General features: G+C 39.3%; 2 protein-coding genes across 3 annotated transcripts; both read left to right on the top strand.

The window, feature by feature from the left end:
- Positions 1–4,153: 4,153 nt before the first annotated feature.
- On the top strand, positions 4,154–22,403 carry LOC129429682 (adhesion G protein-coupled receptor F4-like). Its single transcript, XM_073856230.1, has 21 exons — positions 4,154–4,172; positions 4,647–4,761; positions 7,026–7,066; positions 7,469–7,572; positions 7,784–7,832; positions 8,191–8,337; positions 8,449–8,622; positions 8,728–8,751; positions 10,587–10,687; positions 10,924–10,988; positions 11,678–11,796; positions 12,005–12,193; positions 14,827–15,027; positions 15,135–15,278; positions 16,282–16,457; positions 16,551–16,721; positions 17,011–18,366; positions 18,578–18,619; positions 18,943–19,002; positions 19,122–19,185; positions 20,105–22,403. Exons 3-21 carry the CDS (start codon positions 7,054–7,056, stop codon positions 20,179–20,181), a joined length of 3,276 nt encoding a protein of 1,091 aa, XP_073712331.1. The 5' UTR covers positions 4,154–4,172; positions 4,647–4,761; positions 7,026–7,053; the 3' UTR covers positions 20,182–22,403.
- Positions 22,404–25,884: 3,481 nt separating this feature from the next.
- Positions 25,885–43,667, top strand: LOC141350590 (adhesion G protein-coupled receptor F4-like). Of its 2 annotated transcripts, XM_073856227.1 has the most exons (21): positions 25,889–25,986; positions 26,463–26,577; positions 27,283–27,323; positions 27,717–27,820; positions 27,974–28,022; positions 28,368–28,514; positions 28,626–28,799; positions 28,905–28,928; positions 30,775–30,875; positions 31,121–31,185; positions 31,738–31,856; positions 32,058–32,246; positions 34,928–35,128; positions 35,235–35,378; positions 36,384–36,559; positions 36,653–36,823; positions 37,114–38,469; positions 38,685–38,726; positions 43,003–43,062; positions 43,182–43,245; positions 43,381–43,667. In XM_073856227.1, exons 3-21 carry the CDS (start codon positions 27,311–27,313, stop codon positions 43,443–43,445), a joined length of 3,264 nt encoding a protein of 1,087 aa, XP_073712328.1. In that variant the 5' UTR covers positions 25,889–25,986; positions 26,463–26,577; positions 27,283–27,310; the 3' UTR covers positions 43,446–43,667. The 2 variants fall into 2 exon arrangements, with proteins under 2 accessions (XP_073712327.1, XP_073712328.1); XM_073856226.1 differs by lacking the exon at positions 26,463–26,577 and having other exon boundaries at positions 25,885–25,986.
- The last annotated feature ends 17,281 nt before the right edge of the window (positions 43,668–60,948 follow it).

Below are 60,948 nucleotides of genomic sequence, written 5' to 3'. Positions count from 1 at the left end.
TTTATGATACATATCTATGGATTGTGTAATTACGTCAGTTAAGAATGTAAAGCACTATTGGCTCTCGTAGCAGATTGTGTCATGCTCTAATATTTCAGTTTATGTTTGAGATCTGACTGGGCATTGCATTCATGGATTTCTCCATATAAAGTGATTGTATGGTTTCAGTTTGCAACGTGAATTGTTTGTAATACTGTTATACTGTTGATGTGTTTTTTTCAATTCTTGTAATCTGTGTCTGTTTTAATTGTGTGTTGTGTTTTATATGGTTAAGAAGTGGTTGGGTTTAGGGTAAGGGTGGGGTTAGAAGCTCTAAAATATGAAGGGTTTGGTTCCAAACCTGTATAAGCGCTTTTTTATTTGTTACCGACAAAATCAGTATTGTGTCAGGTCAGTTTTAAAAAGTACATTTTTATATCTGCAAAATCAAATATCCGCCGTGTTATTTTGTCATGTTTTGTAAACATGAAAAACACCAGACTTCCTTCTCTGCAGAATGCAATAAATCCGCTCAACAAATCACAGCGCACCATTCCACGCATTGTAAGCAATAAGGGTGGTGCGTTGAATACACACAGAATCGTAGTTTTCCTCATCTACTTTGTATTCGTGATCAACAAACAAACAAAAACAAAATAATACTTTTGATGGCATTGCTAAACCTGTGGTAATTTTCTGTAGCTAAGAAGAAACGCAAGCCATCAAAATCAAATAATTTACGTGAGAGGCACTCGGGCGAAGGAAAAATGTCGTCTGTTGCTTGTTCTCACACAACAAAATCAAGGTTCTGTTATGCTAACACTTTGACTCCAGGGGATCTCATGAAAAACTTTCCATTATTTTACTCAAATTCAACAAAAATCAAGCAGGACAAAAACATTTTACAGCTGATCGCTGTCAAAAAAGTTAAGCAACGATGTCCCAAGGATGACAGCAGCAATGTGAAGTAAGTGTTCTGATTAATTCCATTAATGTTTTTTTTTAATCAGTGCCACTAGTGAAATGAAAGATGAATGCACATTTATATTTATATTTATATTTATAGCATTTTGAAAAAAACTTGGATTTATTGCATTTAACCCTTTAGGCGCCAGAGGTTTTTTCCTAAAACATTTAATTTTGACATGTTACTTTCAAAAGGCTATATCTTAAACGTGATAAGAGATAGAGACTTTCTGTAAATTGGAGAAATATTAAGGATGAAACACTTTATGGAGGGAAATAAAATAAAATTAAATTTAATCATTAAATTTGCATATTATGACGTCATATGTGGCAGCCATCTTGAATTTTCATGAAAAGTCACATGTTTGAATGATAAAATGCAGCACTTCTTTCCCCCCAAAATGTCCCTCACCTTCTGTATGTTATATTGCACAATACTGAATGCTCAGGTAAATAGTAGGTAGTAAACAAACTGATCTGCGCGCCGATAACGTTATGCATAATGGCTCCTCTGCCCCGTGTAATGTAACTCCGCCTCTGCTCCTGCTACGAGCAGCATGGCCAGATCTGCCTCGCATGCGCCTCGAGTGGAGAGAATTTGCACAGCTTGGACTATTGCCTTTACTGTCGCCATGATTGTGTGCATGGGACGGAGCACTGGAAGTCGTCCGCTCGCCCGACAGACTCCCAGGGCCCGCTCGGGAAGACGCAGCTCGCTCTACATTGCTTGCACGGTAAAAAGACTGGACGCGCATATTACCTCCAGCCTCATTCCCCACACCTGTAACACGCCCGCTAACCCGATGAATTCTCCGACCCCGTGTAACATTCCCACCACTGACTTTGGGCAAAGGATTCATCATGTGCTTGGTGTATAACTTAGCTACACTTTCACTTTGTCCAGCCGCACGATTGCAAAGCAGGGGCGCGTCTGAATCGTGGTCACTAAATGAATCACCAGCATCTTCTGAAGGCAGATATTCCCCTTCATAATCATTGTCAGCGAATATAAGACCCAATACTTCATTGCAGGTAAGCTTTTTTGATGCCATTATATGATCATGTATTGAAAAAACTCGCTGAGGTTATCGCTGTGATAAAATGACTCACTTGCACACTAGCTTTGCTGTTGCGCACTTCAATGCGCTCTTGCTCTAAGAGTTTGTATAGAAGCATTATATTTTTCTGAGTCGGGTATAAAGTATGACATGTCTGCCATCTAGTGGAGGGGGGGGATGAACGAAATTTGACACCCTATGTGACAAAATCGGCAGTTACATTCAGTGACGCATCTTGTCGACAAAAGTCGACCGTGGCGCCTAGAGGGTTAACAGACAAAAAATATCAGTTTTTATAAAACAAATCTTTGAAAATCAAATTATGGATTTGAATTTTTTTTTATGTTTTTATAACCTAAAGATGCTATGTGAAAATTTGTAACAGAAAATAGTGGTTTTCATCTCTGTTGGCGCACATTTAATTCGTTTTGCACGCATGTTTGTGTATACTGTTTCCTTTTTGTCAGAATCCTGCCAGATCCTTGTTGGTATTTAGATCTAGTTTACATGGCAGGGTTCTGACAGTACATATGTTCTATGTGGGTCATGCGTAGTTTTAGAATTGGTTTATTCTGACCACGCATTTCCCCGATCCGTTACTTGTGATTATTTTCCAGGTGTATGTAATTTACTTTGTCCCTATTTATTGTCCTTGTGTTTGCTGTTCGGTGCACGTTCGTCTTGTCACATATCTTGTTGGTTGCTGTAAGTATAGTCAAGTCTTAGTCATTGCCTGTTTTATGTTTTGAAAAGTTTATTGTTAGTTTTGTTAAGTTTAGTGTTAGTTTAGCGTCGTATTTTCCCTTGTCTTGTTTTGCCCCCTCGTGGGTTTTGTTTTTCTGTTTTACCCCGTCTGTTAATAAATCCCTTTGTTGTCAACGTCTGCATTTGGGTTCGTGTCTTGTGTCCGCAAATCCTGACAGAACGAATGTGCCATCATAGAACCCAGCAGACATGCACAGCCGTCTTGCACGGAGAGGTCGGTGCTTTCGCCTGGAGTGTGAACCGGTTCCTACCTGGTCCGATCCACTCGTGTTTGGACCCAGGGCTAACTCTAGGCGGAACCCGACCAGAACCGCCGAACCACGTCCACTTCGATCTATCCAAGAGGGACGAACCTTAGGAATGTGGGGGTTCGGTGACCCAGAACTCTCTTCTCTGGCTCCAGAGAGACACTCCCCACCTGTGTCCCATCGAGGGAAGCGTGAGAGGAGGATCTCCTGGGAGTCTTCGTCTGGGGGGTCTTCCTCCGACTTGAGAGCGCCACCTCATCCACTCTCTGCTCCACGGCCTCGAAAAAAGAACAGGAGGAAGGGAGCTCTTGCTCAGTCGCAGCCGCCAGAGCGCCCAGAGCCGTCGACGCAGCCGCCAGAGCGCCCAGAGCCGTCGACACAGCCGCCAGAATAAATCCCTTTGTTAATAAATCCCTTTGTTGTCAACGTCTGCATTTCGGTTAGTGTCCGCAAATCCTGACACTTTTGGCTTAAAATAATAAATAAACTTTCAAAAGTCCAAAAATAAAGTTTGGATATGCCAATCCATTTATTAAAATAAATAAAAATAAATCACTTCTCAAAATAAACTTAACTCTCAACTTAAAGTTTTGCCTACAGCACGCCGTGTCTCACGGTCAAAAACCATGCACCTCGCTGTGCGCCACACCTGCAATAATTAGCCACCGTCTTAAGAAGACTAGTGGCAGATCACAGCGCCAACCCATGCCAATACACAGAATGGCTCCAACAATCTCACTTTCTTGGTATAGAAAACATATTTTTTACCCAAATAAGTAAAAATGGATTTATTGTGTTTTGGAACCAAACTCTTCATATCTTTTATATTTTTATCACACATCCAGGACATAATCCCTGTAAATCCACAGGTTATAAGATACAGTATAAGATACAGTTTAACCTGTGCACTGAGCTTCAGGTAAATGAGTCATAACAAATTCATACACACATTTTTTTATTATTATAATTACTGAATACTCCCTTTTTTGTATGTTAACAATTAAGCAGTTATTGGCGTGTTCATGCATGTGCATTACTTTTTTTTTGCTGTGCATATCATACTGCTGTGGTGACTATAAATACAATTTATGGGTGGATTATTCAACATTAGCAGAAAGATCTCAGACGTGAGTCACTTCAGGACTGTTTAACTCAGGTGAGTGCCAGAAATCAATAGACTTTTTTATGTCTTGTTAAGTCTTTTGAATGTGATGTACAGTAGTTGTAAACTATTGTAAATGTTTGTTGTATTTGTTTCTTTTGTGTATTACTGTACAAACTATAGTGCCGGGCAGTGTATACTTTTTTTATCTCAACTGATAGTGACATGGCCTGGACATTACTGTAATGAATTAATGTTGTGTATCAATCTATATTTACATATTCATTGACTCCTTTTACATTTCATGAATTCTTGGTATTTTTACATATTTAATTAAATATAATGGACATCACACTCAAAAATTCACTAAGCAATATCACACAAAATTGTACCCAAAACATATTTCTGGTGTGATATTGCTTAGTGAATTTTTGAGTGTGATGTCCACTGTATTATATTGTTTCTTAGGTTTTGGTTACGTTTAGTGTATTTTTTGTTTATCAGTTAAAATTGTTTATATTCTCTCAGTACTGAAACACACACATGTAGAAAAGGGTTCCTCAGATCTTATCCTGGAGGGCGGGACCACTGCAGAGTTTAGCTCCAACCCTGACCAAACACACCTAAACAAGCTAATCAAGAGGTATTTCTCAATGTCGGGAACACTTCCTTGGCAGGACTGGTCTTTCCAAGTCACTTCTTTCAGAGGCTAGGCGAGGCTCCTCTTTAGCATTGGGAGGACACGTAAATGGAACAGGCTAGCAAGTTGAAAAGGTGTGCTTTTGGTGCTGCACGCATAGGATTGTGGGCGATTTCAGAGCGCAAAGACTACACATATGCATCCTTTTCTGTATATGATCCTTCATTGACATTGAGAAACATTTACTGTGTTTTCATGATCACTAGAAAATCACATGTGGGTAGGTTTGATTAGGCTTGGAGCTAAACTCTGTAGTGCTCCGGCCCTCCAGGGTAAGATCTGAGGAATCCTGATGTTACTTTGATCAGAAACATTATACCAAATTATTTCCAAATATAAAGAAGTAAAGTAAAGAAGGTCCAAAATGCCAACCAAAGTAAACAACACACTCTTAAAAATGAAGGTGCTTTACTTGGTGCCATTGAAGAGAAAAAAATCTCAGTGGTTCTGTAAAGCAGTAGTTCTCTAAGACTATGTTCACACTGCCATCAAAATCTGCTCGTATGTGACCCATGTCTGTCTCTTTGTATGACCGTGTGAATAGCACAAACCACATGGAATCTGATCTTTTCGATTCTGATTTGAGCCACTTCCATATGTGGTTCTAAATCAGATAAGTTTGGATGTTTTGCAATGCGAACTCAGTCTGAACAGTCATATCGGAATTCATGTGACTTTTACGTTATTCTCGATTGATGTGCGTTACAATTGCGGAAATATGCACCAACGGCATGTTTGCAAAACCATTCAAGACATTAAATATTAAGCTTCTGTTGCACATCGCCTTATACATGAAAACCCCTAACCCTCAAATAAGTGTGTTTGACTTTCCTGAAGCGTTGTCCAGATGACGGACCTGCACGTGACCCATGGAGCAGACTGCCTCGGCTCGTATCGTCCGCTTCCACAGAATTGAGATAAAGCGCGTCGACTGGCCGGTCTGCGCAGCTCCGTATGAAGTCCACAACACCCGCTCGGTAGTCTGCACGTTAATTTTTCATATTACCGCGTGCTGCGTGTGTATTAGTTTTGTTCTTTTGCACATGCGATGCAGTTCAGAACCACAAACTGTTCACACAGCTGTCTGAATTTAGCCACATAATGTGAACAGTCAAACAAAAAAATCAGATCTGAGCAAAAAAATCTGAATTGAAAATTAATGTTTGCAATGTAAACAAAGTCTAACTGCGGGCTGGGGCCCCCAGGGGGGCAACGAGATGGTGCCAAGGGGGCACCAGTTTTAAGACATTTTATAAAATACATGAATTTATAATGAATTCTGTGTAATTAAACCTAAAAAATAAGGCTACTAACCAACAGCACTACTTTGTATAATTCAATGGGGAGTTTCCCGGACAGGGATAAGACTAGTCCTAGACTAAAATAAATGTTAGAGCTGTCCAAACTCAAAACAACTTGCACTGATATATCTCAAAATACATCAGTGCTATTTGTTTTTCCTCAAAATGCACGCCAGTAATGTTTTTAGTATGGCATGTTTGTTAAAACTAGTTATATTTCACAATTAAACTAAGGCCTAGTCCTGGTTTAATCTAATCCCTGTTCGGGAAACCACCCCATTATGTTTTGTTAAATTTAAATGTTGAGTTTTAGAACAAATTTGTCATAAATTTTCTTTGGGGGGGACGAGAAGCACTGCTGTAAAGAACCTTTAACATCCGCAGAACCTTTTTTGTTTTACAAAAGGGTTCTTTGTAGTGAAAAAAGGTTCTTTATATTCTAAAAAAGGTTAGAAAGAAATTATGAGTTCCAATGCAAAAAACATCATCTCCGTCAAGAAATGAGATAATGATTATAACCGAATGCTCTTGACACATACTTTAGGTTCATCAAATACTTTTGAGTCAAATTTGCTTAATTCTGTTCTCCGGTTATTGAGAAATGTTTTTTTTAAGCTGAATCTTTTAAAAGTCTGATAAAAATGCTAATTAACAAAAAATCATGCCAGATGGACTTAGCAGGTTTTGTTTCTAAACCCTTCAAATGGTTTTCTGAAGAACCTTTAACTAAATGGTTCTTTGGGGAACCAAAAATGGCTGATCTATGATATTGTTTTGAAGAACCTTTTAAGCACCTTTATTTTTAAGAGTGTATGCGTATTTAACATAATAGCAACACTAAACATAACACTTTCAACTTTTTTTTTTTTATATATTATTTACTGATTTATTTACTTTTTTTTACAGATTTGACTTGAATACTTCAGTGAGAAACATGGCCAGTAAAAGTAAGCTAAACTGCATATAACTTTTCTTTTTAATTACTACTTTGGTTTATTTTTACATAACAATTTAATTTGACATAAACCGTTGGTCCCCAATACTTCTGCAGGATTTGGTTCCAACTGTTATTTTCAAGTTAAGCCAAGCCACCCATCTTGTTAAACTGGTTTATGTGTGATTACAGTAATGCGATTTTAAATTATACCAACATACTTCTGCCTCATTGTTTCATTGACATTGTGGCAAGTTAAGGCAAATCTGTTTCCTGCTTCAAACTTTTAAATACTCAACATTCAACATAAATGTTTATATTTTTCTTGTATAAATGCAGACATTCTATTCAGTTTTGTTAAAACTTTCTTTAAGCTCTGTTTAAAACAATGTGTTTTCTTATTTCTCTTATACAGGACAAATATCAAAGCAGAATTTAGGGCTTACCGTGGCTATCCTGCTTACCCATGTGTTAGAGGTGGCAACAAATGATTTCCAAGAAACAAGCATGGGTTTACAGGTTAACTTTACTGTACTTATATATTGCTTTGTGTGTGTGTGTGTGTGTGTGTGTGTGTGTGTGTGTGTGTGTGTGTGTGTGTGTGTGTGTGTGTGCGTGCGTGCGTGCGTGCGTGCGTGCGTGCGTGCGTGCGTGCGCGCGTGCGTGTGTGTGTTAGTTCACATGATAACCTTTGAGTGAAAATGAATGTATATTTTTTATTTGATTTCAGTTTAGCTACATAGATGAACCACTGCATCACATAAGACAAAGACGAGCAGGTATGAATCATGATTCTGTATACTTGTACAAACTGTCCTAATAATAATAATATTATTACATTAATAATATATTATAATGATATATTATTATGGTGATACAGTTTATTTTATTGAGAATTTCAAGGCAATTGCAAATGCAATGTTGAAAGCTAAATTCTTGTAATTTAACTGTATTTATAAAACAAATTATGTTCAGACAATAGCAAAGTAAAATGGGCTTAACACGCACTTGTCATTAATTTTGTTAAATGTTGTTTAGTTCATGCATAAATATGTAATGAAAATACACTTAAAGTTCTCTGTAATACTGAATCAAAATGCTGATCTTACAATGCTGTACTTGTTGGCTCTTACACAGACCCATACACAGACTATGTGGTTGAAATTGAGATGCATGCATCAGACATCTCTGTGATCAATGAGCTGAAGATTTATTTGAATGAGTTTATTCAAAATCATACTGTGTTTAACAATGTGACATTACTTGAATCAAACTTCACAACAGGTAAATATCACATACTGTATTATAACCTTTTGACCACAAACATAGTCATGACTTTATAGGCTAACATTACAGATGTGTAAAACATTAACTTATTTGTTGTTCCTTTTTTAGTTTGCAGCATGTTACCAGGTAACACTGATTACCAGTGCAATTGTGAGAATGAGTATTTCTGGCCTTGTGACAACTGTATAAAATATGGGAGTTGTGGCAGCATCACCAACAACGAATGCAGATGCATCAATGCTTTTCCAAATAATTTCAGTCAGCCAATCAGCGAGATGACAGGTAATAAAAAACAACATTTTATTTATTCTGTTTGTTATTGCAAAGACCTGAAATAACTGGTTGCTAACTATTTTTAATCTGTTTTCTTCATCCTTTTACTGGAAGATGCCACAGCATGTCACAAAAGAGGTAAATATAATCTGCCTTAAATCATAAAGTCTAGACCACATCAGTAAGATCATAGTTTCTTATTTACACCTGGAACTTAAAAGCAGAGTGAAGATTCCACATTTATTTTTATATGGTGACTGGATAAAGCTAGTTATACTATTGCATCATGTAGCACTTTTATTTTTAAGGGTGTAATGCATCTAATCTTAAGCTTTATAATTAAAGGTATAGCGGCGGATTTTCTCGAATTTTAGAAAAGAACCGCCTTCTCCACTTTTTTAAAAATGCAATTGGACAACACTCCTGATTGACAACTAGGAGGACCAATAGTCTTAATGATCCACCCAGAAAAAGAAAATCCCCTGGAATACCTTTAATATTTAAACATTCTTATAAACCAAGGTGCCATATGAAGCTATAGAACACTTTGGCTGGGTTATTTTTGACCCATAATGGGTAAATATTGGACATAACACACCACTGGGTTAAAATTCATCCAATGCCGGGTTATTTTAATCCAACTGCTGGGTTATTATACCTCATGGTTGCATAACATCAACCCAACGTTGGGTTATTTCTATCCCAGCATGGGGAAATGTCAAACCCATCATGTGTTCTGTTCTGTCCAATATTTACCCATTATGGGTCAAAAATAACCCAGCCATTTTTAGAGTGAAGAACCATTCCTGGCTTTACCATCCATGGACAATTCCTGTTGCACAAAATTTTGTTTTATACACATAAGCGAGCATACACACACAATCTTGCAAAGCATAGTTCATTAGATTCATACACAGGAGCTGATGTTCGAAACATGGGCATTGCGACCTACATACTACATACTCCTGTACACGCATACACGACCTACGCTGGATTTTGAAACTCGAGGTTTCAAAAATCCAGAGGTGCGTGTACAGTACATGCACATTCTTCTGATGACAAATATTGCATCACATGCACTGTACACGAACTATTTTATTATTTTTAAACAGGTTTAAAGTTTGGTGCAACGGAATTATTAAATAAGCTTTAATTTAAATCAGATTTAAGGGGATCGAACACCGGCCGTGCTGCTCAGCGCCGCGCTGTTCTGCAAAAAATGTAACACATTGTTTTCTATGAGTATACGCACACCGGCGCCGCCAGGTGGCGCCTGTCCGCGCCGCCCAGCTGTGACTCAGGAAGTTGCTCAAATCCCTGTCGCGCCACACAGCGTCACTCACATAGTTTAACATTAAATAACATTATATTTAATGTCCCAAATCATTAACGATTAACATTGGCTGCTAACGTATATTTTGCATTTTGAAGTAGACGCTATCTGACAAAGCTTGCGCTATTTAATGTGCACTTACAGTTTACAATACCTCTGAGTTGTCCTCGACACGGCGCTGTGCAAAGCTGAGCTGTGCAGCCGGTGTGCGATCTCCTTTAGGCTTAATCCTTGTTGGAGCAACCCACCCTAAAGGGGGTCGCACACAGGACGTGCAGCTCAGCACCGCGCCATTCTAAAAAACTAGAAAACATTGCTTTCTATGAGTATACGCACACCGGCGCCGACAGGTGCCGCATGTCCGCCCCGCCCAGGTACGACTCTGGAAGATGTTCAAATCCCTGTCGCGCCACACAGCGCCACTCACATAGTTTAACATTAAATAACATCATATTTGTCCCAAATCATTAATGATTAACATTGGCTGCTAACGTATATTTTGCATTTTGAAGTAGATGCTATAAGCTCGCGCTATTCAATGTGCACTTCCGGTTTACAATGCAATTAAGCAATACAGCTGCACGGCCGGTGTGCGACCCCCTTTAGTGTTGATGATTGGTAATAAAATCTCTTTTTACAGTGATTACAATGTCAGTGGAAATCAACGAAATCTTTGATACCAGCCTCACCAACCCTGCAGATGACAATTACAAAACTAAAGCTCAACAAATTGAGTCCACAGTAAGTATTTTGCATTTCATACAAAAATGTATCATTTTCTCTTTTTGTTTTTAAAAATGAAATTATTGTTTAATTTGTGTTCAAATGCTACCTCAAATGCTGCTATTGATATAGCTTAACTATCAAAGTAATATCATACTTTTTAAACATTTGACATGTTTTTTACATTTATTTCAACATTTTTACATTAATTTCCTCTGAAGGAAATTGCTATAATTTCTTTTTGCTTTTAACAGATTAACAAGGGTTACAAATCTCTGTCTAACTATGTAAATGCTTCTGCAAAAGTCACTGGCTTCAGGTATGAACATCTCTAGACTTTTACAGTATTTAACAAGTGGAGCACTTCTAAAAATACTCACCCAGAAAATTATCTTCATAGTTGAACTGATAAGGAAGTTTTTACCCAAACCATAATTCAGCACCCTAATGGTGCATTCAAACCAGCCGTGGTAGATGTGACAAAAACGCACTATTCATGCTTAGTTGGACGCTTGAGCATTTTGAGTTTACTCACTTCATTTGCGTGTGAAAGCCGCGCGTGAAATTGTAGTCATTCGAAACATTCACACGAAAATTTGTGTCATGGGAGGGACTTCTGCGACTCCTGTAATCAGGTTACTACTACAGCAAGGAAATCCACCAAGTTCAGATTTTTCAACTTTTCCCGTAGCAACGCTCAATTTGCGAGGAACGCACCGCAGGAAGCCTATTTGCGTCTTTGCATTGACTTAACATTTAAATCACTCATGCTTGCCGCCTCTACCGCATCTGGTGTGAACTCTGCATAAAGATGTAGTCCACTTTAAAGATGGTGCACATTGACTTACCATAGTATTTTTTTTTTCCTACTATGAAAAGTGGACTACTCCTTAAGCAAAAAATGTGATTTTGTGTTTTGAGTTTGTTAATATCACTGCTTTTGAAACATTTGTGAATTAATATCTGTGTTAATTCAGTGTCTTGTGTGCTTTGTGTTTTGCTCCATAGGTCTGGTAGCATTATAGCAGACTACACAATTAATTCAATATCCGACAGCCCTGATTTTACATCAGCAAACATAAACGTTTCGGGCCTCCCTTTAATTCAGAATGCATTTTCTTTAACTGGTAAGGGTAGTCTGTATAATTTTAAAGGGACACCACTTTTTTTGAAAATAGGCTCATTTTCCAGCTCCCCTATTTTCAAAAAAAGTGGAGTGTCCTTCTAAAACAAACATGTTTCTATGTTTCTTGTTTCATTTGTTGTGTCCTTGATGTAGTTTGTTTGTTATTTGGTAATAAGATCTAATAAGATCTTTGTGTCTTTTGCTTTCAGAAGAAACAATTTTCTTCAACAGAACAGATAAAATATATCCTAAACAAAGCGTAACACTTTACTGTCCACAATCTGTTATGGGACCGATAGTGTGGAAAGTAAATGAGAAAGATCTAGACAGAATTAAATACTCTTTTGGTCCAGACAAAAGTACACTCACTGTGAAAGCTGCTGATGTCAGTGACAGTGGTGAGTAATGTATATTAGTCATGTTTATAAATTCTCACATGATAATAGCAGTATACAGAAGAGCTTCTACTCTGAATGCATTGCTCTCAAAATGGCCTTTCATTTCCTTTGTGGTGGATAAACTATATTTTGTATGTATGTACGCTGTAAAAAAATGCAGAATGAAGATAAAACAACCACAAGAATTCGGACATATTTTAAGAGTTGGCTAATACGCTAGCCTGGGAAGACCCAGACAACTTCCAGCAAAATTAGATTTGCTCTGCAAGTAGTCTGGCATAGAGGCCATTCAAGCTCATTTGTAATGCCGAGAAATTCCGGCACCAATCAGAAACGTTGGGGCGGGCTGTACACGATGACGACAGCGTGGCAGCAACGGAAAAGCAGATTTTGTACATTACACAGATGGATGCCGCTGTGGAACATCACTCGTTTGAATCAGCTACTGTATCGTGTCTGTTTTAAATGATTTAAACTTTTCCTTTTCGGTAGCCTCTTATGGAACGGCTGAAATTCCACAAGGGGGCGTATTTGTTCCTCAGACGTTGCACAATAAACGTGACATCCGAATATATTCATTATATTATGCTTTGTGTGTGCGCTTAATGGAATCCCTAAAGTCTAAGCTTTAGAACGATGTGCCGCATGACCGTATATTTTGAAGATTTAATGCTTCAAAGTTACAATGACGTAATACAGCCTCACGTGCAAGGGAGGGAGTGTACCGTGTACGGCACAGTGTTCCTTATCAGGTTAAAACCAGAGCAAAGAACAACACTCGAAGCCTTCATATCTAAAAAAAGTTGTTATCGATGTCTTACCGACTGGAATCGCAAAAGTCTGATATACCAGCTTGCAACTTTGGTGGCTAAACGAATTAGTCTTAGCGAGAGCGGCAAGCCCTCTGGTAGTAGTGCATACGTCATCGCCTTCATCACTCTGGGGTGCGTTTCCCGAAAGCATTGTTAGCCAACTACTGTCGTAAGTTTCGTCGTTACTGACAAAATTCAACAATTTGGTGTTTCCCGAAACAATAGTTAAAATGAACATTCGCAAGCTGCATCGCAAACTTGGGTAGTTTGAACGACAGCTCTTTACCTGTCGTTAGAAGCATCGTTCCTTGTTATTATAATATGTAGACTTACATTGATCATGCTTTTAAACAAAATAAGCAAAAAACATGTAGTACATTCTATAACTATAATTCTAAATATATAAAAATTTATTTTACCTCTTTAAGTTTGTAAACAGAAATGTTAGCTTAGCGTAGCGTAGCGCAAGTTCTAGCAGGAAACTTGAATGTTACGTCATTCATTTCACAAGGCGCAATCAATCACCCCTGATACTGAGAGTATATAAGCCTCGTACTCACCTGTCTTTGCGTTCGCAGATACTGATGCCAGCATTTACAACCCACCCTCCCTACCACCACCACCAGGTCGGTTCCATCCATACTCGAGGGGGATTCGATTCTGGCCTGTCTTCATCTTCAGACAGGAACCACAAGAATCCGTGACCCCCGGATTTGAACTATGGTCGGGGCCTACGCCAAAGAACTATACTGTGTTACATTCCAACCTTGGCTGCTAACTACTGCTAAAAAAACTCATATCAATTCTTAACCTATCTTCGAGTCTTTCTGGTAGAATTAAAGCGCTGCATTTGAAAACTATGCATGTGCACAGTCATACAAGCTTTAAAGGCGGAGTCCACGATGTTTGAAAGCCAATGTTGATATTTGAAATCACCTAAACAAACATGCTTCTACCCCAATAGAATCTGGACCTTCTGTTGATAGACCCGCCCCACACATACGCAACCCGGCAAGGATGTCGGTTAGTAGACACGCTCCTTAATGCTGATTGGCTATAAGTGTGTTTTGGTAGTCGGCCCGTCTCCTTTTCCAAAGCGTTTTTCAAACATCGTGGACTCCGCCTTTAAGACCCTGGGGAATCCCTGGGAGGAGTAAGGTAAGCGGGAACTTGCGCATGAATTGAATATCTTGAAAATAAACAACAGATACCTAAAATCACAGATAACTAAAATCAGTCTTCTGATGCAATATATGTTATTTACAGCAATAATCTGACATTAAATCGATTTGCACAGATTAATTTGTACTTCACCTCCCACGTGACATCATCAACTTTGTTTTTTAACCAACATGGTTCAAACGACGAATGTGCAACAAAGTTATTATGCTTTCGGGAAACAGGCGTGAAAAGGTAGTTTGTTTCTTCAACTATGCTTCGTACTATGTTGGTTCAGCAGCGAGTTACGTCGTTGTTCGGGAAACGCACCCCTGATTGGTTTTGGTCTTAATTGCGCCCAGAGGCATTTGAGCGAGGTCTGTTGGTGACGCCCCTTTGGAAATGATTTGTCTATGAAGCTTTGCCAGTTGCAAGTTAAAGTAACATAATAACAATATAGTATGTTGATTTGACATATTTTTTTGCAGTGTATAAAGAATGTAGTGTAATAAACTGTTGTTACATTCCAAACATAGCCTTCACCTTCAGTTTAAGAAAAAGTTTGGCATAAACAAAGAAGAATCCTAGTATTAACAAAGTTTTATACTTAATAAAAATGAGTAACGATTTAATTAAGCTGTGTTTGTTTTTTTCCACTTGTAGGCAGATACTCCTGCATCTTACAAACAAATTCTTTACCCTACATCCAGTGGCAAAATATTGTTATTGAACAAGAACCCAGTATCATAGTGGGTAATAATGAACAGGTTTATCCCTGTGAAGATAAAATTGTTGAACTCACATGCTGTGTTAATGGAGACTACAGTATTGAATGGGTCCTGAATGGCACTGTGCAAAGTTCAGGTTGTACATATTTGGAACATTTTAATATCATTTTTTAAAATTGTTCTTACTGTGTGACTTTAAATATGTTCTGATTTTTAATAAATGTTTTTTCCTTTTCCAATCAGGGTCAGGTTGTATCGCAGTAAATCATAAGATCCAAAAGATAAATTGTAAGGAAGATAACTATACATGTCAACTCCAGAATTTACCACAATTACATGATTATAGTTATAGCAGGAGCAGTGTCAGAGTAAAGACAAGCACAGAAGGTACGTTTTTAGATTTATATTCTTTACATTGTGCAGCAGCAAGTTTCTTTATGTTGTGTAAACACACTAAAGCCCTTTACACACAGAGATTACTGAAAAGAAAAATGCGTCCCTGGATTTGTCTGGGATCATTTGATTTTGGTTCATTCACATTGCCAATGATTTTCTGGAATCTGTGGATGCATTCAAACACATACAGTATCATAAAGATCCCGTAAAGAGAGCCCAGTCTCCTGAAGATGCGTATAAATAGCACGAAGTGTAAAACTCGTGCAATACATATATACGCCAAATTCCACTTTGGCGTGCATATGATACGCAAGTCCATCACACTCACTTAAACGGGGCATCTTTTTTTGTCGTTTTATTTATTGGTTTCTCAATTTTTTTTGCTTTTTTTACCATTTTCGCTTGGGTTTAGGGTTAGAACAACTTTTTATGTAAAAATGACATCCTAACCCAAACCCCAACTCTAACCCCAACTCCAAGCGACCATGGCTTAAATATGGACAAAAACATGGAGAAGCCTGTATATTAAATAACCTCATTAAGCAAATCTAAAATCTAACCTTAAACCCAAGCGAAAATGGTTTAAAAAACAGAAAAAAATTGAGAAACTAATAAATAAAACGACAAAAAAAAGATGCCCCGTTTAAGTGAATGGGAAGGACTTACGTATCATATGCACGCCAAAGTGGAATTTTTACACTTCGTGCTATTTATACGCATCCTCAGGAGACTGGGTAGGTAAAGATACCTGACGTATTTAACATTCTTGACATGAATGTTAATCTGCATTTAAAAAACCCTTGTCAGAGAGCTGAACGATAACTTCTTGTTGCAATGACACACAAATGTCTTGCCTGAGTCTCAGTTAAAACATTTTAAAAATTAAAGATACAAAAAAATAGTTTAACAACTCAGTTGTTTGTTGTTTATCATTAATTTTAAAAATTATGTTTAAGTCATTTGTGACATTTAATTAAATATTTGTCATCTCCAGATTTTCTATGTAAAAATGAAACATTTGAACTTGGAACACCAAATCAAACAACTGAAAAGCCATGCGATGCAGGCAAGGAAGGAAGCATAATATATACATGTGTACCAGGAGGATGGAACAAAACACAGGACAACTGTGTAGTCAAAGCTATCAAAGAACTTGAATCCAGAGCTCAGGTGATCTACTAGTCATTTATCTATTAGTAAAAAACTATAAAATGTCCACTTGAAATGTTATTTATATTTGTATTTCTGTACTTCTAAATGCAGGTCTTGGTTGTCGAGGATATTCCAAAATTTTTGGAAGAGCTCAGTAATGAAACATATAAATATAAAAAGGATATAACAGATTCTGCTGCGACTATTCAAACAATTGTTGGGATTCTCATAATAGTTGCTAACATCTCACAAAACATTACTATCAATAAGCCTGTGATAGAGGTATGTACAGGTTTTGTGCAAATGTAATGAGTATTATATAAAATCTATTGGTAACAAGTTACAGTTAGGTTGTATTTGTTAAATGCATTAAATGCATTAGCTAACATAAACTAACAATAAGCAATGTAGTTTTTTCATGAAATATAATTTATAAATATATAATATTATATATTTTTGAACAATTTGTTATATTTTCCTTGTATATGATATAACAACCTTATATAATAACTCAGTAATTACCTTTATTTGTGTGCTGGATAAATAATTTTTCATGATTTCCCTTTTCCAGAATTTTCTTAACATAGTTGAGAATATTACATCAGATGAATCCAAAAACACATGGACAGGATTGAACAATGGCGACATGACAAAAAGAAACGTCAGCACTAATCTTCTGCAAGCTATTGAGACTATAAGCAGCCATCTCTCAGATGTGGACTTTTCTATAACAAAACCATCCATTCAGTTAAATAGGACTATAACTGATGATAACTCTAAGAATATCGATGTAAATTCTCACCTGGAGAACTCAACTACAGGTTCTGAAATTCGGATACCAAATGTTCCTAAATCAACCGCCATAACCATCATCATCTTCACAAAGCTTGACAATGTTTTACCAACTCGAAAGACCTCTGTTAATGACAAGACATCAGAAAACATCATCAATGGGGACGTGGTTGTTGTTCAAGTCAACCAAACAATTCATAACATTTCATTTACTTTCAATATTAAGAATGCATCATTGGAAAATCCTCAGAGTGTTTTTTGGAACTTTTCTCTGGACCGATGGGATTCCAATGGATGTAAAGTCAAGAGCTTTGGGAATGAAACAGTTACATGTGAATGCAACCACACAACCTCTTTTTCAATCCTGATGTCACCGTATGCAATAAATAACCCTGCCTTAGCCTATATCACATACATTGGTGTAGCTATTTCAATAGCCAGCTTAATTCTGTGCCTCATAATTGAGGCGATCGTATGGAAGTCAGTGACACGAAATGACACAGCACACGTGCGTCACGTCTCAATAGTCAACGTTGCGGTGTCACTGCTGATCGCAAACATCTGTTTTATCATTGGAGCTGCAATTGCAGACCAAGAGCAGCCGCCCTCAGTTGGTCGCTGCAGTCCAGTAGTTTTCTTCATGCACTTTTTTTACCTGGCTGTTTTCTTCTGGATGTTCATTACAGCACTTTTGCTCCTTTACCGCACCGTCATGGTCTTTTCTCAGATGTCAAGGACTAATATGATGGTCATTGCATTCACTGTTGGTTATTGTGCACCTTTGCTCATAGCGGTTATTACCGTTGCATCCACTTCACCTACAAACTATGTTTCAAAAGAAAATGCATGCTGGCTGAACTGGTTTGAATCTAAGGCACTGCTGGCATTTGTGATTCCAGCTCTGACCATTGTTGCCTTTAATCTCATGGTTTTGATTGTGGTTTTGTGTAAGATGGTCAGGAGAGGAGTTGGTGCTGTAACTACTTCAAATGAGAGACACACTCTTGTGGTCATTGCCCGATGCGTGGCCATTCTGACTCCTATCTTTGGTCTAACATGGGCATTTGGCATTGGGACCATGGTGTCACGTGATTTTGGCCTTCATGTGGTGTTTGCAATCCTCAATTCATTTCAGGTACCACTTTCTTTGTCCATGTCATTAATAGTATTTATATTTTACATTTGTTTTATGCTTGTTTTTTAAAGCCACATTTTCTTAAGTTACCCGCTGAAGTGCTGTGGCCCATTTTTATTATAATTTGATAAAATAGAAGAAATTGCTATTATAATTGCAATTCTAATACAAAAGTGTAACACTAATAAATATGTCACATTTATTTTAATAGGGATTCTTTGTTTTGGTGTTTGGAATACTTTTAGACAGCAAGGTAAGAGTTTATTTTAGTTTTTTTATTTGTTGCTTTTTGTGCTTTGATAAATACCTATATAATTTTAATAATCTTGGATTATAGACATGTTGGATTTAACCTAAAAATCGACCATTACATTATATCAAATCAGATATTTTACCACTCATACCGTCTCATATCAAATCCAAAAAATTAGCTACATAATGAAACTACTTCAATAAACCATGCAATGTAAAAAATATTTTTTTTTAATATATAACCTGCTATTATTTTAGGAGTATTTCAACAAATTTCCAACTTATTAACTGAGTTTTAAGACATGCTGTCATTTTTGGTTGCAGGTCCGTGAGTCACTGGCAGGAAAGCTGTCATTAAAGAACCTCAGTTCCAGTCCTACCAGGGTAAATTATATTATATAATGCAAGCTCCATCGCTTAATATCTCATAATTTTCTAATAAAAGCTCAACCAGTCATTTGACTCTATAGACCTTATCTTAACTTTGACGTTTTATATTACAGAGCACTAATATCGGAACATCATCTACAGGTGGACTGGGTATCATAGATTGGCTGCGTAGGAGAAGTAAGTAATGTAGCCTAAACGATGTACAGTAAATCTTAAAGGGAAATTCCGCCTTGAAATGATCCTAGGGTTAATAACAAACGTGTACCGAGTTCGACCGTTCACTGGAGTTTGTTTTCATGCTAGTCTAACGTGACCAGTGTTATTGCTAAACGCAAATTAGCATGTTATGGTAGCCTTCGGGGCATCAGTGCATTAAAAACGAAATCGCTATGTCTATACTACTAATAATGCTCAAAATAACCCCACACTTACACTGTAGCACAATGAGGGTCTCTATATGTAAACCGAAGCATTGAGAACTTTGCAAGTGTACAGGCAGTTTATTAAAAAGAAACACTTATCGTTCACGTCTGGATCACATATCCATGCGGGCGCCATCTTGGGAAAACTAAACTCTCGCGCGAAACGTTGTTGCCCGGAACAGGTGTTGTGCTTTCGCGCGAGAGTTCGGTTTTCCCGGGATGGCGCCCGCGTGGATGTGTGGTCCAGACGTGAACGGTGGGTGTTTGTTTTTGGTGGACTGCCTGTGCACTTGCGGAGTTCTCGATGCTTCGGTTTACATATAGAGACCCTCATTGTGCTACAGTGTAAATGTGGGGTTATTTTGAGCATTATTAGTAGTATAGACATAGCGATTTCGTTTTTGGTGCACTGATGCCCCGAAGGCTACCACAACACGCCAACCTGCGTCCAGCAACAACACTGGTCACGCCAGACCAGCACAAAAACAAACTCCAGTGAACGGTCGAACTCGGTGCACGTTTGTTGTTGACCCTGGGATCATTTCAAGGCGGAATTTCCCTTTAAAACATTTGCAGAACATACTCTCTGACTACTTTGATAAATGAATAAATGTACAGTAGACATATAAAGACAATATAAAGTTCTTGACTAACATGCAAACAACTTTTTGCAGATGTGTACAACTTGTCTGATCCCAGCCCAGCTACCTCTGCTAACAGCTCCAGTGGCTCTCATTTAATCCCTAATTAACTACATCTATTAACTAAAACCAGCTGACTTATTTAAAAGCATTTTGTCTGTTACATACAGTACCTATATTCCACTTTATGTTCGTCTTTTGTAAAAGAAATATGTGTTCTGTAATCAGTGTTCTTACATGATTTTATTTAATATACATTGAAATACATTCATTTAAGGGAGACGGGCTAACAGGCACTGCAGTGAATATTTATCATGGTCTTTTAAGGTAAATTTATTTATAGCCACAGCTATTAAACAGTTTCACAGTTTGAGGTAAAAACATATATTTCACTGAACACAAGACTTACCTTGGGTCACATTTCAATGAAATCTTTGAAATGATAATTTTTTGTTTGGATCTATAATTAAAGTACAAGTATTTGGTAGGTGCTTTAAATCAACTTACAAAACACTTTATGTATAAAAGACATTTGGATTAGAAATTATTATTTATATTATTATTTATTTTAACCTGTATTATCCAAATGAATTCCTAAATGTAGTCAAACACACTATTCTTAAATCTTTTCTTGGAGAGGGCAGTAAAATGAGATGGTGGGTGGGGGTCAACATTTGCACTGCTGACTTTGCTAACTAGCTTACAAAACCATTAAATACTGAACTGTTGATCATTAAAAAAAAAATTCACTTATCTTGTTCTTGGATTTCTTGGGCCATTTCTAGGCCTATAAGTAATCATGCATAATTTTGTCATGTACCCTGGTTTAAGAATTAATCTTGTTTTTTTCTGATTTTGTATTGATTCAAACATTCTAATTTGCATATTCATAACATTATTTGAATTGGACAAAGAACGTTCGTATTTGAATTGAATATAAGGGCCAGGGACATGCACAGGAATTTTGAGGGGCAGTTGTTTTGACCTGAAAAAGCCCCCCCCCCCAAAAAAAAATACATATAAGTTTAAGATATAAGACATTTTCTAAAAGTAACTGAAAATGTGTTGTCTGAAAAGTGATGGACATATGGATCTCGGACAGCTTGGGGGTGAGTAAATTATGGGTGAACTATCCGTTTAACCATTTTGATTTAAATAATTAATGTCATGCATAACTTCCATCATTCCTTCTTCTTGCTAAAACGAAATGTGAAAATTCAGCAGACATGTAGCTTAGTTTGCCTAATGCCTACCAAAAAAATTGTAGTCTAGGCGCTTTTTTCCAACTCGGAAGGGCAACATGAGTCAAGAAGGGCATATGGGTAGTTGTCCGGTCTACCTCAGCAAACCCCCTGTGCACGTCCCTGATAAGGACTATACTTGGAAAAACATCTGAATTAAGCAACATTAACATATGTATTATTAAATATATATATATAGGCTACATTACATATACATTATAATATTCTTAAAACATATGTTTCAAATGATTTAGTGACATCAAAACATTTAAAGTGTTTCGTAACATTAAAAGAGCAGTGGCCCAGAGATTATTTCCGGGTGAGGTGGGAAATGTCCTAAATCCGAGTTGTCTGAAATGTAGCATGATCCAACAAACACCACACACACCGAATGTATTCACACTGATCAAAAGGCAAACAAATTAAATTATTCCCAATTTATAATGTAAGGTAAATGTAATCTAATGTTAAAATTACAAGTTTTACTTTAACATCACATATATACACTAGATGTTGCCTAGGGGTTCTAAGCATACATCAAAACCGCCACCATCTTGGAACAGGGATCTTGTCATAGAAAGTAGCTAAGTAGCGCTTTATCTGCCTGTACTTCGAATTCATGCCGGACTTTTGTGCTGCGCATGGATGTTAGGCCTACTAGGACTATGCATTATATTTAGGAAAAAGTCGATTTTCTTAATATCAAAACTTTACATTTTCTCTGGACTCAATGCTAAATACATGTCTGACCATTGGAATGAACAAAAAAAAATCGCATTCATGACTATTTATGATGATTTATTTCTGTTACACCTTTGCCTACATTGACGCTGATGCATTAAAGAGAAGGGGCTCCCCTGTTTCAAGATGGCGGCTCAATTTGACGCATTCGTTCCAATGAACTGCTGTAGCCAAAGCAACATCTAAGCTGTGTTTGAAACCGCTCCCTCGTTCACTCATTCACTATTCCCTATATAGGGAATGATAATTGAGTCCGCTATATGGGGAAGAAGCAAATGAAAATGAGTGATTTCGGACACTGAGGTAAATACCATGCGTCAGAGAGATGTCGCAGAGATTCACTATAAACCCTTACACCTGTGTGGCCTTATTGATGGTACTGTGAAATGGTAAAGTTTACTTTCTTACTGTTTGTCACATTTGTCATGTTTATTGTATTAATTGATAATAAAGAGAACAAAACAACTGCTTGTCATATTTATTTACTGTTGTTTATTTATTTATTGTTGAAGTTGTGCACTATATTGTGGATGGGAGCAGTTTCGGACACAGCTCTAGTGTATATATCTATGAACACACCAGGGGCACGTTCAAGTTCAAAACGGTGTGCAATGTTTGCTTCGGTTTCCGGGTTGAACTACATGTTTCCTGGAAACGTGTGCACCGGTATGCAACAAGGTTTGAGATTCGTTTCCTCAATGGAGGTCGACATCCGCACCTAGCGGCCATCTTGTCTCAGTCAGCTCGCTCACTAGCAGCATTGTGTTTTAATGGTGCATGTACTTTTAAATAACCATAACTTGCAACAAATGTTACAGATTTTCAAATGGTTTGGTTTGTTGTAAACGTCAGAGATGTACCTATGACACTGCATACTTATGAATAATGTTCATGAAACATGTTCAAGCATCTAGAATTATAACCACGTTAATAACGTTTGTAAGAAACCAAACCGTCTAAAAATCGATAGAAAATTGAGCAATTGAGTGAGCTGACAGACAAGATGGCCACAGGTGATGACGTTAAAGACTCTGCCGTAACACAGCTAGCCTTTATGATACATATCGATGGATTGTGTAATTTTGTCAGTTAAGAATGTAAAGCGCTATTGGCTCCCATAGTAGATTGTGTCATGATCTAATGTTTCAGTTTATGTTTGAGATCTGACTGGGCATTGCATTCATGGATTTCTCCATATAAAGCGATCGTATGGCTTCAGTTTGCAACGTGAATTGTTTGTAATACTGTTACTGTTGATGTTTTTTTTTTCAATTCTTGTAATCTGTGTCTGTTTTAATTGTGTGTTGTGTTTTATATGGTTAAGAAGTGGTTGGGTTTAGGGTAAGGGTGGGGTTAGAAGCTCTAAAATATGAAGGGTTTGGTTCCAAAAAGCTATAAGCGCTTTTTTATTTGTTACAGCCAAAATCAGTATTGTGTCAGGTCAGTATTAAAAAGTAAATTCTTACATTTGCAAAATCAAATATCCGCCGTGTCATGTTTTCTTCATTTTTTCCAAACGTGACAAACACCAGACTTCCTTCTCTGCAGAATGCAACAAATCCGCTCAACAAATCACAGCGCACCATTCCACGCATTGTAAGCAATAAGGGCGGTGCGTTGAATACAAACAGAATTGTAGTTTTCATCATCTACTTTGTATTGGTGATCAACAAACAAACAAAAACAAAATAATACTTTTGATGGCATTGCTAAACCTGTGGTAATTTTCTGTGGCTGAGAAGAAACGTAAGCCATTAAAATCAAATAATTTACGTGAGAGGCACTCGGGCGAAGGAAAAATGTTGTCTGTTGCTTGTTCTCACACAACAGAATCAAGGTTCTGTTATGCTAACACTTTGACTCCAGGGGATCTCATGAAAATCTTTCCATTATTTTACTCAAATTCAACAAAAATCAAGCAGGACAAAAACATTTTACAGCTAATCGCTGTCAAAAAAGTTAAGCAACGATTTCCCAAGGATGACAGCAGCAATGACAGTGTTCTTAATATGAAGTCAGTGTTCTGATTAATTCCATTAATGTTTTTTTTTTTCAATCAGTGCCACTAGTCAACTAAATTAATATAACATGGCAAAAATGAATGCGCATTTATATTTATAGGTTTATAGCATTTTGAAAAAAACTTGGATTTATTGCATTTTACAGACAAAAAAATATCAGTTTTTATAAAAAACAATCTTTGAAAATCAAATTATGGATTAGAATTTTTTTATGTTATTATAACCTAAAGATGCTATGTGAAAACTTGCAACAGAAAATAGTGGTTTTCATCTCTGTTGGCGCACATTTAATTCGTTTTGCACGCGTGTTTGTGCATACTGTTTCCTTTTTGTCAGAATCCTGCCAGCATTTCCCGGGTCTCGTCACTTTTTCCCCGATCCCTTACTTGTGATTATTTTCCAGGTGTATGTAATTTACTTTGTCCCTATTTATTGTCCTTGTGTTTGCTGTTCGGTGCACGTTCGTCTTGTCATATATCTTGTTGGTTGCTGTAAGTATAGTCAAGTCTTAGTCATTGCCTGTTTTATCTTTTGAAAAGTTTATTGTTAGTTTTGTTAAGTTTAGTGTTAGTTTAGCGTCGTGTTTTCCCTTGTCTTGTTTTCCCTTGTCTTGTTTTGCCCCCTCGTGGGTTTTGTTTTTCTGTTTTACCCCGTCTGTTAATAAATCCCTTTGTTTCAACGTCTGCATTTGGGTTCGTGTCTTGTGTCCGCAAATCCTGACAGAACGAACGTGCCATCATAGAACCCAGCAGACATGCACAGCCGTCTTGCACGGAGAGGTCGGTGCTTTCGCCTGGAGTGTGAACCGGGTCCTACCTGGTCCAATCCACTCGTGTTTGGACCCGGGGCTAACTCTAGGCGGAACCCGACCAGAACTGCCGAACCCCGTCCACTTCGATCTATCCAAGAGAGCCACTCCCCACCTGTGTCCCTTCGAGGGAAGCGTGAGAGGAGGATTTCCTGGGAGTCTTCGTCTAGGGGGTCTTCCTCCGACTTGAGAGCGCCACCTCATCCACTCTCTGCTCCACGGCCTCGAAAAAGGAACAGGAGGAAGGGAGCTCTTGCTCAGTCGCAGCCGCCAGAGCCGTCGACGCAGCCGGCAGAGCGCCCAGAGCCGTCGACGCAGCCGCCAGAATAAATCCCTTTGTTAATAAATCCCTTTGTTGTCAACGTCTGCATTTGGGTTAGTGTCTTGTGTCCGCAAATCCTGACGCTTTTGGCTTAAAATAATTAATAAACTTTCAAAAGTCCAAAAATCAAGTTCGGATATGCCAATCCATTTATTAACATAAATAAAACTAAATCACTTCTCAAAATAAACTTAACTCTCAAATTAAAGTTTTGCCTACAGCACGCCGTGTCTCACGGTCAAAAACCATGCACCTCGCTGTGCGTCACACCTGCAGTCATTAGCCCCCGTCTTAAGAAGACTAGTGGCAGATCACAGCGCCAACCCATGCCAATACACAGAATGGCTCCAACAATCTCACTTTCTTGGTATAGAAAACATATTTTTTACCCAAATAAGTAAAAATGGATTTATTGTGTTTTGGAACCAAACTCTTCATATCTTTTATATTTTTATCACACATCCAGGACATAATCCCTGTAAATCCACAGGTTATAAGATACAGTATAAGATACAGTTTAACCTGTGCACTGAGCTTCAGGTAAATGAGTCATAACAAATTCATACACACATTTTTTATTATTATAATTACTGAATACTCCCTTTTTTGTATGTTAACAATTAAGCAGTTATTGGCGTGTTCATGCATGTGCATTATTTTTTTTTTTTTTTTGCTGTGCATATCATACTGCTGTGGTGACTATAAATACAATTTATGGGTGGATTATTCAACATTAGCAGAAAGATCTCAGACGTGAGTCACTTCAGGACTGTTTAACTCAGGTGAGTGCCAGAAATCAATAGACTTTTTTATGTCTTGTTAAGTCTTTTGAATGTGATGTACAGTAGTTGTAAACTATTGTAAATGTTTGTTGTAATTGTTTCTTTTGTGTATTACTGTACAAACTATAGTGCCGGGCAGTGTATACTTGTTTATTTTTTTATCTCAACTGATAGTGACATGGCCTGGACATTACTGTAATGAATTAATGTTGTGTATCAATCTATATTTACATATTCATTGACTAATTTTACATTTCATGAATTCTTGGTATTTTTACATAATAAATACAGTGGACATCACACTCAAAAATTCACTAAGCAATATCACACAAAATTGTACCCAAAACATATTTCTGGTGTGATATTGCTTAGTGAACTTTTGAGTGTGATGTCCACTGTATTATATTGTTTCTTAGGTTTTGGTTACGTTTAGTGTATTTTTTGTTTATCAGTTAAAATTGTTTACATTTTCTCAGTACTTAAACACACACATGTAGAAAAGGGTTCCTCAGATCTTTTCCTGGAGGGCGGGACCACTGCAGAGTTTAGCTCCAACCCTGACCAAACACACCTAAACAAGCTAATCAAGAGGTATTTCTCAATGTCGGGAACACTTCCTTGGCACTACTGGTCTTTCCAAGTCACTTCTTTCAGAGGCTAGGCGAGGCTCCTCTTTAGCATTGGGAGGACACGTATATGGAACAGGAAAAGGTGTGCTTTCGGTGCTGCATGCATAGGATTGTGGGTGATTTCAGAGCGCGAAGACTACACATATGCATCCTTTTCTGTATATGATTTCTGTAAATGATGAGTTCCAATGCAAAAAACATAATCTCCATCAGAAATTAGATAATGATTATAACCGAATGCTCTTGACACATACTTTAGGTTCATCAAATACTTTTGAGTCAAATTTGCTTAGTTCTGTTCTCCGGCCATTAAGAAATGTTTTTTTTTAAGCAGAATCTGATAAAAGTCTGATAATAAGTCTGATAAAAATGCTAATTAACAAAAAATCATGCCAGATGGACTTAGCAGGTTTTGCATCTAAACCCTTCAAATGCTTTTCTGAAAAACCTTCAACTAAATGGTTCTTTGGGGAACCAAAAATGGCTAATCTGTGATATTGTTTTGAAGAACCTTTTAAGCACCTTTATTTTTAAGAGTATATACGTATTTAACATAATAGTGACACTAAACATAACACTTTTAACTTTTATTTCATTTTTCCACAATGCCCTGCAGTAACTGTTATTTGTATATATTTACTGATATATTTTATTTACTTTTTTACAGATTTGACTTGAATACTTCAGTGAGAAACATGGCCAGTAAAAGTAAGCTAAACTGCATATTTTCTTTTTAATTACTACTTTGGTTTATTTTTACATAACAATTTAATTTGACATAAACCGTGGGTCCCCAATACTTCTGCAGGATTTGGTTTCAACTGTTATTTTCAAGTTAAGCCAAGCCACCCATCTTGTTAAGCAGGTTTATGTGTGATTAATGCGATTTTAAATTATACCAACGTGCTTCTGCCTCATTGTTTCATTGACATTGTGGCAAGTTAAGGCAAATCTGTTTCCTGCTTCAAACTTTTAAATACTCAACATTCAACATAAATGTTAATATTTGTCTTGTATAAATGCAGACATTCTATTCAGTTTTGTTAAAACTTTCTTTAAGCTTTGTTTAAAACAATGTGTTTTCTTATTTCTCTTATACAGGACAAATATCAAAGCAGAATTTAGGGCTTACCGTGGCTATCCTGCTTACCCATGTGTTAGAGGTGGCAACAAATGATTTCCAAGAAACAAGCATGGGTTTACAGGTTAACTTTACTGTACTTATATATTGGTGTGTGTGTGTGTGTGTGTGTGTGTGTGTGTGCGTGCGTGCGTGCGTGCGTGCGCGTGCATGTGTGTGTTAGTTCACATGATAACCTTTGAGTGAAAATTAATGTATATTTTTTATGTGATTTCAGTTTAGCTACATAGATGAACCACGGCATCACATAAGACAAAGACGAGCAGGTATGAATCATGATTCTGTATACTTGTACAAACTGTCCTAATAATAATAATATCATTATATGAATAATATATTATAATAATATATTATTATGATGATACAGTTTAGTGTATAGAGAATTTCAAGGAAATTGCAAATGCAAATCCTTGTAACTTAACTTTATTTATAAAAGAAATTATGTTCAGATAATAGCAAAGTAAAATGGGCTTAACACGCACTTGTCATTAATTTTGTTAAATGTTGTTTAGTTCATGCATAAATATGTAATGAAAATACACTTAAAGTTCTCTGTAATACTGAATCAAAATGCTGATCTTACAATGCTGTACTTGTTGGCTCTTACACAGACCCATACACAGACTATGTGGTTGAAATTGAGATGCATGCATCAGACATCTCTGTGATCAATGAGCTGAAGATTTATTTGAATGAGTTTATTCAAAATCATACTGTGTTTAACAATGTGACATTACTTGAATCAAACTTCACAACAGGTAAATATCACATACTGTATTATAACCTTTTGACCACAAACATAGTCATGACTTTATAGGCTAACATTACAGATGTGTAAAACATTAACTTATTTGTTGTTCCTTTCTTAGTTTGCAGCATGTTACCAGGTAACACTGATTACCAGTGCAATTGTGAGAATGAGTATTTCTGGCCTTGTGACAACTGTATAAAATATGGGAGTTGTGGCAGCATCACCAACAACGAATGCAGATGCATCAATGCTTTTCCAAATAATTTCTGTCAGCCAATCAGCGAGATGACAGGTAATAAAAAACAACATTTTATTTATTCTGTTTGTTATTGCAAAGACCTGAAATAACTGGTTGCTAACTATTTTTAATCTGTTTTCTTCATCCTTTTACTGGAAGATGCCACAGCATGCCATAAAAGAGGTAAATATAATATAATAAATTATAAAGTCTAGACCACAGCAATAAGATCATAGTTTCTTATTTACACCTGGAACTTAAAAGCAGAGTGAAGATTCCACATTTATTTTTATATGGTGACTGGATAAAGCTAGTTATACTATTGCATCATGTAGCACTTTTATTTTTAAGGGTGTAATGCATCTAATCTTAAGCTTTATAATTAAAGGTATAGCGGCGGATTTTCTCGAATTTTAGAAAAGAACCGCCTTCTCCACATTTTTTAAAAATGCAATTGCGCAACACTCCTGATTGACAACTAGGAGGACCAATAGTCTTAATGATCTACCAAGAAAAAGAAAATCCTCCGCAATACCTTTAATATTTAAACATTCTTATAAACTAAGGTGCCATATGAAGCCATAGAACACTTTAAAAATGGCTGGGTTATTTTTGACCCATAATGGGTAAATATTGGACATAACACACCTTTGGGTGATCCAATGCCGGGTTATTTTAATCCAACTGCTGGGTTATTATACCTCATGGTTGCATAACATCAACCCAACGTTGGGTTATTTCTATCCCAGCATGGGGAAATGTCAAACCCATCATGTGTTCTGTTCTGTCCAATATTTACCCATTATGGGTCAAAAATAACCCAGCCATTTTTAGAGTGAAGAACCATTCCTGGCTTTACCATCCATGGACAATTCCTGTTGCACAAAATTTTGTTTTATACACATAAGCGAGCATACACACACAATCTTGCAAAGCATAGTTCATTAGATTCATACACAGGAGCTGATGTTCGAAACATGGGCATTGCGACCTACATACTCCTGTACACGCATACACGACCTATGCTGGATTTTGAAACTCGAGGTTTCAAAAATCCAGGGGTGCGTGTACAGTACATGCACACTCTTCTGATGACAAATATTGCATCACATGCACTGTACACGAACAATTTTATTATTTTTAAACAGGTTTAAAGTTTGGTGCAATGGAATTATTAAATAAGCTTTAATTTAAACCAGATTTAAGGGGATCGAACACCGGCCGTGCTGCTCAGCGCCGCGCAGCGCTGTTCTGCAAAAAATGTAACACATTGTTTTCTATGAGTATACGCACACCGACGCCACCAGGTGGCGTCTGTCTGCGCCACCCAGCTGTGACTCAGGAAGTTGCTCAAATCCCTGTCGCGCCACACAGCGTCATAGTTTCACATTAAATAACATTATATTTGTCCCAAATCATTAACGATTACATTGGCTGCTAACGTATATTTTGCATTTTGAAGTAGACGCTATCTGACGAAGCTCGCGCTATTTAATGTGCACTTCCGGTTTACAATACCTCCGAGTTGTCCTCAACGCGGCGCTGTGCGACGCTAAGCTGCGCGGCCGGTGTGCGATCCCCTTTAGGCCTAATCCTTGTTGGAGCAATCCACCCTAAAGGGGGTCGCACACAGGACGTGCAGCTCAGCGCCGCGCCATTCTAAAAAACTAGAACACATTGCTTTCTATGAGTGTACGCACACCGGCGCCGACAGGTGGCGCCTGTCCACGCCGCCCAGGTACGACTCAGGAAGTTGTTCAAATCCCTGTCGCGCCACAGAGTGCCACTCACATAGTTTAACATTAAATAACATCATATTTGTCCCAAATCATTAACGATTAACATTGGCTGCTAACGTATATTTTACATTTTGAAGTAGACGCTATCTGACAAAACTCGCGCTATTCAATGTGCACTTCCGGTTTAAGATACCTCCGAGTTGTCCTAGACGCGACTCGACGCTGAGCTGCATGGCCGGTGTGCGACCCCCTTTAGTGTTGATGATTGGTAATAAAATCTCTTTTTACAGTGATTACAATGTCAGTGGAAATCAAGGAAATCTTTGATACCAGCCTCACCAACCCTGCAGATGACAATTACAAAACTAAATCTCAACAAATTGAGTCCACAGTAAGTATTTTGCATTTCATACAGAAATGTATCGTTTTCTCTTTTTGTTTTTAAAAATGAAATTATTGTTTAATTTGTGTTCAAATGCTACCTCAAATGCTGCTATTGATATAGCTTAACTATCGAATTTAAAGGGGGTAATATCATACTTTTTAAACATTTGACATGTTTTTTACATTTATTTCAACATTTTTACATTAATTTCCTCTGAAGGAAATTGCTATAATTTTTTTTGCTTTTAACAGATTAACAAGGGTTACAAATCTCTGTCTAACTATGTAAATGGTTCTGCAAAAGTCACTGGCTTCAGGTATGAACATCTCTACACTTTTACGGTATTTAACAAGTGTAGCACTTCTAAAAATACACCCAGGCTCACCCAGAATAGAATCTTTATAGTTGCACTGATAAGGAAGTTTTTAAGCCGAACCATAATTTAGCACCCTAATGGTGCATTCACACCAGTCGTGGTAGAGGTGACAAAAACGCACTATTTGTGCTTAGTTGGACGTTTGAGCATTTTGTGTTTACTCGCTTCATTTGCGTGTGAAAGTCTCAATTTGTGAGGAACGCGCCGCAGGAAGCCTATTTGTGTCTTTGCATTGACTTAACATTTAAATCACTCATGCTTGCCGCCTACCGCGTCTGGTGTGAACTCTGCATAAAGTTGTAGTCCACTTTAAAGATGGGGCACATTGACTTACCATAGTATTTTTTGTCCTACTATGAAAAGTGGATTACTCCTTAAGCCAAAAATGTGATTTTGTGTTTTGAGTTTGTTAATATCACTGCTTTTGAAACATTTGTGAATTAATATCTGTGTTAATTCAGTGTCTTGTGTGCTTTGTGTTTTGCTCCATAGGTCTGGTAGCATTATAGCAGACTACACAATTAATTCAATATCCGACAGCCCTGATTTTACATCAGCAAACATAAACGTTTCGGGCCTCCCTTTAATTCAGAATGCATTTTCTTTAACTGGTAAGTATAATTTTAAAGGGACACTCCACTTTTTTTGAAAATAGGCTCATTTTCCAGCTCCCCTATTTTCAAAAAAAGTGGAGTGTCCTTCTAAAACAAACATGTTTCTATGTTTCTTGTTTCATTTGTTGTGTCCTTGATGTAGTTTGTTTGTTATTTGGTAATAAGATCTAATAAGATCTTTGTGTCTTTTGCTTTCAGAAGAAACAATTTTCTTCAACAGAACAGATAAAATATATCCTAAACAAAGCGTAACACTTTACTGTCCACAATCTGTTATGGGACCGATAGTGTGGAAAGTAAATGAGAAAGATCTAGACAGAATTAAATACTCTTTTGGTCCAGACAATAGTACACTCACTGTGAAAGCTGCTGATGTCAGTGACAGTGGTGAGTAATGTATATTAGTCATGTTTATAAATTCTCACATGATAATAGCAGTATACAGAAGAGCTTCTACTCTGAATGCATTGCTCTCAAAATGGCCTTTCATTTCCTTTGTGGTGGATAAACTATATTTTGTATGTATGTACGCTGTAAAAAAATGCAGAATGAAGATAAAACAACCACAAGAATTCGGACATATTTTAAGAGTTGGCTAATACGCTAGCCTGGGAAGACCCAGACAACTTCCAGCAAAATTAGATTTGCTCTGCAAGTAGTCTGGCATAGAGGCCATTCAAGCTCATTTGTAATGCCGAGAAATTCCGGCACCAATCAGAAACGTTGGGGCGGGCTGTACACGATGACGACAGCGTGGCAGCAACGGAAAAGCAGATTTTGTACATTACACAGATGGATGCCGCTGTGGAACATCACTCGTTTGAATCAGCTACTGTATCGTGTCTGTTTTAAATGATTTAAACTTTTCCTTTTCGGTAGCCTCTTATGGAACGGCTGAAATTCCACAAGGGGGCGTATTTGTTCCTCAGACGTTGCACAATAAACGTGACATCCGAATATATTCATTATATTATGCTTTGTGTGTGCGCTTAATGGAATCCCTAAAGTCTAAGCTTTAGAACGATGTGCCGCATGACCGTATATTTTAAAGATTTAATGCTTCAAAGTTACAATGACGTAATACAGCCTCACGTGCAAGGGAGGGAGTGTACCGTGTACGGCACAGTGTTCCTTATCAGGTTAAAACCAGAGCAAAGAACAACACTCGAAGCCTTCATATCTAAAAAAGTTGTTATCGATGTCTTACCGACTGGATTCGCAAAAGTCTGATATACCAGCTTGCAACTTTGGTGGCTAAACGAATTAGTCTTAGCGAGAGCGGCAAGCCCACTGGTAGTAGTGCATACGTCATCCCCTTCATCACTCTGGGGTGCGTTTCCCGAAAGCATCGTTAGCCAACTACTGTCGTAAGTTTCGTCGTTATTGACAAAGTTCAACGATTCAACGTTCAAACGTACATTCGCAATTTGCATCGCAAAGTTGTGTGGTTTGAACGACAGCTCTTTACCTGTCATTAGAAGCATCGTTCCTTGTTACTATATGTAGACTTACGTTAATCATGCTTTTGAACAAAATAAGCAAAAAACATGTAGTACATTCTATAACCATAATTCTAAATATATAAAAAATTTATTTTACCTCTTTAAGTTTGTAAACAGAATTGTTAGCTTAGCGTAGTGTAGCGCAAGTTCTACCAGGAAACTTGAATGTTACGTCATTCATTTCACAAGGCGCAATCAGTCACCCCTGATACTGAGAGTATATAAGCCTCGTACTCACCTGTCTTTGCGTTCGCAGATACTGATGCCAGCATTTACAACCCACCCTCCCTACCACCATCACCAGGTCGGTTCCGTCCATACTCGAGAGGGATTAAATTCTGGCCTGTCTTCATCTTCAGACAGGAACCGCAAGAATCTGTACCCCCGGATTTGAACTATGGTCGGGGCCTACGCCAAAGAACTATACTGTGTTACATTCCAACCTTGGTTGCTAACTACTGTTAAATAAACTCATATCAATTCTTAACCTATCTTCGAGTCTTTCTGGTAGAATTAAAGCGCTGCATTTGAAAACTATGCATGTGCACAGTCATACGAGCTTTAAAGGCGGAGTCCACGATGTTTGAATGCCATTGTTTATTTTTTAAATAACCTAAACAAACACGCCCCTACCCCAATAGAATCTGGACCTTCTGTTGATAGGCCCGCCCCACACATACGCAACCCGGCAAGGATGTCGGTTAGTAGACACGCTCCTTACTGCTGATTGGCTATAAGTGTGTTTTGGTAGTTGGCCCGTCTCCTTTTCCAAAGCGTTTTTCAAACATTGTGGACTCCGCCTTTAAGACCCTGGGGAATCCCTGGGAGGAGTAAGGTAAGAGGGAACTTGCGCATGAATTGAATATCTTGAAAATAAACAACAGATAACTAAAATCACAGATAACTAAAATCAGTCTTCTGATGCAATATATGTTATTTACAGCAATAATCTGACATTAAATCGATTTGCACAGATTAATTAGTACTTCACCTCCCACGTGACATCATCAACTTTGTTTTTAAACCAACATGGTTCAAACGACGAATGTGCGACAAAGTTACTATGCTTTCGGGAAACAGGCGTGAAAAGGTAGTTTGTTTCTTCAACTATGCTTCGTACTATGTTGGTTCAGCAGCGAGTTACGTCGTTGTTCGGGAAACGCACCCCTGATTGGTTTAGGTCTTAATTGCGCCCAGAGGCATTTAAGCGAGGTCTGTTGGTGACGCCCCTTTGGAAATGATTTGTCTATGAAGCTTTGCCAGACCATAACTCTGAAGTTAATCATGCAAAAACGTATGATTCTCATGAAAAAAACAATAAAAACAATAACTTATTAAGTTAAGGTAACATAATAACAATATAGTATGTTGATTTGACATATTTTTTGCAGTGTATTAAGAATGTAGCGTAATAAGCTGTTGTTACATTCCAAACATAGCCTTCACCTTCAGTATAAGAAAAAGTTTGGCATAAACAAAGAAGAATCCTAGTATTAACAAAGTTTTATACTTAATAAAAATGAGTAACGATTTAATTAAGCTGTGTTTGTTTTTTTCCACTTGTAGGCAGATACTCCTGCATCTTACAAACAAATTCGTTACCCTACATCCAGTGGCAAAATATTGTTATTGAACAAGAACCCAGTATCATAGTGGGTAATAATGAACAGGTTTATCCCTGTGAAGATAAAATTGTTGAACTCACATGCTGTGTCAATGGAGACTACAGTATTGAATGGGTCCTGAATGGCACTGTGCAAAGTTCAGGTTGTACATATTTGGAACATTTTAATATCATTTTTTTTATTGTTCTTACTGTGTGACTTTAAATATGTTCTGATTTTTAATAAATGTTTTTTCCTTTTCCAATCAGGGTCAGGTTGTATCGCAGTAAATCATATGATCCAAAAGATAAATTGTAAGGAAGATAACTATACATGTCAACTCCAGAATTTACCACAATTACTTGATTACAGTTATAGCAGGAGCAGTGTCACAGTAAAGACAAGCACAGAAGGTACGTTTTTAGATTTATATTCTTTACATTGTGCAGCAGCAAGTTTCTTTATGTTGTGTAAACACACTAAAGCCCTTTACACACAGAGATTACTGAAAAGAAAAATGCGTCCCTGGATTTGTCTGGGATCATTTGATTTTGGTTCATTCACATTGCCAATGATTTTCTGGAATCTGTGGATGCATTCAAACACATACAGTATCATAAAGATCCCGTAAAGAGAGCCCAGTCTCCTGAAGATGCGTATAAATAGCACGAAGTGTAAAACTCGTGCAATACATATATACGCCAAATTCCACTTTGGCGTGCATATGATACGCAAGTCCATCCCACTCACTTAAACGGGGCATCTTTTTTTGTCGTTTTATTTATTGGTTTCTCAATTTTTTTTTGCTTTTTTTACCATTTTCGCTTGGGTTTAGGGTTAGAACAACTTTTTATGTAAAAATGACATCCTAACCCAAACCCCAACTCTAACCCCAACTCCAAGCGACCATGGCTTAAATATGGACAAAAACATGGAGAAGCCTGTATATTAAATAACCTCATTAAGCAAATCTAAAATCTAACCTTAAACCCAAGCGAAAATTGTTTAAAAAACAGAAAAAAATTGAGAAACTAATAAATAAAACGACAAAAAAAAGATGCCCCGTTTAAGTGAATGGGAAGGACTTACGTATCATATGCACGCCAAAGTGGAATTTTTACACTTCGTGCTATTTATACGCATCCTCAGGAGACTGGGTAGGTAAAGATACCTGACGTATTTAACATTCTTGACATGAATGTTAATCTGCATTTAAAAAACCCTTGTCAGAGAGCTGAACGATAACTTCTTGTTGCAATGACACACAAAGTTTCTTGCCTGAGTCTCAGTTAAAACATTTTAAAAATTAAAGATACAAAAAAATAGTTTAACAACTCAGTTGTTTGTTGTTTATCATTAATTTTAAAAATTATGTTTAAGTCATTTGTGACATTTAATTAAATATTTGTCATCTCCAGATTTTCCATGTAAAAATGAAACGTTTGAACTTGGAACACCAAATCAAACAACTGAAAAGCCATGCGATGCAGGCAAGGAAGGAAGCATAATATATACATGTCTACAAGAAGGATGGATCAAAACACAGGACAACTGTGTAGTCAAAGCTATCAAAGAACTTGAATCCAGAGCTCAGGTGATCTACTAGTCATTTATCTATTAGTAAAAAACTATAAAATGTCCACTTGAAATGTTATTTATATTTGTATTTCTGTACTTCTAAATGCAGGTCTTGGTTGTTGAGGATATTCCAAAATTTTTGGAAGAGCTCAGTAATGAAACATATAAATATAAAAAGGATATAACAGATTCTGCTGCGACTATTCAAACAATTGTTGGGATTCTCATAATAGTTGCTAACATCTCACAAAACATTACTATCAATAAGCCTGTGATAGAGGTATGTACAGGTTTTGTGCAAATGTAATGAGTATTATATAAAATCTATTGGTAACAAGTTACAGTTAGGTTGTATTTGTTAAATGCATTAAATGCATTAGCTAACATAAACTAACAATAAGCAATGTAGTTTTTTTCATGAAATATAATTTATAAATATATAATATTATATATTTTTGAACAATTTGTTATATTTTCCTTGTATATGATATAACAACCTTATATAATAACTCAGTAATTACCTTTATTTGTGTGCTGGATAAATAATTTTTCATGATTTCCCTTTTCCAGAATTTTCTTAACATAGTTGAAAATATTACATCAGATGAATCCAAAAACACATGGACAGGATTGAACAATGGCGACATGACAAAAAGAAATGTCAGCACTAATCTTCTGCAAGCTATTGAGACTATAAGCAGCCATCTCTCAGATGTGGACTTTTCTATAACAAAACCATCCATTCAGTTAAATAGAACTATAAACGATGATAACTCTAAGAATATTGATGTAAAATCTCACCTGGAGAACTCAACTACTGAAATTCTGATACCAAATGTTCCTAAACCAACCGCCATAACCATCATCATCTTCACAAAGCTTGACAATGTTCTACCAACTCGAAATACTTCTAATAATGACAGCAAGACATCAGAAAACATCATTAATGGAGACGTGGTTGTTGTTCGAGTCAACCAAACAATTCATAACATTTCATTTACTTTCAATATTAAGAATGCATCATTGGAAAATCCTCAGAGTGTTTTTTGGAACTTTTCTCTGGACCATTGGGATTCCACTGGATGTAAAGTCAAGAGCTTTGGGAATGAAACAGTAACATATGAATGCGACCACACAACCTCTTTTTCAATCCTGATGTCACCGTATGCAATAAATAACCGTGCCTTAGCCTATATCACATACATTGGTGTAGCTATTTCATTAGCCAGCTTAATTCTGTGCCTCATCATTGAGGCGATCGTATGGAAGTCAGTGACACGAAATGACACAGCGTACATGCGTCACGTCTCAATAGTCAACGTTGCTGTGTCACTACTGATCGCAAACATCTGTTTCATCATCGGAGCTGCAATTGCAGACAAAGAGCAGCCGCCCTCAGTGGATCACTGCAGTCCAGTAGTTTTCTTCATGCACTTTTTTTACCTGGCTGTTTTCTTCTGGATGTTCATTACAGCACTTTTGCTTCTTTACCGCACCGTCATGGTCTTTTCTCAGATGTCAAGGACGAATATGATGGTCATTGCATTCACTGTTGGTTATTGTGCACCTTTGCTCATAGCGGTTATTACCGTTGCATCCACAGCTGGACCTAAAAACTATATTTCAAAAGAAGATGCATGTTGGCTGAACTGGGATGAATCTAAGGCCCTGCTGGCATTTGTGATTCCAGCTTTGACTATTGTTGCCTTTAATCTCATGGTTTTGATTGTGGTTTTGTGTAAGATGGTCAGGAGAGGAGTTGGTGCTTTAACTAATTCAAATGAGAAACACATTCTTGTGGTCATTGCCCGATGCGTGGCCATTCTGACTCCTATCTTTGGTCTAACATGGGGATTTGGCATTGGGACCATGGTGTCACATAACCTTGGCCTTCATGTGATGTTTGCACTCCTCAATTCATTTCAGGTACCACTTTCTCTGTCCATGTCATTAATTAAATGTGTTTATATTTTACATTTGTTTTATGCTTGTTTTTTAAAGCCACATTTTCTTTAGCTACCCACTGAAGTGCTGTGGCCCATTTTTATTATAATTTAATAAAATAAAAAAAAACTCAATTATAATTGCAATTGTAATACAAAAGTGTAACACTAATAAATATGTCACATTTATTTTAATAGGGATTCTTTGTTTTGGTGTTTGGAATACTTTTAGACAGCAAGGTAAGAGTTTGTTTTAGTTTTTTATTTGTTGCTTTTTGTGCTTTGATAAATACCTATACGGTTTTATAATCTTGGATTCTAGTCATCTTGGATTTAGCCTAAAAATTGACCATTCCCTTTCAGTCGGTCACTACGACGTCACGTCGTGACCGACGAATTGGGAACTCGCTTAGAGAGACCAATCTGCTTCGAATACTACAAAAAACGCCAATGAACTTGGCATTGAGATATTTGCATAATGCTGGCGCCGCCCCGCCAGGTGCGTATATAAGGCGCACGTGCAAATAAGGAAATCAGCTTTTTTCGCTTCGAAAGCCGGCTTTATCTGACTGAGAAGCTACTCTCTGCTCTTCTGGGAACGGTTGCTGAAGTTGATTGACAAGCAGTACTAACACAGCGGACGCTCGCAGTATTCCACTGCTCTGCATATTTTTTGTTTTGAGTTTAGTGTGTGCGTTGCCTTTCCCTGTGCGCATCATCAGCTGAGCACCTAAAGAGTGATTTCCCTAAAGAGTGATACGTGAGAGCTCTGTGTCTTTTTAAAGACAGCCACTCTCTCATATATTCGGAGATCAGCGTCCTTTTCAGGATTGCTTTTCGTCCGTGCGATCTTGGATGTGAGAGGTATAAGGGTTCCAGTTTCGGTCACGAGCGCTGTCTTCATGCTTGGGCATCAAGCACTCTGAGGCTGCGTTCGTGGAGAGTTTTTGTTCTCTCTGTGAGAGCATAACCCTCTTGGATTGCGGAGACGACTGACGTTTCTACGGGAATGCTGTCCGCGCCTTTGCAGTGCTGACACCGCCATGGTGCGGCTGTCAAGCGCTCGCATGACGCTCTTCGCATCACTACGCTGAGTAGGACGGAGGATACGTCCTCCACCTACCGGCCTTTCATCCTCAGCCGGTTGAGGCTCCGGTGGAGACGGCAGAGTCGTGTTCTACGATTTCTGCCGATCCATTGGACCTCCTTCTGGTCCCGTTCACTTCTGCAGCATCAGAGGGGTGTCCAATTTCCTCCGAAGTGGAGTCGTTCCGGAGATGGCGGCCGTGCCCGCTCGAGCGGCGGAAACGGTAGAGTTGGAGAGGTTAACCCCTCTCCGCCCGAACCGTACCGCCCACGTGATTGGTATTTCGGAGCTGCTCGGTCCTCTGCTCCTGTGCCTTTCTTCCCGACGGCACGAAGAGCTGAGGTGGTTTGCGGCCATCCGGTCGTTCAGCTTCAGCTTTCACCCCTCATCTCCCTCACCAATGGAGCCGCTAAGGGCGGGGACCCCTTCAGTGGAGCGGGGGGTTGCGATGCAGCTGCGTTCCTGGAGGGACCACCCAACCCTTCCCTCCCGTGCTTGTAGACAGTCGTCCGGTTACGGGCGCTGTCCGTCAGGCATGCGGAGAGGCGGCTTCAGCCCTACACGCAATAACGTTGCTACAGGTTCACCAAGGATTTACGAGGGAAGCCGCGACCTTCAGTCGTGCGATGTCCACCACAGTGGTTCAAGATCGCCACCTTTGGCTGTGTCTGGCTGACGGACGCAGGCGAGAACAACTTCTTGAATGCTCCTGTCTCACAGACCGGCCTCTTCGGCGAGGCCGTGGAGTCGTACAGCTCCGCTGCGCAGACTGAGGCGATTCCTTTAGGTCGTGCCCCGGCGAAGGAGAGCTGCCCTTGGTAAAAACCACCACGCCGGCTCCTCAGTCTGCCTCTCGCCGTCGGCGTGCTGCAGCGACCACCTTCGTTCCACTCCTCGGACCCCATCTCGACAGCGCGGTGGAACCGGTCGTCAGCAGCTCGCCCCGCCCCGTGAAAATCGGGAGTTTAAGTGGCCAGTAAGCGGGCGACCCGGATTGGCAGAGGATCACTCTTCAGGAGACGGTGATTCGCTCCTTCCCCCGATAGAGTTGGCACACAGCTGGCCGCGGGGGGAGCGTAAATACGCATTCCTTCCAGTGAGCTTTATTGCGCAGACATTGTGCAAAGTCAGGCAGGACGAGGAGAGCCTTTTATTAATCGTCCGTACTGGACGACCAAGAAATGGGTTTCATAGTTAATGCTCCTCGCGACAGCCCTCCCTGGGACTTTCTTTCTTAGGAACGGGCACATTTGGCACTCGTGCCCCGACCTGTCATGTATGGTCGTTGAGCGCGCGCAAGGTTTAGGTGATTTATCGCAAGCGGTATCTAACACCATCGACGCGGTTCGAGCACCGTCCACAGGACGGGCTTACGCGCTTAATGAAACCTTTTCGTCACCCGGTGCTCTTCGCAACGCGAGGACCCAGAGAATGCCCTTTAACATTATGCTTTTATATCTTTAACATGGGCTAGATGGTAGGCTGTCCCTCCGCCATTAAAGTTGATATCGCCGCTATTTCTGCTCATCACTCACTTATCTACGGCAGATCAGTTGGCCAGCATGATTTAATTATTACATTTTAAGAGGCGCTCGCAGGCTAAACCCCTCGCGCCCTCCCTCTTTACTCCTGAGACCTGTCCATGGTGCTGAAGCCTTCAGGTCTCCGATTTTAGCCTTGCAGTTTGCGAGTCTGAAGTTTTTATCAATGAAAACTCTGACCCTGCTAGCATTGGCCTCCATGAAGAGAGTAGGGGATTTACATGCATTCTTTGTTGACGATTCGTGCTTTTAGTTTGGTCCTGCTGTCTCACTGAAGACCCAGACCAGGCTACGTGCCCAAAGTTCCCACCACTCCCTTCAGAGATAAGGTGGTGAGCTTGCAAGCATTGCCTTTGGAGCAGGCAAACCCAACCGAGGCTTTGTTGTGCCCCGTACGCGCACTGCGATTCTACGTGGACCGCACGCGAAGCTTCAGGACCTCGGACCAGCTCTTTGTTTGTTATGGTGGTCAGCAGAAAGGGAAAGCTGTCACTAAGCAGAGGATGTCTCATTGGATAGTTGATACTATCGCCCTAGCTTACAATTTGCAGGGCATTCCTTGCCCCTTTAATTTGAGAGCGCATTCCACACGGAGTGTTGCCTCATCTTGGGCATTAGCTCGTGGTTCCTCGCTGACAGACATCTGTAGAGCTGCTGGTTGGGCGACACCTAATACGTTAATTAGATTTTACAATGTTCGTATCGAGCCTGTATCCTCTCGTGTTCTTTCCTCACCAGGGAGGGCACGGAGAGCGGACTCGCAAGTCGGCTTGCAGCCTCCGACTGAGGCTCCAAATTGAGTTTTCAGTATGGAAGGCTAACAGAGCAAAAATGCGTAATGGTTTGATTTGCTCCCTCCACTGCCTTGACAGCCTTTGTTGCGGAGCATTGGCTGTCAGCCTTTCACTAGCTGTATTCTTACAAACCTACGTGTTTGGCTTGGGCTCCACATTGCGTCCCAACGGGTTCCTTTGTGAGTATTATTCCGTGGGGTTAATCCTACCAGCCCACGTTTCCCTTAGCAGAGCACTGCTTTGCTTACACAGCCACGGCTGTCATTATACCTCAACTACGGTTGACTTTCGCCCACCAATTGCCCTTAACGGGGCGGTGGCTTCCGCAGCGTCCCTATACCGCTCTGGTAGGGCGCTTCCCAGTCGCTGGCACTACTGTGGGGTTAAAGGAACATCTAGTGCCCGGCCTTCTGCCTTAAAACCTAATTCTCCTTATCCTTAAGTGGAACCGGAGGGCTTTACGCAGACACTGGAAGAGGTCAGCCCCTAGTGGCGTTTTGGTAGGGATTCCCAATTCGTCGGTCACGACGTGACGTCGTAGTGACCGACTGAAAGGGAACGTCTCGGTTACGGATGTAACCCTCGTTCCCTGAAGGAGGGAACGGAGACATCACGTCCCGTCGCCACAGGTGCTGCCACCTGCTGTTTAGGCCGGTCACCTTCCGGCTTTCTCAGCGAACAGAAGCTGATTTCCTTATTTGCACGTGCGCCTTATATACGCACCTGGCAGGGCGGCGCCAGCATTATGCAAATATCTCAATGCCAAGTTCATTGGCGTTTTTTGTAGTATTCGAAGCAGATTGGTCTCTCTAAGCGAGTTCCCAATTCGTCGGTCACGACGTGACGTCTCCGTTCCCTCCTTCAGGGAACGAGGGTTACATCCGTTACCGAGACGTTTTATTATATCAAATCAGTTATTTTGCCACTCATACTTTCTCATATCAAATCCAAAAAAAAAAAAAATAGCTACATAATGAAACTAATTCAATAAACCATGCATTGCAAAAAATATGTTTTTTAATATATATTACCTGCTATTATTTTAGGAGTATTTTAAAAAATGTCCTTCTTATTAACTGAGTTTCTGGTTGCAGGTCCGTGAGTCTCTGGCAGGAAAGCTGTCATTAAAGAACCTCAGTTCCAGTCCTACCAGGGTAAATTACATTATACTGTATAAAGCACGCTGCATCACTTAATATCTCATCATTTTCTGATAAAAGCTCAACCAGTTTGATTCTAGACTTTATCTTGACTTTGACATTTTATTTTACAGGGAACTAATGCCGGAACATCATCTACAGGTGGACTGGGTATCCTACGATGGCTGCGTAGGAGAAGTAAGTATGGTAGCGTAAACGATGTAGTAAGTCTTAAAACATTTGCAGAACATACTCTGATAAAGGAATAAATGTACAGTAGACATATAAAGACAATATAAAAGTTCTCGAGTAACTTGAAACAACTTTTTGCAGATGTGTACAACTTGTCTGATCCCAGCCCAGCTACCTCTGCTAACAGCTCCAGTGGCTCTCATTAAATCCCTAAATAACTACATCCATTACCTAAAACCAGCTGACTTATTTAAAAGTCTGTTACATACAGTATCTATGTACAGAATATTTCACTTTATGTTACTCTTTTGGAAAAGAAATATGTGAAGAGTTTCGTTGCAAAACGAGATAAATCAATTTTTTAACATTTTTGTCAAAACATGTTTATTATTATGTTATCATGTTATTATTGTTTTTTGGTGCTACTTAACATGGCCGGACTTACCATTGGGCTTGAGTGGGCTTGAGCCCAGGGGCCCCGGCCAATAGGGGCCTCCGTGCCGGCTTGCGTTCGTTTGATTTGTTCAGTCGTTTTCATTTCCTATTGGTTGGTGCTGCATTTAATTCGTTAATATATGTCAGTCATATTGGTGCTGAATATGACGCGCTGAGTTTACTGCTTTTGAAACCCATAAATGCTAGTATAATAGCGAATACGCGAAATGAGAGTCATAAATGAGCTTTACAGATAACGAGAAAGAGCAACGCGAAAATGAAGCGCTCCGTATGAAAGATTACTAGAGTAAGTCTTGTAACTCTGTTTTTTCTTGTTTGTTTGTAATCTAACGTGATACGCAGCATACCCACTAGGAAAGGTCAAGGATTTCCGTATACCCATTTAAAAAAGCGTGAAAATACTTAACATTGTGTGACAAACATTTGATACTTTCATTCATAAATTGACACTTTCATTCATAAATTGACATCTGAATCACTCACCATTCGCATGCTCCACTTGCTACTTTGGCGGGTTGAACCTCATATACAGTACAGTCGGCTATTTGATATTTGGTACATTTGACTTCATGCGGCACTGCGCGATCCGATCATTATATGAACTTAAATTATCACGGCGCAAAAATGACTGTAAAGCAGACGGGGGTATTCATGTGGTTCAACAACAGCCAAAAAAATGACATCAGAGTACCGCGAGAGTGATTCGAGAAATCACACAGAGAAGTCTGCTTTCTAATCGCTCTCGCGGTACTTTGACATCATCATCAAACGGTCTGCATAGCGCCAAATGAAATCCAATCTGCTCGCAGTCTGCAGCTCACACGACATTGTAACCAAACTGTGAACGAGTGAAGCAGAGCTACGAAACATAACAAAATCCGGAGAGTTAACCACGCACATATGATTATGTCAACATTTAAATCATCAGTCCAGTTTATTACTTCATCTGGAGGTGAGGATTCACTTAATCATGGCCATGTTGATGTCCTGATGGTTTTTGATATAATCCACTAGCTAGCCTACCTGTAGTTTCTCTTTCAGCATGTTTGCTTGTGCTTAACAGAATCACAGTTTAAACTTCTGAAAAGTGTTCATTTTTATATCTACGTTCAAGGTTTTAATGTATTACGTTCATATCAGACGCAAAAATTAATTAATGATCATTTTTGGTGTCTAATATTACATGATGGTCTTGTCATAATTATTAAATAACATCCTACAATCTTTTATTTTCACTGCACCACTTAGACTATATGCACAAATTACGCTTGTTGATTATGTTTATAACTTTATATGGTGTGTAATAAGGTGAATGTTAATCAAAACATATCATTCTCTTCTTAAGCTAAGTCTAACACAACGATTTTAAATAATGTTATGGGGTATTTTTTAATGTGCATGATTAATTTGGATTTGTGACATCCCTAAAATACATGATTTAATTTTAGACTGGGCTTATGTTCTGCTATAGAGATATAGGGGCAGTTTCCTAGTCAGGTCTTATCCTAGTCCAAGACTAAAATGCATGTTTGATCTGTCTTAATTTAAACACATCTTGCACTGATATATCTTAACATATATCATTGCCATTGTTTTGTCTCAAGACGCACACCAGTAATGTTTTTTGTAAGGTTTGTTTGTAAAAACTAATTGAATGCCCTAATATAACCTAGCAATAGGCCTAGTGCTAGATTAATCTAAACCCTGTCGGGAAACTTCCCTAAAATGTAGTTCTATGATATATTTTTTATTTTAGGTTGTTTACTGTATGTGCACTCTCAGAAGATAATTTACACAAGCTGTCACTGGGGTGGTACCCTTTCAAATAGTACACCTTTGTACCTAAAGAGTGCATATAATGGGTACAAATGTACCTTTATCTGTACCTAAATAGTAAATATTAGGACCCATTTAAAGGGTACCGTCCCAGTGACAGCTTTTGTACCTTTTGTTCTGATAGTGTAGGGCCCAAAATGTATTCAAGCCCAGGGGCCTCCACCCTGTTAAGTCCTGCCCTGCTACTTAACCAACTGCAGTTGAATTGAAATTAATTGGAATGCACAACCAAAAAACAAGATTTCTGAACAATTAAAAAAACGGTGGATATCTCGTTTTGCAACGAAACTCTTCATGTGTTCTGTAATCAATGTTCTTACATGATTTTATTTAATATACATTGAAATAAACATTAATTTAGGGGAGGCAGGCGCTAGCAAGCACTCCAGTGAATATTTATCATGGTCTTTTAAGGTAAATTTATTTATAGCCACAGCTTACCTTGGGTAGGTCACATTACAATTAAATCTTTGAAATGTTAATTTTTCGTTTGGATGATTAAAGTACATTTGGTACTGTAGGTGCTTTAAATCAACTTACAAAACAAACAGTTTTATTCCAAACCTTTGTGAACTTCAAATATTCACTTTATGTATAATATTAGACATTTGAATTAGGAATTGTTATTCATATTATTATCTATAACCTGTTTTTAACCTGTATTATCCAAATAAATTCCTATAGTCAAACACACTATTCTTAAATTTTTTCTTGGAGAGGGCAGTAAAATGAGATGGTGGGTGAGGTTCAACATTTGCACTGCTGGCTTTGCTCACCAGCTTACAAAACCATTAAATACTGAATTGTAGATCATTTAAAAAAAAATCACTTATCTTGTTCTTGGATTTCTTGGGCCATTTATAGGCCTATAAGTAATCCTGCATTATTTTGTTTTATGTTTCACATTGATTCTCATTTACCCTGGGTTAAGAATTAATCCTGTTTTTTTTTCTGATTTTATACATCTGATTTAAACATTCAAATTTGCATATTCATAACATTATTTCAATTGGACAAAGAAGGTTCATATTTGAATTGAATAGTGATGTCATGATGCGGTTTGACTTGATATCATGTTTAGTTTTGATGTTTTTAAGTAGTAAACATATTCACGTTCAATTGAAAAAAGAACACACACACACACACACACACACACACATTCTGGTTTCCATGTTTTGTGGGGACATTCCATAGACGTAATGCATTTTATACTGTACAATCTGTATATTCTATTCCCCTTACCTACCCCATTACCTAACCCCAACCATCACAGAAACCCTTCTGCTACTTCACATTTTCAAGAAACATCATTTTTTTTTATTTAAGTTTGATTTAAGCTTGTTTCCTCATGGGGACATCAAAATGTCCCCACAAGGTCACAAAAACACTGGAATTCCTATCTTTGTGGGGACAATTGGTCCCCACAACGTGATAATTACCAGGTACACACACACACACACACACACACACAAACGCATGCACCCTCGTCTCTCTCACACACCAGTCAGACCAATCGTGGCAATGCATTATTATGCTTAAACTTTTATATAGCCACGCAACAATAATTTCAGCATGCATTCACTGTATACACCGGGACGTGATGTTGTGATTCTAATGCAGCATTCTATTGAAAATGAATGTATTTCTGCCGTACCAAACTGCAATGAAGCAACTGATCTGACTGGGGTGTCACTCTTCCTTACGCACAGCACGCGTGCACACACACACATAAACACACGCACAAACACACAGAGGTTGTTACCATAGCAAATAGGCTCACCCCAGAAATTATATATTATTTGTTAGTAGCCTAATGGTAAATGCTGCAGGTAGAAATCTACATAAACCAGATATTTACTTTGATGTCAGGGCTAGATTAAAGCATGAAACCTGTTGTGCATATTAATAAATTAAATTGCTTAATTGTATAATTTATAAACTTATAAACACTAAATGGGTAAAAATTGCAATAAATAGGCTTAGTTTTGGAGCCAAATGAAGTTGGAATCAATGCCTTTGTTTTTTTTTTTAAATAAAAGCCAAATGCTTGATCATTTTACAGCCACATAATGTTTGTTATGCATTATTTGTGTTGGTTGTTTAAAAACACACAAAAAATGTATCCGATGAATCGATTAATTAATCAAGTGCTAGATTAATCAATTACAAAAAGAATTGATAGCTGCAGCCCTACATTCTATGTAAGCGCTGCCTTTTTGTGTGACCTCAAACTTTCATTAAAAAAAGATTGTTTTGTAAGGTTTGCTTTAAGTAACGTTCAACTCTTAGAAACAAATAACATTGTCTTGAATGGCATACTTTCAAATTTTGGTATGCCTTTTCACGTGAGCATGCCAGAACTCGCCCTGTTGAGTGGCAAACGTTCAACAAAATGGCTGGTTTTCATAGCGGTTGCTGCGAAAATGCCAGTAAAACTGACTATTATCAGCTTAAATTGAATTTTATTTGGACTTATTATTAGAGGTGGAAAATACTAAGTTACATTAGTTTTCATTTTCCAAGCATCTGTGCTTTATTAGGGTGTTTGTATTGGGAAAAATTGTACTTCACTATTCTTAAGCATAGAATCATACTGTTTATTCTTTTATATTGCATGTTAAAATATTTAATACCTAATTACATTACAATTGTGTACTTTTACTTAAGTAAAGGTACGTTAGTGTACTTAAATATTAAATGTAAAACAAAAAATATTATTTATGAAATGTAATAGAGTAAAACTTATGATAATATGCTTTGGAATTTATGTTTTTTTTTTTTTTTAAAAACACTGATAAAATACAAATACTTGAAAAAATACTTTTAAGTCGAAAGTAAAACCTCTGCTTGATAGTGACCCTAGCAACGTGTCAACCCACCTGTGGTCAGTGGACGTTGGCATGAATGATCAATTAACTTCTTCTTTCTGTGTTTTTTGTCAGTCTGTAAAACTAACTCTGAGTTCTTGTTAAATCTGTTAGTATAGTCTGTCGCACAACAGCTTTTTCCCATTTAGACGCGTTTTCCCCGTGTTTTCGCTTATTTCACACTGTACACAAATGCTGACGCTCTGTCTTTTGCCACTCGGTGGGCGTAACCGCAGTCGCTTTCGCCAAAGGTGACGTCACGCGCATACCTTCTGGTTTTAAGATGAGGCGATTTTGCTAAACAACGGGTGGTTACATGCTAGCATAGTTTCCCAATGTATATTTTTGTAGCTATATTTCTGAGCTTTATTGTGTTTCTGACACCCTCTTCTTGAAAAACAAAATACTCGTGTTAACAGAGGAAAAAATAAGGAAATAAAGAAAAAACACGATGTGTCCGAAATTGAACTCTCATTCACTATGTTCCGTCTTCGATGTCTTTCGTTCATATTCTACTTAAAGCTAGAAATGAATTATGGAGACGAGCAAGTGAATTAGTTTAGAAGACTTTCGGGCGCCATCTTGTGTCAAGACGCGGGAATTCATTCGGCGCGAACGCCTCACAGTGGATGTGAATAAACATTGGCTGTACACACTCGTTTTTGCAGTGCATCACGAGATTAAATACCGCAAGTGCACCCGTACACTTTATATTTTGGACACCACTGAAAATGGCTGTTTCCTTAAACAGTACGTCGTGTAATAGCGTTTATTCAGAACACAGTGACAGTTTGAAGGTGAGTAAAGTGACGTGTTAATGACTAACAGGTAACTTGGCTACAGTTTTCGTTGTTGTTGTTATTATTTTCAGTCAGCTTTTGCCTGCAGGGCCAGAAAAGGTGCAAAGCAAGCATTCTTCGTTTACAGGGCAAAGTGGATTTAAAGGGTCACAATAAACCAGTAGCAATCACTGAAGCAGGTCACAGGACTGTATTGTAGTTACATTTCCTGCTGGTTGCACTGTTGCTGGTTTTTGTTCACTATCTCCACTGTTAACTCCTATGTACATACAGTGTGTGACCCTGTCTGAAATCCAGACTTAAGATTCATAAGTAATTTTGAGATTAAAGCATCAAAGATTGATTTGTCATTGATATCAAGATAAAGACATATGGGTTTTCAAATATAATTTCTGCTTGTTTGAATGAGGTGTGTTTATTGTGGTTGGTTCAGAATGCTTTAGAAATATCTGAGAGGGAGAGAGAGAGAGAGAGAGAGAGAGAGAGAGAGAGAGAGAGAGAGAGAGAGAGAGAGAGAGAGAGAGAGGAGAGAGGAGAGAGAGAGAGAGAGAGAGAGAGAGAGAGAGAGAGAGAGAGAGAGAGAGAGAGAGAGAAATTATAGATCTCCAAGAGTAAAACCGAGTAAGGCAAGTCTGTTTGCCAAGTTGGAAACGCTCCCAGGAAGGTATTTCCCAGCAAACACAGAACGTTCCCCTAACGTTAGTTTTTGGTTATATTTTGGTTATTTTTTTGGGAACCAAAAAATAACGTTCTGGGAACGTTATTTTTAGGTTTTATTTTTTGCAACCATAAAATAACGTTCCCATAACGTTGTAGGGTGGTTATTTTTAAATAACCTAAAAATAACTTATACAGAACGTTATTTTTTGGTTCTTTTTTTGGTTCTTTTTTTGGAACCATAAAATAACGTTCCCATAACGTTGCAGGGTGGTTATTTTTAAAATAACCTAAAAATAACTTATACAGAACGTTATTTTTTGGTTCTTTTTTGGTTCTTTTTTTGGAACCATAAAATAACGTTCCCATAACGTTGCAGGGTGGTTATTTTTAAAATAACCTAAAAATAACTTATACAGAACGTTATTTTTTGGTTCTTTTTTGGTTATTTTTTTGGAACCATAAAATAACGTTCCCATAACGTTGCAGGGTGGTTATTTTTAAAATAACCTAAAAACAACTTATACAGAACGTTATTTTTTGGTTATTTTTTGGTTATTTTTTGGAACCATAAAATAACGTTCCCATAACGTTGCAGGGTGGTTATTTTTAAATAACCTAAAAATAACTTATACAGAACGTTATTTTTTGGTTATTTTTTGTTTATTTTTTTGGAACCATAAAATAACGTTCCCATAACGTTGCAGGGTGGTTATTTTTAAAATAACCTAAAAATAACTTATACAGAACGTTATTTTTTGGTTATTTTTTTGGAACCATAAAATAACGTTCTCATAACGTTGCAGGGTGGTTATTTTTAAATAACCTAAAAATAACTTATACAGAACGTTATTTTTTGGTTATTTTTTGGATATTTTCTGGGACCATAAAATAACCTAAAAATAACTTATACATAACGTTCTCTAATGGTTATTTTTTGGTTATGTTTTTTTTTTTTAGGAAATGAAGTGAATGCATAATAAAACCCATTATTCCTTTAGTGTGCACGTCTAATATGCGCGTGCTTGTCTGCACGAGCTTACCGCCTTCTTCACGAGTACCCGCTTTATCTTGTGCTCAGGAAAAGTCGTTAATTTAAAAAATAACGGTCCTTTCGTTTTTACCTCAGAGACTAACATTATTTAAGCGGTTCTTTTGTCTCTTTCTTAATTTAGTAACTTAAATATGTGAGAAGAAATATATATACGAGTGATTTCCAATCGATTTGAGGAGAATTTGAGGAGAATATAATGTTAGAAACTTTTTATTGTTGTAAAAACGGATAGCCGACTAACTGTGGTAAGATCTTTTAACCTAAAGTGACTGATTTATTTCTCATTGCGTTTTAACTTCAGAGTATATCATTCTAGCGATTTCTTTTTTGTTTCTTCATTAGTAGCTTAAATATGTGAAAACGAAAATATATTTTAATTATTTCCATGAAGAGAATATGAAGTTAGAAGATTTTGATTATTGTAAAAACTGAGAGAGAGATGCTGATTGTTGTTACTTAATAATGGAGAGGCGGCTGCTGTAAGGTCTGTTAAACTAAAGTGAATTAAATGTTTATATATTTTAAATAAATATCTGATTTAAGTCTTCTTTATTGTGTTGAAGTCACTATTATATATTTGATAAAATATAATGTTATCTAAATACAAAATATGTGATGTGTTGAGGTATTTTTATATAAAATAACCTGTGTTATATAATGGTATAATATTTTAATAGACATTTTTTCCAGTAATAGCATAATTTAATTATTATAGATTTTGTATTAAATAAATTTTATTCCTCCTTATACGGAAATGTGTTTTACTTATTTTAGATAGATATGATAGATAAAAACACAGCATGGGATGTACTAATAGACGTGCCGTACTTTTGTAAGCCTTCACTTCTTCACTGAGGCTGGAGTCTTGCGCGCTCTGTCAGTGCGTGCACGGAGCCGCGGCAACGCGCCCTCGCGCCCTGGTGAGATCATTTTCCACTCCATGTCAGCTGTGCATTTTCCAAGGTTTGTTTTTGGTTAGCCAGGAAAGTTTTCTTTACAGAAATAGAACGTTATTTTTAGGTTATTTTAACGTTTTCCTAGCGTTAGTTTTTGGTTCCCATAACGTTATTTTCCAAGGTTTGTTTTTGGTTAGCCAGGAAAGTTTTCTTTACAGAAATAGAACGTTATTTTTAGGTTATTCTAACGTTCTCCTAACGTTATTCTAACGTTCTCCTAACGTTAGGAAAACGTTAAAATAACCTAAAAATAACGTTCTATTTCTGTAAAGAAAACTTTCCTGGCTAACCAAAAACAAACCTTGGAAAATAACGTTATGGGAACCAAAAACTAACGTTAGGGGAACGTTTTGAGAACCAAAAACTAACGTTAGGGGAACGTTTTGAGAACCAAAAATTGTTAGCTGGGTTAGCAATGCAAAAAAACTCATGCAGTCTCACATTAGCAGCTGTCATTAAAAAACTTGGCTGCTTCATACGCACAACTGGCGCAACCGCAACGTCATAGAATGTATTTGAACAGGTTCACGCCCACTTTTGGGGAAAACAAACTAGACTTCCCATTGACTTCCATACAAAATAGCGGAACAAAGCAACGTTCGTACACACCCGGTAGGCGTAAATAACTTAAGAAATCACTCAGAATAAACATGTTGAGTAATTATCTGTCCACCCCATAGACATTATATACGTAGACACCTCGTAGACTGAGCTGCCTATTGGAGCTGACGTATCGTGCGGCCACCATCTTGGATGGGTCTCCAGTGCGCTCCCTTGCATTCATTTCTAATGAGGAATAATCATAACTCCCCTAATTTTACCCGGATTTTCACACGGTTTGAGTTGTTATAAGCGGCAGAGATTTAGTTATGATACAGGATGCTGTCACACATTGAAAAATACTGTTTTCATCCTAAAATGGCATATTGACAGAGGCAGACACTACTTAAGTATTTTATACTTAAGTATCTGTATTCAGGCATGGATTAACGCACGGGCCCACCGGGCACCCGCCCAGGGCACCGGGCCCGCAGGGGGCCCTGTCAAATTTACTGTGTCTATTCTTTTCAAGTAAATATTTTAATTTTATTTTCAGTGAAATTTTGTTAAATATTGAGGAATAATGTGATTTTATTTGCAGTTGCAAAGTATTAACTAGTAAATAAATCAAATAAATAATTTTAATTTATTGCTGCGCTGTTGAAAGGGACATCTAGAGGCGAGTAAAAAGCATTGCGTAATATAAAAGTCACGCGTAGAAGACGGTTACTCAAAAACCAAAACAAAAATGAGTTTAAAACCACAACCAAGTGGATCAATGAAAAGAAAGCACAAAAGGACAGCTTTTTCTCACCATGCCAGTCAGCAATTGTGAAGGAGAATGTTCATTTTCTCTAATGGCAAGAGTAAAAAACGAACTAAGAAGCAAAATGTGTCAAGGACGTCTTTAATGGCCATTGAATGCGATCTTGTGAGGGAACTGGATTTTGATGATGTGGTGGAAGCGTTTTCTCTGAGGAAATCGAAAAAGATACCCCTCAGCTAAGGCTAATTTAAACCAACTTTTTTTTTAAACCAACCTTTTTGTTCTAAGCTAGGGGCTGGACACACCAAAGCTTTTACGCCCACGGCCGGCGCATGTTTTCAATTGATTCCAATGGAAACTCTGCGTTTTTCAAATAAGCAAGCAGCTAGCGGGGTTTTTTCCGCGCTGAAAACCGGCGTTCGGGGTTTTATTCGCGCTCAGCGCTGAGCGTCGAGAGTTCAATATTCAACTTTGAGTGAAAAGCTCCGCTCGTCTTTTTGATGGAGTATGTTGTACACAGGGACGGATTATGGTGATGATGTGCCCTGGGCACAGATGTCTCAAAGGCCCCCTTTACCAATTTTTTGGGCAACAGCGTTGCACCTGTATGCAAAGGGCTCAAGTGTTGGTTCGCCTCTGCCTGTATGCCCCATCATACAGGATTAACAATGGCACTAATACACGGGGAGAGAATGCACACAATATTCTGTACTTTCACACCACAAATTGGTTTATTTATATCTCACCAGTATCTGTCAACATACTGTACAACCAGGCATGGATTAACGCACGGGCCTACCGGGCACTTGCCCAGGGCAATATTCAACTTTGAGTGAAAAGCTCCGCTCGTCTTTTTGATCTAGTATGTTGTACAGTATATTGACAGATACAGGCATACAGGTGCAACGCTGTTGCCCAAAAAATTGGTAAAGGGGGCCTTTGAGACATCTGTGCCCAGGGCACATCATCACCATAATCCGTCCCTGTCTGTATTTTATTAGTGTTTATTTTGGAAAACTTATATTCCAAAGCATATTATCATATTTTTGATAAAGTTTTTGGTTTATATTTAATATTTAAGTACATTAAACATCTACTTTTTTACTTTTACTTAAGTAAAAAGTACTTTAGTACACAATTTTTATGTAATTTTTACGTAATTAGGTATTTTATGTACGTATTAGGTAATTACGTATTAAATTAATTTTAATATGAATGAATTGAGAATGAATTGGCTGTGAGAATTTTCATTTTCATTCCTACTGAAGCGCCATAGTGGCTTTTGCCAAAAACGAATAAGAGTTTCCCCTCTTGTTCTTCTATACTCTTTGCTACAGAACTTTGACGACTCTGTCACAACAAAACCCTCCCGTTTTATAGCAACTTCCCATTGCCTCCTCATGCCTGTATCACTGGGAAACCTTCAAATGTGAAGAAAAAACAGCGAGACATCATGAGAGAGAGTACAAGTTCCTGCTGAACATTGACATTATAAATAATAACGTAAAATAACCAAAGTGATTGTTCAATCTTGCTTGTGAAATGTAATCCCATGTGATCTGGAATCAATACTGCGCCGGTTATTGCAACCGTAAGCTGCACAAAATACGGGCATAGTTGCTTTCTTTCCGTTAACTCCGATTGACTCTGGTGCTAGCGTACAGTGAGGAGACCCATCCAATATGGCGCCGACGCTTGATGCGTTCCAGCACATCATGAGGTGTCTACGTATATAATGTCTATGGTCCACCCTGCCTGCCATAGAGCGCGAAAGATACATTAACACATTTAATTTGGTCAATATAAAAACATGTCCCTTTCTTTCTCACAGCGTCAAATTTGTGTAACAACGTTCCCCATTGGCCAGAGGTGTCTTAACCGGACATTTACTCGTACCTCATCGAGTCAACAGGAAAGCCAGGAATTTTACTTTGTATTTGAAAGTTACTTCGTATTTATATATTATGTCATTATATTTAGAGCAGGGGTTTTCAAACCTGTCCTGGAGGACCACTAGTGCACAATTTGCATGTCTCCCTTTTTAGACACACCTGGTTTAAATCTTCAGCTCATTAGTAGAGACTGCAGGACCTGAACTGGGTGTGTAAGGTAAATGAATGAGGTGTGTCACAAAAGGGAAACATGCAAAATGTGCAGACTAGTGGTCCACCGGCCCTACCTTCCAGTTCGTTTTTTTATGACCTTCATTCACTAACTTCCCTCAGTCTCGTTCACTCGGATGTACGTCATTGCTGACGTTGTACGAGTGTCCACTACTGCTGAAACACTTTGGCTGCGTCCGAAAACTCCAAGGCAGGAAGGCATCAATGCATGTCCGAATTCAATTTTAGGTTTACTTCCTGTCTCCTGAGATACCTATGCGTGGGCGTACAATAAGAATGTGATTGGTCGAGCCTGGTCGAGTTCGAAAAAATAAAATGGGGGCCAAGGAAGCGACTGGAGCACAAATTTAGTGATAAAGGTAGATTTTCACTTTTTACACCTTTTAATTGCATATCTAGCGAGAAATTTTTATTTACGAGTTCGCCTCACTGACAATAAAGAGGGACTGCTAATATGCGTGAGTGGCGTGCTGTCCCGGTGCGAAGGTTCCGAGCTCGGGAAATACCCCCCGAGTTCGGAACGTTCGTCCCTTGACCGGGGAAGGAGCCCCGGGCCTGGGGCGTCCCCTGACCCGGGTTATCCCCAGTGCTGAGCTAAATGTACGTAGTGAGGCGAAGGGGTGGAGGTGGGTTTGCAATAATGTCCCAGAGAATTGAGGGTAAGGACTCTATGATTATTTATAGAGCTGGTACTAAGTTGTTGTGTTGATTAGTGATTGATAACCAGCCGTGTTCATTGCTTAATCATCGAGAGCCAGCCGTGTTCATTGAGAGCCAGCCAAGTTCATTGATTAGTGGTTGAAAGCCAGCCGAGTTCATTGACTGATCAGCTCCTCCCAAACCTTGTTTATATAAAACATCATTTTACGAGTTCGCCTCACTGACAATAAAGAGGGACTGCTAATATGCGTGAGTGGCGTGCTGTCCCGGGGCGAAGGTTCCGAGCTCGGGAAATACCCCCCGAGTTCGGAACGTTCGTCCCTTGACCGGGGAAGGAGCCCCGGGCCTGGGGCGTGCCCTGACCCGGGTTATCCCCAAAAAGAGCAGGTGGTGCAGGACAGCCGCCTGAACAACAATTCCCCAAAGAAGGCTGGCTTGAGAAGGCGAGGTGCTGGCCCTCATTGGGGAAAATGCTGAAGTAGAGAGTAGAATTGAAAAAGGCAGCTCTGGAGAGCGGGCACTGTTGAGAAGTGCTGTGAAGAGGTTGAGAAGGATATATGAGGTGGGGCAGAGGCCTGGACCCAAAGGCTGTAGTTTGAAGAATATAGGGGGCTCCGGGGGAGCAAAATCTGCTGCTGCCAATATGTAGGGAAGGGAGAAAATTGTACTCTGAAGAAGAGCGGGGAGTTTTTAAAGGTAATAGGTGAGGTAGTGCTGTAAGGAGCAAGGTAGGACTCCAAGGGAGCGAAGGAAGCAGTTTGTGCCCTGAGATGGGGCTGTGCTCTAGAGGAGCCAGACATGAGGTAGTTGGGGAAGAAGAAAACTCCAGAGGGAGCAGTACTGCTTAGGCAGCGATAGATGCATAGATTCTGCTGGGCAGAAAATGTGAAGGAAGCACTGGCCCCTGCAGGGGCGGTCGCGCTGCGATACGGGCTTCGAGGTTGAAATGATCTGCTGCGGCAGATCGAGGAAAAGGCACGGGCCCCTGCGGGGGCGGTCGCTGCTGCGATACTGGCCTGAGTTGGAAAGGGAAGGTTTTATTAGCAGAGCATGTGAAAGAAGCACGGGCCCCTGCGGGGGCGGTCGCAGCGGCGATACTGGCTTCAGAAGTCGACTGCTGCGGCAGATCGAGGAAAAGGCACGGGCCCCTGCGGGGGCGGTCGCTGCTGCGATACTGGCCTGAGTTGGAAAGGGAAGGTTTTATTGGCAGAGCATGTGAAAGAAGCACGGGCCCCTGCGGGGGCGGTCGGAGCGGCGATACTGGCTTCAGAAGTCGACTGCTGCGGCAGATCGAGGAAAAGGCACGGGCCCCTGCGGGGGCGGTCGCTGCTGCGATACTGGCCTGAGTTGGAAAGGGAAGGTTTTATTGGCAGAGGAAGTGAAAGAAGCACGGGCCCCTGCGGGGGCGGTCGCAGCTGCGATACTGGCTTCAGAAGTCGACAGCTGCGGCAGATCGAGGAAAAGTCACGGGCCCCTGCGGGGGCGGACGCTGCTGAGATACTGGCCTGAGTTGGAAAGGGAAGGTTTTATTGACAGAGGAAGTGAAAGAAGCACGGGCCCCTGTGGGGGCGGTCGCTGCTGCGATACTGGCTTAAAAAAGGCATCTGCTGTGGCAGAGAGTGAAATAAAAGCTTGGGCTTCTGCAAGAGCGGTCGCGCTGCGACAGTTGTTGTTATCTGAGAAGGAATCTGTTGCGGTAGGGCTGTGTAAGATTTTGATGAGGGTGTCAGCTTGAGTTGCCGGTACTAGCTTCTGCAGAGGCAGGGAAGTGGATCGAGGGTGATGATGGGTTTATGTGTGACGGTGTGATCTTATGTCCGTTTGCTGGGCCGTGAGTGTTTGGTGGGCTTCTTTGATGGAAGCACGATCTGCCCTGATGTAATTTTGAAAGCTTCCGAAGACCAGCGGCCTAGGGTTGTATCTGGGAGTCTGGGAGTCCGTTTTGAGCAGCTGTTGTGGCTGCTCCAATGCGGAAGGAATGACTTGAAAATTTATGGGGGGGGAAGCCAGATGTTAGCAAAACTTGTTTTAGGTGCTTCTGAAACCAAAAGCGGGTTACTGGGCGGTTGAATTCATCCCCAAAAAGTGGGTCGGAAGAGGATTTAATCTGGTGGCAACGGTAGGAAGTGTAAGCTTTGAGAACTTGGTATGGTTGGATGGGAGTTTGAATTTTGAAAATGTATATGTGGTGTCCTTTTCTCATTTGGTCCGTCTTGCTGTGTTTGATAAAAAATGAGATGGTTTCGTCATCTATTATGGCTAGATCAGAGATGGTTGGGTGTAGGTTTGGGTCAAAGGTGGCTGAAACAGTGAATTCTGAACAGCGGAGGAAACCAAAAAAGGCTAACACGAACATGGCATCTAGGGTTCGGGCAGTATGTACTGAGGAGTAGCCTTTGCGAAGAGTGGCTAGACATTTTGAAAGGATTTCTATGGTTATGGGTAACCTGGGATCTGGACTCTTGGGTTGGGTTTTTTCAATACCTTTTAAAAGCATGGCGGTCTGGGGATTAGTGATAGCAGTTGAGGGTGAACCTAACATTAGTTTGTGAAAAAATTGGATTCCGCTCATATACCCTTTAATTGTGCTGATTCGAAGGTGTTTGACTTTATGCAGGTACGATATGAATGATGTTATGGTAAGTAGAGAGAAGTTGGCTAAAGGGATCTGGTGTAAATGATGGAAAGTTCTGAAGCTTCTCCAAGCTGTCAGATAGGTTTAAAGAGTTCCCATTGAGACTGCTTGGAGTATAGTATCTAGAGAGGCGGTAAGAAGGTCTTTGAGTGGATGATTTAAGGGAATATTATAGTTGAATAGGGAGGCACTAGTGTTGGGTGAAGATCCGCTTCTAATGCCGGCTGCCTCAATTTCTGCGAGGATCTGTTGCCTGATGGAATTGATGACAGGGGAAGGTTCCAAGGCCAATGCGTTGGGTGGGATGGGCATTGGTGCTGCGGTAGCCAGCGTGAAAGGCTGACGGGTCTGGGGAACAGAATCAACAGAAAAAGAAGCCGCTGGAGCCGCTTGCGGAGGCAGCCTCATGCTTTGGGTCGATCCGTGGGCGAAAAAATCAGGTTGAAAAGTCATAGAGGGTGCCGGGGCCTGACTCGTTAGCGGAGGCATCCTCACGCTCGTGTCGGCTCCTGCGGCAAAAACCGGGGCCAGACTCGTTAGCGGAGGCATCCTCACGCTCGAGTCGGCTCCTGCTGCAAAAGTGGGAGAAATGTGAGAAGGAAAAATAGATGTGGCCGGCGCTGCTGCTGAACGCAACCCCGTGTGATAGAGAGACGGAGGGGCAGGAGGCCATTGGCCGGGAGAAGGCTGGGGCTGTGAGATGAGTGTAGGCTTTGCCGAGCTCGTGTCGGCTCCTGCGGAAAAAGTGGGAGAAATGTGAGAAAGAAAAATAGATGTGGCCGGCGCTGCTGCTGAACGCAACCCCGTGTGATAGAGAGACGGAGGGGCAGCAGGCCATTGGCCGGGAGGAGGAAGCAGCAGTGGGAGGAGCGAAGCCGTTGCCGCGCTCGTGTCAGCTCCTGCGGAAAAAATGGGAGAAATGTGAGAAGGAAAAAATAGATGCGGCCGGCGCTGCTGCTGAACGCAACCCCGTGTGATAGAGAGACGGAGGGGCAGCAGGCCATTGGCCGGGAGAAAGAAGTGGCAGTGGGAGGAGCGAAGCCGTTGCCGTGAGCGGAAGCATGTTCGCGCTGTCTGGCTGGCTTGCTAGCTGACTCGCTTGTGAGCTGGCTGCTGGAGACATCGGCGGGCGACCCAGGCTAGCTGATGGCTTCATGTGGTGTCTTTGAGACCTCCGTGTTTTCCGTGCTTGCAGAGACGAGGAGTCAGAGCTTGCTGTCACGGCTGTTTGCAGGGGTTGAGTAGCCCTCCGGCTATCGCGGAGTAGGCTGAACAGTTGCGCCTTTGTTTGTTTACGTGAGAATGGAATATCTGCATTTTCAAGAGCTAGTTCGAGGCCTAGGATGGACCATTTCTTGATGTCGGGGATTCCTGGAGAAGCAGAAGCGTATGAAGGTGATGGTGGGGAGCGCCTCTGCGGGGTGCGAGAAGACGGTCCTTTTCTCCTCGGGATTCGTGTAGCAATGCGGGAAGATCGCCCGGCCTGTGGGGAGGCCTCGGGCTTGATTGAAACATCCCGACCGCTGTCGGAAGGCCCGAGATAATCCTGTGTGGTATGGTGAATTTCCTGTGCTGGGTTTGTTTGACTGGACATCTTGCAATAATGTCCCAGAGAATTGAGGGTAAGGACTCTATGATTATTTATAGAGCTGGTACTAAGTTGTTGTGTTGATTAGTGATTGATAACCAGCCGTGTTCATTGCTTAATCATTGAGAGCCAGCCGTGTTCATTGAGAGCCAGCCAAGTTCATTGATTAGTGATTGAAAGCCAGCCGAGTTCATTGACTGATCAGCTCCTCCCAAACCTTGTTTATATAAAACATCATTTGTAGTTTTCAGATATGTGATTCGTTATCACAAAGACGCTCTCTGTTTATTTTTCAAACACGCTGCCTTTGAAGTGTGTCCGAAAGTCTTTTTCTGAGCTGCCTTCATGCCTCCGAAGTCATTGCCTCATGAGGCAGCGAGGCAACGAGTCACGTCCTTGAGTTTTTGGACGCAGCCTTGAAGTAGGTTCAAATAGATCGCCCTAAGCCCTTAATCACATGGAAAGTGGAGACCGCCCCCTCCATCATTTGAACTGTGCAAAGCGCGAGTTGCTGAAATGACGTCACAGTCGTGTTGCATTGTGGGATATGGAGCTGCATGAAGTGTACACATGAAGAAGAATCGCTCCCTCTGTCAAAATCGAGGGAGCGAGGGTCTGTCCATACAAACTTCCCTCGTCCACTTGACGAAGTGGAACGCATTTCAAAATGGCGGCAGGGATTCCACCGAGGGGAAGTGTTTAGGGAAGTTCGCGAGTGTGTGTCGCGAGTGTGGAACGCACCCAGGACAGGTTTGAAAACCCCTGATTTAG

Source organism: Misgurnus anguillicaudatus, chromosome 18, assembly GCF_027580225.2.
Source record: "Misgurnus anguillicaudatus chromosome 18, ASM2758022v2, whole genome shotgun sequence".
Taxonomy (NCBI): Eukaryota; Metazoa; Chordata; class Actinopteri; order Cypriniformes; family Cobitidae; genus Misgurnus; species Misgurnus anguillicaudatus.
Note: the sequence above shows the minus strand (reverse complement) of the source record. Positions and strands in the feature narration are given on the sequence as shown.

Coding starts and splice junctions, on each gene's coding strand:
- LOC141350590 (XM_073856226.1), top strand. Junction 35,379..36,383: donor AGTAAAGACAAGCACAGAAG/GTACGTTTTTAG, acceptor TGTCATCTCCAG/ATTTTCCATGTAAAAATGAA. Junction 38,470..38,684: donor CACTCCTCAATTCATTTCAG/GTACCACTTTCT, acceptor TTATTTTAATAG/GGATTCTTTGTTTTGGTGTT.
- LOC129429682 (XM_073856230.1), top strand. Junction 11,797..12,004: donor GAATGCATTTTCTTTAACTG/GTAAGGGTAGTC, acceptor TTTTGCTTTCAG/AAGAAACAATTTTCTTCAAC. Junction 18,620..18,942: donor GAATACTTTTAGACAGCAAG/GTAAGAGTTTAT, acceptor TTTTGGTTGCAG/GTCCGTGAGTCACTGGCAGG.